This window comes from Mobula birostris, chromosome 32 (assembly GCF_030028105.1).
Source record: "Mobula birostris isolate sMobBir1 chromosome 32, sMobBir1.hap1, whole genome shotgun sequence".
In the NCBI taxonomy this organism is placed as follows: Eukaryota; Metazoa; Chordata; class Chondrichthyes; order Myliobatiformes; family Myliobatidae; genus Mobula; species Mobula birostris.
Genome location: NC_092401.1, coordinates 26,014,184 through 26,086,272, shown reverse-complemented (window position 1 = coordinate 26,086,272; position 72,089 = coordinate 26,014,184). Strand labels below are relative to the sequence as shown.

At 43.5% G+C, this 72,089-nt stretch overlaps 1 protein-coding gene across 1 annotated transcript; it reads right to left on the bottom strand.

Annotated features, from left to right (window-relative positions):
• Positions 1-27,064: 27,064 nt before the first annotated feature.
• LOC140191083 (G-protein coupled receptor 54-like) lies at positions 27,065-53,477 on the bottom strand. The gene is made up of 5 exons (XM_072248159.1): positions 53,213-53,477; positions 34,596-34,720; positions 33,426-33,561; positions 32,186-32,424; positions 27,065-27,451 (listed from the first exon to the last, which is right to left on the bottom strand). Exons 1-5 carry the CDS (start codon positions 53,475-53,477, stop codon positions 27,065-27,067), a joined length of 1,152 nt encoding a protein of 383 aa, XP_072104260.1.
• Positions 53,478-72,089: the final 18,612 nt, after the last annotated feature.

The following is a 72,089-nucleotide window of genomic DNA, read 5'->3' as shown; positions in this document are numbered from 1 at the left end:
TCTTCCCTGCCACCCTTGAGTGTCCGGTATACTGCTGATGTCTTCCTCAGTGAAGACTGATGCAGAATACTCGTTCAGTTCCTCTGCCATCTCCTTATCTCCATTACAATTTCTCCAGCATCATTTTCTATAGGTCCTATATCTACCCTCACCTGTCTTTTACTCTTTATATACTTGAAAAAGTTTTTAGTATCCTCTTTGATATTACTTGCTAGCTTCCTTTCATAGTTCATCTTTTCCCTCTTAATGACCTTCATTGTTTCCTTTTATAAGCTTTTAAAAACTACCTAATCCTCCGTCTTCCCACTAATTTTTGCTTCCTTGTATGCCCTCTCCTTTGCTTTAACTTTGGCTTTGACTTCTCTTGTCAGCCACAGTTGCATCCTTTTTCCATTCGAAAATTTCTTCTTTTTTGGAATATATCTGTCTTGCACCTTCCTCACTTCTCGCATAAGCTCCAGCCACTGCTGCTCTGCCGTCTTTCCCGCCAGTGTCCCTTTCCAGTCAACTTTGGCCAGTTCCTCTCTCATGCCACTGTAATTTCCTTTACTCCACTGAAATACCGACATATCAGATTTCGGCTTCCCTTTTTCAAATTTCACAGTGAACTCAATCATGTTATGATCACTGCCTCCTAAGGGTTCCTTCACCTCAATCTCTCTAATCACCTCCGGTTCATTTACCCCTCTTATCTATGAATGAAGAGTCTTCTCTCCATTCCGAGACATGGAACAGACCTTGTAAGGTGGCCTAAGGGAATGCTGGTGTGCATCATGGCAGACAAAAACAAACAGGGTGGAATGTAGGTCAACGGGAACCCAAGAGCGCTGCACGCCATGAGGAGATGTAGGAATAGGTGAAAAGGAATTGAATTTACTGAGGAGGGTGGAATGCTGTAGAAAGGCTGCAAAGCAGTTGTGGCATCAAGAATAAAATTACCTAGCACTCATAACGGCTGCCTGAATATCAAGTCAGCCACGGATGACTGCAGCTTCTCTTTTAGAGCTGTTCTGAGCCCCAGCAGGACCCACGGGAGATGATCATGCCAACACTGATCCATCAGGGAAACCTTCAGTGCAGCTGGCAAAGGCCCATTGGACTGTGGGCGATACACTGTGGTGTGATGTAGCCTAACTCTGAGGTTCTGGGCCATCGCAGCCCAGAGGTCTGATATGAATTGGGGACCATGATCCGAGGAATTATCAGATGAGGTACCAAACCAAGCAGCCCAGGTGCTGATGAACACCTGAGCCACATCTGCTGTCATCCATGCTAGAGGGATGACCTCTGGCCACCATGTTAAGGAGGCGTGTGAAACTGCTGAAAGAGGGAAGAAGACCAACAAAGTCCACACTTACATGGTCAAACCATCACTCAGGGACCTCAAAAGGTGCCAATGGGGCCTGAACGACGCTTAATTTTTGCCTGCTGGCACTCCACGCAGACTGCCGTCCAATCACACTAGTTCATTCTAAGATGTTACCAGACAAACCTTAGTGCCACCGTTTTCTGTGGGGCCTTCCAGCCTGGATACGAGAGGCCACGTATGGAGTCAAAAACAGTCTGCCTCCTGTTTGCACGCAGAATGTGGCAAGGGTGACCAGTTGAGACATCCCACAGGAGAGAAATCCCTGCTTCCCCAAAACTAATGTCAGCCAACCACAGGCCCATGACTGCTGGCCAGTTGTGGAAATGTGGTAGTCAACACCATGTTTTGTGACTGTAATGGAGAACGTGGGCTTGGTGAGGTTGGGGAATTCACCCAGCAGTCGAGTAAATTCACATGCATTGGTCCATGTGCTTGTCCAAGTCGTTGTGGGGAACTTACTGGGGGCGTAGGGTAACACCCAAAGTCCTCAACATCCACAAGCCAGCAGTTCTTAAAATCAATTAGTAGTCCTTGAGCTCGCAGGAAATCTGCACCAAGCAGAGGTCTATCTACTTTAGCCCTGACAAAGTCCCATGTGTAACATCACCCACTGAGGCAGAACGTCACCTGTTATGTCCTGTTAGTCTGGTTCCTGCTGTCATTGGCGGCCTCCAGCGAGGTTGTGTCACTCTCTGCCTTCTCATCAATAGACGGTTCTGGCAGAACACTCATATCACACAGGAAGCGTCGCCCTGAAAGGCTGTCTGTAATGAACAGCAGACAACCCACGGTGTTCACAGACCTCTGACGTCCTGATGCCCTGGCACTGCCAAAGCTGCAAGGTGGTTGGCACTTCTCAGCACTCGTACCAAGGTGAGCACGGTAAAATCACAGGTGTCTTTATGTTGGGGGCCTTGCTGACTAGGCTTATTGAGGTAGGGAAAGAAGGAGGAATGATGCACTGTTGCCTAGCTGAGTGTAGACTATCAGCAATTTTAACAAGCTCCCGATAGTCCATGCCAGGTGCATTAGTGAGGGCTATACAAACTTGCTGAAGAGTTTTTAAAAAATAAAACAAGAATGGTGATTTTCCAGGAGAGACAGCATCTGGTCTGTTAGCTCCAAAGGCTTAGCATCGCCGAGACCGGGTAAGGAGACAACTGTTCAGCACACTCAGACTCCAATAGACCAAAGTTCTGTAAAAGGAGAATTTTCTATGATCAAAATTTATCATGTTCAGGTGAGTGTTCTTGTGTCATAGTAGATTTAGCACTCTCCCAGCTGTGGAGTTGCCAAGTGACGTCACCACATAGTAGAATTTGATGTAATTGGCAGTGATTTCTTGCAGCATGAATTGGACCTTGTCTTGTACAAACCAAGCGATGGCATTTTGCTCCCAAAACTCCAGCAGTTTTAAAGCAACTGCATTGGTTGATGTGTTCAAAAACTTTGGAATCGCCCTAGAGCATTAGGGTCCACTGATAGAGGTTTTTGCAAATAAAACAGCGGAGGTGTTTTATGTTTAAGAAAAACTTAACAACTCATTTATTGTACTCCAAACACTGAACATAAGGTGTGGTAAAAGTACTTTATGTATTTACGTCATCACATCAGACCAGCCTCTTACAGTGAGTTCCAAGCCACTGCCGGTGGTGTGAATTATGTACATTTCTACAAATTACATTACCCTACACTGTCATCTTTTCATATAGATGTTTGTTTTACAGTTGTTTCACAGTCCCAAGGTGTTAGAACATTGAAAGCTGATATTCCAGCATGAGATCATCTCTTCAAACCTCAGAATGTCAGAGCATTTGGAGAAATTCCTTACACTTGTCAACTGCACTGGTTTATTCACACACAGCATACACCAACCAGGTGGCCACTTTGTTAGGTATCTCCTGCATCTAATAAAGTGGATACTTCCTAGCCATATGGTACATAGCATACATACTAGCCATACTGTACATGAACATCGATTTCTCAAACTTCCGGTAATGCATCCACACCCCCCACCCCCCTTCAGCATTCCCCGTTCCCATTTCCATCTCTCACCTTATCACCTCTTTCTGGTGCTCCTCCCCCTTTTCCTCCTTCCATGGCCTTCCTTCCTCTGCTATCAGATCCGCCCTTCTCCAGCTCTGTATCTCTTTCACCAATCAACTTCCCAGTTCTTTACTCTCCCCCCTCTCCCCCACTCCTGGTTTCACCTATCACCTTGTGTCTCTTCCTCCCCTCCCCCAACTTCCTTACTTTGACTCCTCATCTTCTTTTCCAGTCCTGATGAAGAGTCTTGGCCCGAAACATCAAATGTTTCCTCTTTTCCATGGACGCTGCCTGACCGCTGAGTTCCTCCAACATTTTGTGTGTGTTGCTTTGGATTTCCGGCATCTGCTGATTTTCTCCTGTTTGAGATTGGACTATACCAGTATATACTACAGTAGGCACTCCGATAATAAATTTTACTTTGAGCTTTGTATTCCAAACTTAACTTTGTGGTCGTCTGTTGCTGTAACCCATCCACTTCAAAGTTTGATATGTTGTGTGTTCAGAGAAACTCACCTGCACACCACTGTTGTAATGAGTGCTTATCTGAGTTGCTGTCACCTTCCTGTCAGCTTGAACCAGTCTGGCCATTCTCCCCTGACCTCTCTCACATTTTCAAGCACAGAACTGCGACTCACTGGATGTTTCCTTTTTGTTTATTGCGCCATTTTCGGTAAACTAGAGACTGCAGCTGGAGGTCGTGGTGAACATTGGCAGCAATGACATAGGTAGAAAGGGGTAAGAGGTCCTGCACAGTGAGCATAGGGAGTTAGGAAAAAGCCTGAAGAACAGGACCTCCGAGGTAATAATCATTAGATTATTCCCAGTGTCATGGCAAGAATAGCTATCGATGAATGAATAGCTGAGGAAGTGGTGCAGGGTGCAGGGTTTCAGATTTCTGGATCATTGGGTGTCTTCTGGGGAAGATATGACCTGTACGAAAAGGACGAGTTACACCTAAATATGAGGGGGATCAATAACCCTTCAGTCATGTTTGTTAGAGTTGTTGGGGAGGTTTTAAACTAAGTTGGCAGGGAGATGGGAACTGGAGCCATAGGGCTGAGGATGGGTAGTTAGTATATAAGTCGATGCAGTGCGCAGTGAGACTGCAAGGGACAGCTTTCTTATGATCTCATGGTCTTAAAATCCCAGGAGATCTGCAGTTTCTGAGATACTCAAACCACCCCGTCTGGCACCAACAATCATTCTATGGTCAAAGTCAGTTAGATCATATTTCTTCCCCTTTCTGATTTTTGGTCTGAGCAACAACCATGTCTTGACCATGTCTGCCTGCTTCTTGGCATTGGGTTGCTGCCATATGATTGGCTAATTAGTTATTTGTATCAATGAGCACGTGTTCAGCTGCACCTAATAAAGTGGCCACTGAATGAACACACTGAATTACTTCTCGAGGTTGGGCCTCGTGTGTGTGTAAGTCTCCCTCTTTTCAACTGCGCACATTTTCATCTCAGTAGATCCCGTTCCCTGTAAATTGCCCGGCATGTACAGTGGCTAACATGAAACAGTAAAAACTTCTAATCCTACTACTCCATTGTCGTCCTTGCTCCGCAGGTAACAGGTACAATAATAAAATAGATGGACAGGTACAGTACATGGATAGGAAAGGTTTAGGAGGTTATTGACCAAATGCTGGCAAATGGGACTGGTAGGATGGAGCCTCTTGGTTGGCATGGATCAGATGGGCTGAAGGGCCTGCTTTCATACCCTACTCCAAATGTGTTGGAGCAGACGATTATTCCAAATGCAGCCAGTAAAAACCAATGTCAACACTGTACAGTTCAACCATAATGAAGACTTACAGTTTGGATGATGTTTTCCTGAATTACGACCAACAAAATGTTGTTACTTCAGGCAAGGATATTTTCCTGTCCAAATGAATGTTCCCAATGAGAGATGATTCAATTTACTGCTGATCTTAAGAACGAGGAGTTTGATCTCAGCAGATGGGAGGGCAAGAACGGGATGAAACAAATATCAGCGTATGGTTACCTTCAGCATAACGCTGCCATTTACTTGATTTACATAAAAAAGCATGCCAGTTGTGGGTGGATGCTCTGGCAGCCACTTTAAGGGTTGTTTGGTTTTGATGGGCTTCCAGATTCCAGGTATCAACTCGGTTACGTTCTTGAAAAACTGTACGAACCAGGCAGCAAGGGACTTACTTTCCATGCCAGATTTTTCTCTGCTTCATCCAACTGGACTAGTTCCTGGCCAGGATAGAGTCTTGCGGATGTCGGTCCAACCCATGGCATCAGATCCTATAGATTATTGGAAACACACCTCATCCTTGGCAGGGCTCACAGCCGCCACAGATAATTCTGATTGGCCTTGTTGTCCCATGCCACCGGTGAATAATGATCAGTCCAGTAAGTTCAAATCTCACTCAGTCATGTTCATACAGCACATCTTTCCATGCTAACCGTGTTGCCTAGCAAGCTGATCTCATCTGCCTGTATTAGCCTCATAGCCCTCTAAACCTCTCCTACCCATGTGCTATCTGGATTGCTTTTAAACGTTGCTAATGTGTCCTCCTTAACCAAATGTAACTCATTCCAAATACACACCACCATTTGAATGAAAAGGCTGCCTCTGACATCCCTTTTAAACCTCCTGCCTTTAAAGCTACAATACACCCTTGTGCTTTCATAACCCCTCAGTGAGGGTAAAAGACTATGGTCTGTTATCCTGTCTATACCTCTCATGATTTCTATACCTGTACCGGGTCTATAAGCAGACACAGCTATTTGGTCTGGCACTTTAGGAAGGGAGATATTTTCAATTATTTTTAGTTCCCTCCTTTTTGATCAGAAACGAATTTTCCAGCTCTGTTAGTCCCGGTGTCCAGTACTGGTGAAAGACCATGAATCTATTCTGGAAGGAAGATATTCTGTATGTGATCTGCTATGTGTTTGAATCATTTTTCTTCTCCCCCTCCCCCTCACATCAAGCAGAAGATACCAAAGCCTGAAAGCGTGAGCCACCAAGTTCAAAGACAGCTTCTCCCTCGCTGTTGTAAGACTATTGGATGGACCCCTAGTACAATAAGATTGACGTTTGACCTCACAATCTAACTAGCCCAGATGAAGGGTCTCAACTCAAAATGTCAATATTTATTCCCACTATTCCACTGATGCTGCCCAACCTGCTGAGTTCCTCCAGTGTGTTGTGAGTGTTAATATTTATTCCCCTCCCGAAATCTTTTTAAAGCATCTTTTTTTATTTATTTATTTATTAGTTTTTATCTGAAACATTGAAACGCAGTGAAATGGGTTCAGCATTAAATCATATCCGTGAGGATTTTGCTGAGCGAGTTCCAGCACCAACGTGACACGCCAACAGTTCACTAACCTTAACCATACGCCATTTTTCAAATGTGAGAGGAAACCCACACAGTCACGGGGAATGCATACAAACTCCTTTCAGACAGCAGCAGGTATCGAACACTAATCGAAGCTTGCGGGCATTGTGCTAACCGCTATGTTGGCATACTGCCGCTGCTAAGCTCCCCCCTGCAGTGCATGCTGCTTTGCACCGTTTTGTGTGCCTGCACTGAACTTTCTCTGTAACTGTTGTACATTACTTCTCTCTTGTTTTACCAACGTGTGATGAGATGATCTCTATTGCTAGCATGCAAAACAAAGGTTTTCACTGTACCTTTGTATACGTGACGATAAGAAACTAATCAATTAACCATCCAACCAATTTACCATAAGATTAATTTCTGCATTAATTGGTGTTTTAATTATAACCGTAATGGTTCCCATCGGACTGATGAAAAGATAAATGACCATCAATGTACCTTATGTGTTTCTAATTGGAACACCCCCACCTGGAGGTTCCCCTCCATGTCACACACCACCCCAGGTGCTTTGCACATTAGCCATAATTACTCTGGGCATTGAGTATAGACCGTGAGACCACATTGACAACATGGACTGTGAAATCACTTTCACCACAGCGACTTTGAGCCCACCCTCACCACATACCAACACCACACAGACTATGGGACCACCCTTACCACACAGATTGTGGGACCACCCACACTACACAGACGGTGGGATTACCGTCACCACACAGACTGTGGGACCACCCACACCACAGAGACTGCGGGACACCGTCACCACACGGACTGTGGGACCACCTTCATCAGATAGACTGTGAGACCACCTTCACCAAACAGCCTGGGACCATTGTCAACACACAGACAGTGGGATCAATTAAAGTTGGAGAGGCTCCAGAGGACACTCACAAAAGTGATCCTGGAAATGTAAGGGTTAACATATTAGGAGTGTTCGACTGCTCTAGGCCTGTACTCACTTGAGTTTAGAAGGATGAGAGGGGGATCTCGTTGAAACCTACTGAATATTGAAAGGCCTAGGTAGATTGGACATTGAGAGGATGTTTTCTATAGTGGAGGAGTCTAAGAACGTTCAGCGATTAATGGGGGTGTCAAAAGTTATGGGGAGAGGGCAGACAAATGGATTGAGAGGGAAAATAAATTAGCGATAATGGAATGGCAGAACCGATCAGATGGGCCAAATGGCCTAATTCTACTCCTATATCTTATGGTCTTACGGTCTATTTTATAAACAAACTTTAAAGGTAACGTCCTCCAATTTTGATTTCTACTGCTTTTCCAATCAGGCAGATTTTTCCGTTAATCTTTTCTCCGCCAGGGAATATAATCTCGGTTTAATTTACCTTTCATTCTAAGTCGTTTTTGTCCAGTTAATTTGGAACTGGAGTTTGTCCAAGAACAATACATCTTTCCTCAGGGACTTGCCTGCCACTGAATACAACACAATTCCAAATTCAGTTGAATTAATATATTGAGCTTCTGGGTAACATATGAGAAAAATCATGTAATAGAATAATTGTCAAGTCAAGTTGAATTTATCCCCTTGAATACAATTTCAGTGAGGTACAGCTACAATGAAAAACTTGCAGCACCATCATAGATACGTAGGTACAGACAACACAGAGAATATAAATTATTTTTAATTATACACAAAACCTATAAACGGTATAATTTGGAAGGTTGAATTTGAAGGCAGAATGCAGGGTTATTGGAAGGATTCTTAGCAGGGCAGAGGAACAGAGGGATTTATTTAGCAACATAGTGTGGAACAGAACCTTCTGGCCAACAAGATACACTGCCCAGCAACTCACCTATTTAACACTAGCTTAATCACAGGACAATTTGCAATGATCAATTAGCTGTTTATAGGTTTTGTGTATAACTAAAAATAATTTATATTCTCTGTGTTGCCTACTAACTGTGTTGCCTACTACTTCTCTCACTCTCCTTTTTCTCCCTCTGTCCCTCTCACTATACTCTTTGCCCATCCTCTGGGTTCTTCCCCCCCCCCTTGTTTTTCTCCCCGGATCTCCTGTCCCATGATCCTCTCATATCCCCTTTGCCAATCACCTGTCCAGCTCTTGGCTCCATCCCTCCCCCTCCTGTCTTCTCCTATCATTTCGGATTCCCCCCCCCCCCACCACTTTCAAATCTCTTACTAACTCTTCCTTCAGTTAGTCCTGACGAAGGGTCTCGGCCTGAAACGTCGACTGTACCTCTTCCTAGAGATGCTGCCTGGCCTGCTGCGTTCACCAGCAACTTTGATGTGTGTTGCTTGAATTTCCAGCATCTGCAGAATTCCTGTTGTTTGCCTACTATCTGGGATGTCTTTGGAATGTGGGAGGACACTGGATCACCCAGAGGAAACCCACACAGTCACTGGGAGAACGTACCAACTCCTTACAGACGGTGCCTGAATTCTGATGCCCTGAGCTATAATAGCATCACGTCAACTACCAAACAACCATGATCTTAGAGAACATGTTCATAGATCCCTCAACTAGCATACAACCATGATCTTGGAGAACATGTCCATTGATTCTTCAACTACTACACAACCGTAATCTTGGAGAACATGTCCACTGACCCCTCAAATTTGCCATGATGGATAGATAATTTATTGATCTCAAAGGAAATTACAGTGTCACAGTAGCACGACAAGTGCACAGATATATAAATATTAGAAGAGAAGTAGAAAGAATAAAAAGTAAGTTACCTCAAACAGTCTAACGGGAGGGGGGTCATCATTTCCCCAACTATAGGTTGACTCATTATAGAGACTGATGGCTGAGGGTAAGAATGACCTCATATTGTGCTCTTTGGAGCAGAACAATTGCCTTAGTCTATTACTAAAAGTGCTCCTTTGTTCAGCCAAGGTGGCATGCAGAGGGTAAGAAACATCGTCCAGAATTGCCAGGATTTTCCGTCGGGTCCATTGTTCTACCACAGCCTCCAGTGTGAAGACATTTGGTGTGTTGGGCATTGTTAGTCATGGATTGAGTTCAAAAGCTACGAGATAATGTTGCATAAACACGAGGAATTCTGCAGATGCTGGAAATTCAAGCAACACACGTCAAAGTTGCTGGTGAACACAGCAGGCCAGGCAGCATCTCTAGTAAGAGGTACAGTCGACGTTTCGGGTCCTGACGAAGGGTCTCGACCTGAAACGTCGACTGTACCTCTCCTTAGAGATGCTGCCTGGCCTGCTGAGTTCACCAGCAACTTCGATGTGTGTTGCTTGAGATAATGTTGCAGTTCTATACAACTCTGGTTAGACCACACTTGGAATGTTCTGTTCATTTCTTGTGGCCTCATTAAGGAAATTATTTGGAGGATTTAGAGAGAAAGCAGAGGAGATTTACCAGCATACTGCCTGGATTAGGGAGCATGGCTTATGACAACAACTCGAGCAAGCTAGGGCTTTTCTCTCTGGAGCGAAGGAGGATGATACATGACTTAATAGAAGTGTACAAGGTGATAAAAGGCTAGCCAGTGGTGTAGTGACACCAGCATCAGACTTTAAGTAAAGTGGCCCTGGGTTCGAAGCCAGCCAGCTCATTGCACGCTTTCCATCAGTGCTGGATTGAGTGGCAAACTAGCAACTCAGCCTCATAAAAAACAGGTAAATCATTAAAGAAACGGCAAGGTTGTGCCAGATGCATCTCAAAGCACGGAGAGGAATTCCATACCGTTCCACACGATGGTAAAAAGAGTAGATCAAGTGAATTATAGATCAAGCAGACACCTTTTCCCAGAGTGGAAATGGCTAATACATGGAGTCATAATTTTGAGGTGACTGAGGAAGAGTATAGGGGGATGCCAAAGGTAAGTTTTTCACATAGAGTGGTGGTAGATGCAGATATATTAGGGGCATTTAAGAAACTCTTTGAAAGGCACATGGACAATAGAAAAATGGAGGGCCATGAAGGAGGGAAGGGTTAGATTGATCTTAGAGTAGGTTAAAGTTTGACACAACATCGTACTGTTCTGTAATATATGTAGTGTGAAAGAAAAGACAGCACAAAAGCAAGCAGTGATATTGGTATTGATTTATTATTCTCACCTGTATCGAGCTACAGTGAAAACTTGTCTTGCATACTGTTCATACAGAGCAAATGATTACAACACTGCATCGGGGTAGAACAAGGTAAAGCAATAACAATGCAGAATGAAGTTGAACAGCTGCAGGGAAAATGCAATGCAGATTAATAATAAGATGAAGATTATCACAAGGTAGATTGTGAGGTCAACAGCCTGATTTATCATACTAGGGAATAATTTAATAGTCTTATAACAGCAGGATAGAAGCTGTCCTTGAGCCTGGTGGTACGTGCTTTCAGGTTTTTGTACCTTCTGCCCGATGGGAGAGAAGAGAATGCTCAAAGGAAAAGATACATTTGAAAGCAATCCATGGTCGTGCAAGAGGTGGTCTGTAGCTGAGGTAGGGTTAGGGCTGTGCAGGGTGATGGTTGTGGGAAAGTAGCTGTTCCTGAAACGTGTGGTGTGGGACTTCAGCTTCTACATCTGTCTAGGATGTAGGGGATCCTTAATAAGAACCTTGGATGGCGTGGATTGTTTGGGATGACATTCGCTCCTGCAACTGTTCATGCACGCCCTCTGCATTTTCTGACTGTAATGACACAAAGTCATTAGTGTCTTCCTGAAAAATCCTCTCCACTTTGTACACCAGAACACAAAATGGGAGAAGGCCACTCAGCCCCTCAAATTGGCCCGGCTGCAGGTCACGTGACATCTGTGAAGAGGGGGAAAAGAGTCAACAGATCAGGTCAAGGTCCTGTCCCCCCTTGGAATTAGCTGAAAAGCCTTCCAACTTTTCAAAATCAAGGTAAACTTACTATCAAAGTAAGAATATGTCACTGTATACAGCCCCGGGATACATTTTCTTGCAGGCATTCACAGCAGAACAGAAAAAATACAATAGAATCAATGAAAAACTACACACAAAGACTGACAAACATCCAATGTGCAAAAGGACAAACCGTGCAAATAAACAAATAAATAAATGCATAGATAAATAGACAAAGAAATAAATATGTTGATTAGGAGGCAGAGAAATAGGTAAATAAATAGGTAATACTGACAACTTGAGTTGTAGAGTCTTTGAAAGTGAATCCATAGGTTGTGGAATCAGTTCAGAGTTGCAGTGAGTGAAACTCACTCACCTCAATCGTTAACCATTAACTCCAGTTTCCCTCTCCACGGAGAACGCCTGACCTGCTGAATGTTTTCAACATTCAGCTTTTCTCAACATTTATGCATCGACAAAACAGGAATGTGAGACACATCAAGCTTTCCCACTCCTTGGAACACTAATTATAGCCGGTAAGTATTGATTTGTTGTGAATAATTAGTTCTTGACAGAAGGATCGTACGAGTTTTCCGAAACAAATTAGCCAAACGCTGGTGCCCTCCGGCACACTGTCTGCTTCTGTGAATCCAGTTTGACAGCAATTCACAATTTGCGATAAAGGACAGAAAATTTTCCCTGCTTGCCTTTGTCATTTCCCTGATTGGCTGCGAACATTTCGAACATAAGGAGAGAAAATCTATGTGCAGTACAAGGCCATTCTGCCCATTCAAATGCTCTCCCTTCCAAAAAGATCATGCTGATGTGTTAATCTGTATTATTATATCCTTTAATTCCCTTAAAAACCTATTAATCTCCATTCCCCATTCTGGTTTCCCTCTTAGCCCTTTTCTTCTCCTCATCTCATCACCTCTGTCTGGTTCTCCTCTCTCTTCCCTGACTCCCATGGTCCCCCATCCACATCCATCAGCCACCTTCACCTTCAGTCCTTTACTTATCATCTCCCAGCTTCTCACTTCATCCTCTCTCCCCCATCCACCCACCAACTCCGTCACCTATCACTCCTTCCCCTTTCCCCGCATTCCTATTCTGGCCCCTTCCTCCTTCCACTCCAGCCCTGATAAAGGATCTCGGCCAAAAACACCAACTGTTTATTCCCTTCATAGATGCTGCCTGACCTTATGAGTTGCTCCAGCATCTTGTGTGTGTTGCTCTGAATGAATCAATGTGTCTTTGAGGCTAACACCTAATATTATAAAAGTAGCTTGTTTTCTTAAAGAAAGAAGCTGATGATGATTAAACTGGCTTGGCGTGAGAAATCTGGTCACACCCTACTAAAGAGATGAATGTACTTATTGTCAGGCGAGTAAAGCTACAACTGTCCTTGGCAAGAGATGAAAACACAAATTACTACAAACGCTGGGGGATCTCAGCGATTTATAACTCCTGGGTTTATCATGTGGTATGTGAAAACAGAATTCTTTACTCCATATCCTGGGCCCAGCACTAGGAACTGTGCAATGAACCAAATCAACTTCTACAATAAACCAAAAATAATTTACTGGAAACATAACATTGCATGTGAGCCCATATCCATTCACAATTGTACAGTTTCCAATGGAAGTTATGTTCACAGCACAAGATTTGATTTCAATTCCTTCACCTAAAATGGTTGCCAAGATGTGCAAAATACTCATTTTCTTGGCTCTTTGCTAAGAAAACCCGTTTATACCTTTCTGATTAATGGAACAAGAATTCGGAAATGTTCCAGTTAGTCATTGCAGGGAACGAGCTAATCTTGGCTCTCTTGACAGTGTTCTGAATCAGTAGGTTATGGGTCCACACCCAACACTTGACTTCTGAACACGTGTACTGCAGAGGGACAATGTGATTCTATGACCTACAAACTCACTTTCAACTCATGTTCTCAGCATTATTTTTATTTGCATAGTTTGTCTTTATTTTTTGTATATTGCTTGTTTGTCAGTTTTTGTTCTCATGAAACTCTGTTGTATTTTTTTCCAGTAAATTTCTGTAAGAAAATGAATCTCTGAGTCATAAAATTGGCATAGTTTGATAATACACTTTGAACTTTTGAACATGAAAACCTAAGCACACAGCTTCAATAGCAATGAGAGTACTCTTTCTGATATTTATTTTTATGCTTTATCTTTTATTTTTATTTAGAGATACAGCATGGTAAGAGGCTATTCTCACCCAATGAATCTGCACTGCTGAATTACACCCATGTGAATAATTAACTTACTAATCTGTACATCTTCGAACCATGAGAAGAAACCGGAGCACCTGGAGGAAATCCCCATGGTTACAGGGAGAACATACAAACTCCTCGCAGAGAGCAGAAGAGTTGAACCCGAGACGCTGGCATTGTAATGTGGTGGCAACCGTTAGTCTCGTGAGACCATGGATCTGGGCCTGGAAAGTCTTGCTTCAGATTGTGTCAGAGCAGCGTTTGCTGTGGCTGTAGAGTCCCACACGGGAGTGACAGTCTCGGCTGCGCGACTGCATTTGAAGGCACAGTCCTCCAGTGTTATCTTGGTGCTGTTTTTCTGATGAGTGCACTTTTCTTCAGCAGCAAGCCTCAGCTTCTCTTCTCCTCTTTTTAGACCTCTGTGTAGTTCCAGCCTCCAGTGAGAGCGCTCACTTGCGATGTCCTCCCACCTCTCGACGTTCGTTTTCAGTGACTTCATGTCTCTCTTGCAAACGTCTTTGTGTTACCCTAACTGCTACACTACCATGACACCCAGAGGGTATCCACTTAATCTGAGTTGAAGAAAGTTTAGGGGAGATGTCAGAGGTAGGTTGGTGTCTGGAATGCACTGCAAGGGGTGGTGGTAGAGTTAATACAATAGGGATATTTAAGAGACTCTTAGAAAGACACATGTGTGTAAGTAAAGTGGAGGGCTATGGGAAGGGTTAGATTGATCATGGAGCAGGCTTATATAGATTGGTACAACATTGTGAGCCAAATGGCATATATAGTGCTATACTATTCTATGTTTGACCAGCACCAGAAATTCTGTTAGAAACTTTGTGGCCATTGAATGGATCTTGCACATTGACTGCTCCATTTTCCCTCAATACAACAGCACCATGATTCAGCTGGAGCTGTAGGAGGTACCAATGTCAAGTAAAATGGAGGAATAAATCTGTTTTCCTTTAAAACGGACCTTCAGAATTAGTGAAACTGATCTAAAATGGCTGCCGGTAGTTGTCTGACCTAATCTAAAATGGCTGCCAGCTGCAGTCTAACCTGACCAATAATGTCCGCCAACCACAGCCTAACCTGAAGTAAAACAAAACAGATGCACTTACAGTATTCTGGAGCAGCTGGCATACATCAGTCCATGCAGCACAGCAGTCTGGAGACAGTAAGATCAGTCATACACTTCCTGCTGTATCTTTACTCAGATGAAATTCTAAAAGGCCTGGTGCTTCCAGTAAAATCCAGATATGCCAGCAATAGCACTGTGACACACAACAAGAAAACTCTTCTCCGTGCCAAAAGGGTATAATTATCGAAGCACTCATCAAGACGTTGGACTGCACCCTACCGACTGAGGAATTCAACCTCATGGAATTTCTGAAGCATGCCTCTTGACTCCTGTAATCTCTAAAACCCTGCTTCCGCTGACTGGGAATACAACATGTACTTGCTTTTAGATTTCAAGAAAGTATGCAGCACAACAATTAAATTATGAGTGTTGAAATATAGGCCTTGGGTTACAGCTCCAAAGCGTGAGTTACAGGGTCAGAGAGTCACACAAGAGGGAAGCAGGCCCTTCAGCCCATCTAGTCCATACTGAACTCTGAGTCTGCCTCGTCCCATCGACCAGCACCCAGACCGTAGCTCCATACCCTTCTATCCATGTAATTAACCAAACTTCTCTTAATGTTAAAATCAAACCCCTATCCTCCACTTCCGCTGGCAGGTCATTCCACGTTCACACCACACTCGGTGTGAAGAAGTTCTTCCTCATGTTTACCTTAAACAATTCACTTCTAACCCTTAACCTATGACCTTTAGTTCTAGTCTCACTCAACCTTAGTGGAAATAGCGTGCTTGCAGTTGCCCGCTCTAGACGCATCATGTGTGCACAGGTTCAATGAAAAACGTACCTGCAGCAGCATCACAGGCACTTAACATCAGGTAAGTGGTATTCACAAGAAAAGCATAAATTGATCAAATTAGTGGCACATTGTAAATACTCAGCAGTTTATGCAGTGTAAGCAAAGGGGGAGAGAGTTGGGATTTCAGTTCCATGCTCTTTCCTGAAATTCTGATGATCTGAGTCACAATCTGTTTCTCTCTCCATGGGCACATAGCACGAGAGACACAACATTCACAAAAAAAACATAAATTATACAAAGTCATACAAGAAAAATACAATTAGGATAAAAAACATATTTTATTGCTAAAAGTCAATATAATATTGCCGGAGTGAGGTAGTGATTAGGGTTGTGCCGGGTGATCAGGAACTGAGTGGTTGAATGGAAATAGCTGTTCCCGAACCTGGCGGTGAGGGACTTTAGGCTTCTGTCCTTCCTGCCTGATGGAAGCTGTGAGAAGATAGTGTGGCAGAGATTTTGGAGACTTTCGATAACAAACGTTGCCTTCATGTAGATACAACTCGGTCCCATTGAGCTGAAGTCCCCAATGATGAGATAATTGAATGGTTTTGATGGAATTGGATTAAAATCCTAGTATAAGTAATAGTGATCATAGAATCACAAGATTGATAGTTAACAGCTTGTTAGAGGTTTATTAACAATACTAAGGAAGGGAAATGGGTGTATTTAATCCACACAGTGGCCACTTTAATAGCTATACCTGTACACCTGCTCGTTAATGCAAATATCTAATTAGCCAATCATGTGGCAACACAATGCATAAAGCATGCAGACATGACCAAGAAATTCAGTTGTTGTTCAGACCAAACACCAGAATGGGGAAGAAATGCGATTGAAATGACTTAGACTGTGGAATTATTGTTGGTGCCAGACTGGGTAGTTTGACTATCTCAGAAACTGCTAATCTCCTGGGATTTTAACGCACAACAGTCACTAGAGTTCACAGAGAATGATGCAGAAAACAAAAAAAGACCATAGTGAATGGCAGTTCTGTGGGTGAAAGTGCCTTGTTAATGAGAGAGTTCAGAGGAGAATGGTCAGGCTGACAGTAAGCTGAAAATAATTCAAATAGCTGAATGTTGCAACAGCAGTGTGCAGAAGAGCATCTCTGAACACACAGTATTTTCAACCTTGGAACAGATGGGCTACAGCTGCAGAAGACCACAAACATAAACACTGTGGCTTTTTTATTAGTTACAGATCTGGAAACTTTACCTCTGCTTCTCTCCCCTCAGACGATTTACTTCAGACTACGTGACAATCTTTGCCCCGTTCCGTTGTCTTGTGCCCCGTGCTTTATTTATTGTTGAACTTATCATTACCATCAACACTGTTTAGTCAGCTACACACAAACAAGGAATTTAAAAGATAAAGATTAGCTTTATTCTCTGCACACATCAAAATGTGGAAACATAAAGTGAAATGTGTTATTTTGCATCATTGACTGACACAGTCTGAGGATGTTATCACATTCCAGCAGCAACATAGCACGCCCACCACTGACTAACCCGAACCAATAATTATTTGGAATATGGGCGGAAACTGGAGCACCCAGAGGGAATGCATATGGTGATGAGGAGAACGTACAAACTCCTATGGACAGTGGTGGGAATTGAACCCGAATCACGAGTGCTGTAAAGTCTTGAGCTAACCACCACACAATCACGCTGCCCCTGAATTTCCTGGTGCACGCGGCAATAAATTAATGTAATGTAGTTCTCCATTGATAGTTGTGAGCCCGACTGCAAAAGGAAGCGGATTTGAAGTGTTCATACCAACAGAAGCTCCAAAGGCATCATCCCTCAGAGAGGAAGAATATTCGAAGGTGGGCGACACCTGGGAACAACTTGAGAGAGTGGCCCAGGATAGAGGACTCTGGTGAGCTGCTGTTGGTAGCCTATGCCCCAGTAGGGCTGATGGGTTTCAGTAAATAATTTAGTCCAGAGCTGATGTACACTCATTGGGCTGAATGACAATTATCCACATAAGAAGAATCTTCCTTTCTGCAGACGTCCGTAGGAAGTTCAGTGGAGACCCCTGGCATCAGCTGCCAAGCCATGCAGATACCCCATGAACCCCCCCAAACCTCACCATTAGGTTCGGGGTGGGGGTTTTACCAACCCAGCCTGCCTTGATGCCACTTTACAATCTGGAGCTTCGGTGACCATGGATTGATTCACAGTGAACGTTCCAGATGAAATTTGTCTTTACCAGAACAGAAGACAAGAGAAGTGTGAAATGATCCACTTTGGGAGATGGCATTTGAAGGCAGACTACGGGGTTAATGGCAGGATTCTTAGCAGTGTGGGGGAATAGAGAGATCTTGGAGTCCACGTCCATAGGTCCCTCACAGTTGCCGGGCAAGTTGATAGGGTGGTTAAGAAGGCAAATGGTGTCTTGGCCTTCATTAGTGGGGGGGATTGAGTTCAAGAACCGTGAGGTAATGTTACTGCCAACTGTCGAGTCGGAGAATCTCGGAATAAAAAGCAACATGGCAGACTGTAATATCGCAGCAGCGACCGTCAATCTCCCTTTCACTCTGAAGACGGGTGTCTATCCTTGTTAGTGAGAGAGAGAGAGAACTGTGGCATATCAAGCTGTTGGGTACACAACAGCTTTTGTTGACCGTACTCTCTTTGGGGTTTTGCTGTTGCTTGGTGGGTGGTGGGCACTCTGCTTTTTGCTGAAACAGGCAGGGGGAGGAGGTTGATGCTCAGTACTGCTTGCGCAGGGGAGGGAGGAGAGGGGGGCTTTGGGGTTCTAACATTTTTCTGTCGTTCATCCTTTTGGGTTCTGGTTTTCGTGGATGTCTGCGAGGACAAGTATTTCAAGTTGTATACTGTATACATTCTTGCTAATAAGCGGAAACATTTGAATATTGTGTTCAGTTCTGGTACTCTCATTACAGGAAGGATTTGGAAGTTTTGGAGAGGATACAGAGGAGATTTACCAGGATGCTGCCTGGACGAGGGAGCATGTCCTATGAGGAAATTTTGAGTGAGCTAGGGCTAAGTGATTAATCTAAGTGATTACTACAGCGTTTGTAGAAGAGAGAGCTGCACAAACAGATAAATGGGGAATATAACCAGTGTGGAGGAACAGCGGGATCTTGGGATCACCGTCCATCGATCCCTCTAAATTGGCGTGCAAGTTGATCCGGTTGTTCAGAAGGTGAAGAAGCATGAGAAGTTACTCGATAGATGTGTATAAGATGATAAGAGGTATTGATAGAGTGATTAGCCAGAGGCTTTTATCCAGGGCATAAATGGCCAATACCAAGGGGCATAATTTTAAGGCAATTGGAGGAAAGTATGGGGGGGGAGGAATGTCAGAGGTAAGTTTTTTTTACACAACACAGAGTGGTAGGTGCACGGAAAACACTGCCAGTGCTGGTGGTAGACGTAGATACATACGGAACATTTAAGACATTTTGTGCATGTTCCCTTCCCTATTTCTTGTATTCTTACATTATTGCAAACATAATTTCAAACAAAACACAAGTACCTACAAGGGCCACAGGAGATTCTATAGTTGCTGAAAATCCAGAGCAACGTCCACAAAATGCTGGAAGAACTCATCAGGACTGGAAAGGAAGGAACAGAAGCTGGAATAATGAAGGGAAGGCTTGGGAGACCAGGTGAAACGGGTAGGGGAAACAAGGGGGATAAAGTGAGAAGGTGGGAGGGGGTAGCTAGAAGAGGTAGAGGGCTGAAGAAAGGGATGCTTTCCACCTTATTGAAGTTTGTGTTTCCAGAATGATGTTTCATTTGTGAGATAGCTCTCTGCAGAAAGTTGCCGACCTCTGGTGACGCTCCAGTGATGGTGATTATTGAGTCAGGTTCAAGCAGGTTTGCCTTCAGGTGGCAGACGTGGTCATGAGGTCCCATCTAATGGTGGAAGCATGCAACTGCAGACATTTCATTCTTACAGCATTATAATGACAAGCAGAAAAATACTGTACTACAAAGCAGATCGGGCCACGGAGATCAAGGTAAAAGAGATGGAGAATTCCTCGAAGAGATCGGGGAAGCATCTGTAGATGGGTAAGCACACTCGGCTTTTCAGTTGATGAAGGGGCAAAAGAGATTTCAGCTGAAGACCTTAAGTCACTACAGAGTTGAGGGCACAGCTCAGCACATCATGCAAACCAGCCTCCCGTCCATGGACTCCCTCTACATAAACATAGAAACATAGAAAATAGGTGCAGGAGTAGGCCATTCGGCCCTTCGAGCCTGCACCGCCATTCAGTATGATCATGGCTGATCATCCAACTCAGAACCCTGTACCAGCCTTCCCTCCATACCCCCTGATCCCTTTAGCCACAAGGGCCATATCTAACTCCCTCTTAAATATAGCCAATGAACTGGCCTCAACTGTTTCCTGTGGCAGAGAATTCCACAGATTCACTACTCTCTGTGTGAAGAAGTTTTTCCTCATCTCGGTCCTAAAAGGCTTCCCCTTTATCCTCAAACTGTGACCCCTCGTTCTGGACTTCCCCAACATCGGGAACAATCTTCCTGCATCTAGCCTGTCCAATCCCTTTAGAATTTTATATGTTTCAATAAGATCACTCCTCAATCTTCTAAATTCCAGCGAGTATAAGCCCAGTCGATCCAGTCTTTCATCATATGAAAGTCCTGCCATCCCAGGAATCAATCTGGTGAACCTTCTTTGTACTCCCTCTATGGCAAGAATATCTTTCCTCAGATTAGGGGACCAAAACTGCACACAATACTCCAGGTGTGGTCTCACCAAGGCCTTGTACAACTGCAGTAGTACCTCCCTGCTCCTGTACTCGAATCCTCTTGCTATGAATGCCAGCATACCATTCACCTTTTTCACCGCCTGCTGTACCTGCATGCCCACTTTCAATGACTGGTGTACAATGACACCCAGGTCTCATTGCACCTCCCCTTTTCCTAATCGGCCATCATTCAGATAATAATCTGTTTTCCCGTTCTTGCCACCAAAGTGGATAACTTCACATTTATCCACATTAAGTTGCATCTGCCATGAATTTGCCCACTCACCTAATCTATCCAAGTCACCCTGCATCCTCTTAGCATCCTCCTCACAGCTAACACTGCCACCCAGCTTCGTGTCATCTGCAAACTTGGAGATGCTGCATTTAATTCCCTCATCTAAGTTTTTAAAATATATTGTAAGCAACTGGGGTCCCAGCACTGAGCCTTGCGGTACCCCACTAGTCACTGCCTGCCATTCTGAAAAGGTCCCGTTTATTCCCACTCTTTGCCTCCTGTCTGCCAACCAATTCTCTATCCACATCAATACCATGTGCTTTAAGTTTGCACACTAATCTCCTGTGTGGGACCTTGTCAAAAGCCTTTTGAAAATCCAAATATACCACATCCACTGGTTCTCCCCTATCCACTCTACTCGTTACATCCTCAAAGAATTCTACGAGATTCGTCAGACATGATTTTCCTTTCACAAATCAATGCTGACTTTGTCCGATGATTTCACCACTTTCCAAATGTGCTGTTATCACATCTTTGAAAACTGACTCTAGCAATTTCCCCACCACTGATGTCAGGCTAACCGGTCTATAATTCCCCGGTTTCTCTCTCCCTCCTTTTTTAAAAAGCAGGGTTACATTAGCCACCCTCCAATCCTCAGCAACTAATCCAGAATCTAAAGAGTTTTGAAAAATTATCACTAATGCATCCACTATTTCTTGGGCTACTTCCTTAAGCACTCTGGGATGCAGACCATCTGGCCCTGGGGATTTATCTGCCTTTAATCCCTTCAATTTACCTAACACCACTTCCCTACTAACATGTATTTCCCTCAGTTCCTCCATCTCACTAGACCCTCGGTCCCCTACTATTTCCGGAAGATTATTTATGTCCTCCTTAGTGAAGACTCTCATTGCCTCAGTAAAACAACCAACATAATTAAAGACCCCACCCATCCTGGACATCCTTTCTTCTCCCCTCTCCCATAAGTCAGAAGATACAAAGGCCTGAAAGCACTTACCGTCAGGCTCAAGGGCTTTAAGACTATTGAATGGTCCCCTACCTAGTCCAATAAAATGGACTCTTGGCCTCACAATCTGCCTCATTATGATCTTGCACATTATTGTCTGTTTGCACCGAACTTTCTCTGTAGCTGTTAACACCATGTTCTGCATTCTGATATAGCCTTTCCCTTCTTCTACCTCAGTGTACTTATGGGGTGAAACGATCTGTATGGATTGCATGCAAAAACGGAGTTTTCCACTGTACCTCAGCACACCTCACTAAACTATCTACCACCACATATAACTTGCACACGTGCAAAATAAACAACAAAAGAAAGCCAATGACACAAGTGCAAAACCGAGAAGGAGAAAAACAAAATGGAGAAAAAATTGGAGGGACTGATGAGTTTAATCTTGGAGAAACATCTTCAATAATCAAGTACTTTATTACTGGAAAAGATAGGTCCCAACAAAATGCTGTTGCTTCCCTCCCTTGCCTTGGTGTGAAACGTGAAATCCCGTTAACTTTCTTTGAACAACAGACAGTATGTTTCATACATGAGCTGCCAGAGGAAGGTGTGGAGGTGGGTAGACGGGCGGTGTGGTTAGCCTGATGCTTTGCAGCTCCAGCAAACTGGGCTCAAATCCCACCACTGTGTGTGAGGAGCCTCTGCACTCTCCTGTGACCGCATGGGTTTCCTCCGGGTGCTTCAGGGCTTCCTCCCACAACCCAAGCACACATCGGTTTGTCATGGTCACATGCATGTGTTTACAATGTGCATACCTACTGGGCTGGAAGGGCCTGTTACTGTGCTGTATCTCTACATAAAGGATAAATTAATTACAAAGTTTGAGAGATAGCTGGATAAATACATGGATAAGAGGTCAAAGGGCCTGTTTCCATTAACAATTGGTGAAAACATTAATCTGTGCTCCCAAACAAACATGGAGAATTGCTTCAGAGGAAGGAATTACAAAGAGAGCTATCTAAATGTGACTTCAACTGTGTACATTCAACTGTCCCACAGAAATCATTTCCCCAGTTATATCCATGTGACATACAGGACGTACAGATCTTTTCTCTTGACAGAGGAAGTCTGAGCAACCAGATATTTTAAAATTATGAGTGGGCACAATGTGAATGTGGAAGGACTAACATTCCTAAGGCCGGACCTTTTCCTTTAGCTTAGGTTTTCCAATAGCAGTAACTACATCAGGCTGTTGTTTATCGACCATACCTCAGCATTCAACACCGTCACTACTGATCAACAAGCTCCAAAACCTGGGCCTCTCTACCACCCTCTGCATCTGGATCCCCAACTTCCTCATCAGGAAACCACAGCCTGTCCGGATCAGAAATAATATCTCCTCCTCACTGACAATGAACACTACCGCACACCAAGGACGTGTGCTTAGCCCAATGCTCTACTCTCTCTATACCCAATACTGTCTGACTGTAGATAGCTATCTGCTTTACAAAAATATTATACAGAAACAAAGACTAATACACAACCAATGTGCCAAAAAAGACAAACTGTGCAGATAAAAATTACACTGAGAACATGAGTTGTAAAGCGTTCTTCTAAGTGAGTCTGTAGGTTGTGGAATCAGTTCAGAGTTGAGGTGAGTGAAGTTATCCACACCAGTTCAGGAGCCTGATTGTTGAACTGTAATAACAGTTTCTGAACCTGGTGGTATGGGACCTAGGGCTCCTGAACTTCCTGCCCAATGGCTGTAGCGAGAAGAGAGCCTAGCCTGGATGTCCTCCCTATCACCACCCAGGTCTCCTCACATATGAAGCGTCAATAGCATTATACTGTTTACATTTTAACTTCTGTCATAAATGCACCTTGTGGTAAATGTCAGTCTTCTGGAATATATTTTATTATTTGTTCATTTATTTGCGGCATTATTACTTTATGTGTTGTGTGTGAGATTGAACTTGGATGTTAGGGTCTTGGATGATGGATGCAGCTTCCCTGTGACAGTGCTCCGTTGGATTTCAATGTTTCAATCTAAGGTTCTTTTAGAAGTCAGGAAAGAGGCACAAAACTTTCTGCTTCATAATCGTTTTATTAAGTGTGGATAGAACAAAGGAAAGAAGAGCAGAAGGCTGAAAGACAGGAGGCTAAGATGCTAAGTTTAAGAAGATGGCACTGCTTTGTGTTTAGTTATTTATACTACACAGATAAGGAAAAATTCCATTCAAATTTGTAGATAAGAGTTAACCAATGAGAAAGCTGTTATTTGAATATTGCAGTACCAAGTTAACCATTGAGAAAGCACTTATTCAAGTAATGCAAAACAAAGAAGCTTCCAAAACTTTCCAGAATTATACTTTGTATAACCACTGGAGGCATATTAAACTTAGTTATATGCATGTAAGAACTACTTAAATTACAAGCAGATTATTAATTGTTAAACTGCAAAGAAAATAACAGTCTAATCTAAGAATTAAACAGTTCTATGTAAACATACTCAGTGATGCAGAGGACTTTGCCTGTGATTGATCATGTTAAAGTCTCATTTGAAAACACAAGGTTGTTTGACCTGAGAAGTTAACTCTGGTTTTCTCTCTCCACAAATGCAGCCTGTGGTACTGAATATTTCTAGCATTTCTGTTTTAATTTCAGATTTCGTTTTCAGATCTACTTTTTTTTTAAACTTCTATTAATTCCAGGGTGACATCTTGAATCTTTGAAATAAGAGCAGAAGTAAGCCATTCAGCCCTTCTATCTCAGGTCTCTTGCTTTCCCTCATACTTCTTCATACCTAGAGTTTCTAACAAAGGTGACAAATTCTCACAATGGAGCAGAGTTCAAACCACCAATGCTCTTCAATACAAAGTTCCAAGGGAGAGACAAGGGCTGGCAGGTACAAGAACCTAGAGCAAAGCAAAGATAATCTGCTGGAGGAACTCGACGGGTTAGATAGCATCTGTGGAGTGACATGAACAGTGTTTCAGGTCACGTACAGAAGAAGAGTTTTGACCTGAATTGTCGACTGTTCACTTCCCTCCACAGATGCTGCCTGATACTGCTGAGTTCCTCCAGCAGCTGGTTTGGTTTTTTTTGCACAACGATCTAAATATTATCAATAAAACTGAAAATCTTGCTGGAACATCAAAAAGAGGGAGCAGGTTATTTGTTTCCCTGTTAGTTCCCAATTTCAATAATAGATTAATGTGAACTTTGACTAATACTGCAAATAAAGAAGTCTGATTTGGAATGAAGAGCTTTAAAGACATACATTACATAACGAGTTGAACATATTATATTCACGATTGACTGTAACAGTGTCTCAGATACTTCATTGTGACGACTATAATTAATACAATTCTCCACATTAACGACAGCGACTGTAATGGTAACTGTAAGAGGGACCATACTTCAATAGCAACTATAACAGTAACGATAATAGTGACTACAATAGTACTTACAATAATGGTAATGATATGTCATAGAGACCACATCACACTTCAAGGTGCTTTGCAACAGCCCAAGTTAATAAACTCAAGTTAATAGACCCAGGACTGATCTTCTGAAATAGTAACACAGACGAATTTAAAGTTACTGACCTTCCACTTCTGATACCCTGACGAGGACTGGCTCATGGACCGCTGGCTTCCTTCTCCTGTAGTCAATAATCAAATCTTTGATTTTTCTGAAATTGTTTTTCTGGCTCCATTCAGCCAGGTTTTCAATCTCCTGCCTACATGCTGATTCACCACCACCTTTGATTTGATTACAACACTCAGCAAACTTAAATATGATATTGGAGCTGTGCTTATCCTCGCAGTCATAATATTTTATTACTTCTGCATACAGTTGGTGCAATATTACTTTATGTGTTGTGTGTGAGTTATACGTACTGTGTTGTGCACCTTGGTCCAGAGGAACGTTGTTTCATTTGGCGATATACAACACAGCTGAATGACAATAAACCTGAACTTAAACTTGATTAAATCAAAATTCCCCCATTTTATTTCCAAACAAAGAAGCTATTGTTCTTGGTTGTGAGTTTGACTCCAGTTACAATAGTCTATGTTCTATTGGGGGGATGCCAGAGGTAAATTCCTTGGACAGAGTGTGGTGGGTGTGTGAACAGGCTGCCAAGAGTGGTGGTAGAGGCAGATACTTTAGGGGAATTCAAGATAGGTGTGTGGATAATAGGAAAATGGAGGGCTATGTGAGAAGGAAGGGTTAGATTGATCTTAGAGTAGGTTAAAAGGTCAGCACAACTTCCTGAGCCGAAAGGTCTGTATGCTGCTGTACCGTGGTTGCTGGAAATACGGAGCAACACATATAAAATGCCAGAGGAAATAAGCAGGTCAGGCAGCCTCTAAGGAGAGAAATAAAGAAGGGTCTTGGCCCAAAATGTCAACTCTCAATTGCTTTCCATAGATGCTACCTGGCTTTCTGAGATCCTCCAGCATTTTGTGTGTGTTGTTGTGCTGTAATGTTCTATGTTCAATGTACTCTGACTGGATGCAAAGTAACAAGTTGAACAATTGGCTCAGTGGGTCTCTCTGGCTTGGTCATGGGGCCCATCTTCAGTCCAGGGAGTTGAGCCCATCCAGACGGAGCCTTCAGTGGAATACTGAAGAGCCTAGCTAGTAGCTTGTACTCCACACTGGCAGAGAGGGTAGAGTCGCAAGATTCTGGTGCCAGTGACAAGTACTTAGATTCAGATTTATTTATCACATGTACATTAAAACATACAGTGAAATGCATTGTTTGTGCTAACAACCAGCACACCTAGGGATGTGCTGGGGTAGTCACAAGTGTCATCACACATTCCACTGCCAACATAACATACCCACAACGCTCAGAAGAACAACACAGAACACAACAAACAATGAAACAAACCCCTCTCCTCCCTCCCACCCTCATGGACAGTCCTCCAACTCCTCTTCAGGCCTCCAGTATCCAGGTTTCGGCCTGTTGGGCTTCAGCTTCAGATTAATTGAAGTCCCATTCATAACTTGTCAAAGTAGTCGGCATAAAACATTCCAGAGGCATCAGGGATGGGCAGTAATTTATAGTATATCCACAACAGCATTGCATATTCATATAGATGTGGGAACAAAGAATACGTAGTATCAATCATGATAGGATGCATGAAGTGAGACCAGAGAGCACTCCAACAGAACTGACTCAATGGATTGAATGGTGGCCTCTTCCCAAACAACATTCGTTTGGCAGATCATTAATGGGAATTTTTTTGAAAAAACTTTTTAAGAGGACTCTTAAGATTCAATTCTATGAATTCAAAGCTTCAGAGAGTTTTAAATGAAGGGTTCAATTCTTCTCAAGTCACTTGTCGTCTCTGAAAAACTTGCGATTCCCCGGTGACAAACTTCACCTCGGCATTCCTGGAGCCACTGGTAAAGGTGCCGTCTCTGACCCGTTGCTTAAACATGAATGGGAATGCTTTTCTGAAGGATCTCCTGAAATTCTCGCCCATGAATGTGTAGATGATTGGATTGATGGAAGAGTTGGCATAAGACATGCAGTTGGCCCATGTTTTGATTTTGTAGGTCTCAAGGTTGACCTGGAAGCCAGTGTAGAAGCCTTGAAAAAGGACGAAGACCTGGATGGGGCCCCAACACACAGTGAACAAGAGCACAATCACCACCACCATCTTGGTGACTTTCGCCCTCATGGCCATTGACCTCTCCGACAAATGATGTACTTTCTGGAAGAGAATATATGGGAGAGAATTACAACAGTGTTCACTCGTACTGCGTCAGGAAAGCAGCCAACATAATCAGGAGTAATGTGCACAAAATGCTGGAGGAACTCAGCAGATCAGGCAGTGTCTATGGAGAGGGATAAGTAGTCAATGTTTTAAACCGAGACCCTGCATCAGGACTGGGCCTAAAACATCAACTGTTTATTCCCCTCCACAGAAGCTGCCTAACTTGCTGTGTTCCTCCAGCATTTTTGTGCATTGCTCTGGATCTCCAGAATCTCCAGAATCCCTTCTGCTTATAGCACGATCAAGAACCCCTCCCATCCTGGTCATTCTCTCTCTTCTCCTCTCTCGGTGAGCAGAATACACTAAAATCTGAAAGTACCAACCACCAGGTTCTAGCGCAGCTTCTATCCTGCTGTCATTAGACTCTTAAAGGACTTTTCATCACCAACAATGACCCTTGATCTCTCAACTTAACTCATTGTGGCACTTGTACTTAATTTGTACTGCACTTCGTAACACTTCATTCTGCATGAACACAAGAGATTCTGCAGGTTAGACGTCCAGAGCAACTCACACAAAATGCTTTGAACTCAGCAGGCCGGGCAACATCAATGGAGGGAAATAAACAACTGACATTTCAGACCGAGACCCTTCATCACGACTGAACAAGAAAGAGGAAGAACCCGGAATAAGGAGGAGGGGAAGGAGTGCAAGCTGGCAGGTGATAGTGAGACTAGATGAGGAGGAAGGTGTGTGGATGGGGAAGGGGAGGACGAAGAGAGAAATTGGGAGAGGATAGGTGGAAGAGGTAAAGGGCTGAAGAAGGAATCTGATTGGAGAAGACAGTAGAGCAAGGGAAGAGGTGAACAGAAAAACAGGGAAGCGGGATGAGGGAGGGGTGAGAGAAATTACCAGAAGTTAGAGAAATCGATGTTCAAGCCATCAGGTCGGCAGCTGCCCAGATGGAATATGAGGTGTTGCTCCTCCAACTTGTGTTTGATCTCATCGCAGCAGTAGAAGAGGCCATGGACCAACATGTAGAATGGAATGGGAAGTCGAATTGAATTGAAATGGGTGGCTTGACCCTCTATGGTGGACAGAGCAAAGGTGGTGCATTCTGTTTTTCTTTCTACTGCCTCAACGTACTTATATATGGAATGATCTATCTGAATGGCACACAAAATAAAATCTTCTCATTCTATCTCAGTAACTCTCACAATCGTTGCTGTGTGGCTAAGCACAGCTCCAATGGCATATTGAAGTTTAATGATGAGGCCACTGTTGTTGGCCAAATCGAAGGTGGTGATGAATCAGCCTATAGGAGGGAGATTGAAAATCTGGCTGAGCGGTGCCACAACAACCTCTCACAATGTCAGCAAGACCAAGAAGCTGATTATTGACTTCAGGAGGAGGAAATTGGAGGTCCGTGAGCCAGTCCTCATCAGGAAATCAGAGGTAGCGAGGGTCAGCAACTTTAAGTTCCTTGGTGTTACCATTTCAGAGGATGTACCCTGGGTCCAGCACATAAATGCTATTATGAAGAAAGGATGGCAGTGTCTCTACTTTCTTAGAAGTTTGCAAAGAATTGGCATGACATCAAAAACATCGACAAACTTCTATAGGTGTCTGGTGGAGAGTGTGTTAATGAGTCCTGTACAATTTTACCAGGTTACAACCGGCTTTTAAAAGTAGCAAACACTGTACGTGGGGGCTCTGAACACCGCGTCCTGTAATGGACCTTTGTACACTTTCTTTTAAATATGTTTTTAAAACATTCAATGTTCAGGCTTGTCTCTGGGCATTACACAGTTTTGCTCTGAGAACGTTTCCTTACAGATGGGGAAATGAGGATCTTTATTATCTTTATTTTAAAAAGGACTTTATAAAAAAGTAAATTTATTCTCAAAATACATATATGTCACCACATACAACCCTGAGATTCATTTTCTTGCAGGCATTCAGAGTGAATACAAGAAACACAATAGAATCAATGAACGACCACACCCAACAGGACAGACAACCAACCAATGTGCAAAAAAAACCGATTATGAAAATACAAAAAGAAAGAAAAAATGATAATACTAAATAAATAAGCAATAAACGTGTTGAACATGACGAGTCCATTGGTTGTGGGAACAGTTCAATGATGGTGTGAGCGAAGTTAGCCCCTCTGGTTCTACAGCCTGACAAGTGAGGGGTAGTAACTGTTCCTGAACCTGGTGATGTGCGTCCTGAGGCTCCTGTACCTTCATCCTGATGGCAGAAGTGAAAAGAGAACATGACCTGGGTGATGGGGTCCCTAGTGATAGATGCCGCAGAAGGCAACTAAAAAGGGGGCGGGGGGAACGTGAAATATGAAGGTAAGCTAACCAATAATATCAAAAATGATATCAAAAGCTTTTTCAGATATATAAAGAGTAAAAGAGCGGGGAGAGTAAATATGAGGCTGGTGGAAAATAATGATGAGGAGATAGTAGCGGAGGACAAGAAAATGGCAGGCGAACTGAACAAGTATCTTGCATCAGTTTTCACTGTGGAAGAGACCAGTAGTATGCTGGAAGTTTGAGGGTGTGAAGGGTAGAAGTGAGTGCAGTTGCTATTACTAGGGAGATGGTGCTTGGGAGTCTGAAAGATCTCAAGTTAGATAAGTCACTTGGACCTAATGGACTGCACCCCAGCATTCCAAAAGAGGAAGCTGAAGAGATTGTGGAGGCAACAATAGATTCTGCCATAGTTGCAGAGGACTGGAAAGTTGCAAATTCTTCAAAATGGAGGGAGGTAAAAGGAAGGAAATTATAGGCCTGATGAAGGATCTCGGCCCGAAACGTCGACCGTACCTCTTCCTAGAGATGCTGCCTGGCCTGCTGTGCCCACCAGCAACTTTGATGTGTGTCGCTTGAAATTCCAGCATCTGCAGAATTCCTCGTGTTTGCGAAATTATAGGCCTGTTAGCTGACCTCATTGGTTAGGAAGACGATGGAGATGATTGTTTAGGACGTGGCTTCGGGGTACTTGGAGGCACATGATAAAGTAGGCCAAAGTCAGCATGGTTTCCTTAAGGGAACATATTGCCCGACAAATTTGTTAGAATTCTTTGGAGAAATAACAATCAGGATAGACAAAGGAGAATTGGTGGATGTTGTGTATCTGGATTTTCAGAAGGCCTTTGACAAGGTGCCGCACATGAGGCTGCTTAGCAAGATAAGAACCCATGGCATTATGGGAAAGACACCATCATCGATACAGCATTGGCTGGTTGGCAGGAGGCAAAGAGTGGGATTAAAGAGGTACTTTTCAGATGAGCTGCCGGTAGCTAGTGGTGTTCTGTTTTGGGCCTGCTTCTTTTTATGTTGTATGTCAATGATTTGGATGATGGAATTGATGGCTTTGTGGTCAAGTTTGTGGACAATACAAAGACAGACGGAGAGGCAGGTAGTGTTGAGGAAGCATAGAGGCTACAGAAGCACTTGGACAGATTAGGAGAATGGGTAAAGAAGTAGCAGATGAAAACAGCATCAGGATGTGTCTGGTCTTGCACTTTGGTAAAAGAAATAAAAGCATAGACTATTTACTAAACGGAGTGAAAATTCAAAACTCCGAGCTGCAAAAAGATTTGGAAATGCTCGTGCAGGATTCCCTAAGGGTTAATTTACAGATTGAGTCGGCGGTGAGGAAGGAAAATGTAATATTAGCAATCATTTCAAGAGGCTTAGAATATAAAAACAAGGGTGTAATGCTGAGGCTGTGTAAAGCACTGGTGAGGCCTCACTTGGAATATTGTGAGCAATTTTGGGCCCTTATTTCAGAAGTGATGTGCTGAAATTGGAGAAGGTTCAGAGGAGGTTCATGAGAATGATTCTGGGAATGAAACGGTTATCGTATCCTCAGTGATTGAGCTCTGGGCCTGTACTCATTGGAATTTAGATGAAAGAGGAGAGATTTCATTGACACCTATCGAATGTTGAAAGGCCTAGATAAAGTGGATGTGAAGAGAATGCTTCCTTTGGTGGGGACGTCTAGGACTAGAGGGCACAGCTCAAAACAGAGGGACAGAGATGAGGAGGAATTTCTTCAGCCAGAGGGTTGTGAAATTCATTGCCACCGGCGGCTGTGCAGGCCATTCCACCAGGTGCATTTAAAGCAGAGGTTAATAGGTTCTCGATTAGTCAGGGCCTGAAAGGTTATGGGAAGAAGGCAGGAGAATGGAGTTGAGAGGGAAATGGATCCACCATGATGAAACAGCTCCAATGTCTTATGGACGTATTGCATTCCAGCCTCACGAAAGTCAATTTATTATAAAAATACCCGTATTTCACTGTTATTACCAAAGTACATATATGTCACCATATAGTACCCTGAGGTTCATTTTCTTGCGGGCATTCCCAGTAAATATAAAGAAACATACAAGAATCAATGAAAAACTACAGACACAGTCAAACACTCAATGTGCAAAAGACAACAAATTGTTCCAATACAAAAAGAAAGACAAATATTATTAATAATAAATAGTATTTGCAAATATGAGTTGTAGAGTGTTTGTAAGCGAGTCCGTAGGTTGTTGAGGTGAGTAAGTTAACCACACTGGTTCTGGAGCCTGATGGTTGAGGGGTAACGACTGTGCTATAGGACCTAAGGCTCCTGTTCCAGTCAGAAAAGAGTCTGGCCTGGGTGACAGGGAGGAGCGGGGTTCACTTGAAAGCTGCCATACAAATACAAACTCTCACACGGTACCTGATAATTGCCGTCGACGGGTCTGACAACTGGGCGGCCCACCCGCTGTAGCATGACGGTGTAGCACACGCAGATGGTGCCCAGAGGCAGGAGGTAGGCAGCAAGGAAGGTGTAGACGATGAAGGCTTTCTGCTGGGACTCTGTGGGGAATGCCTCGACGCAGTATGTCTGTAGACCATACCAATAGCCCTTTGCTATCCTGTGGTACAGAGCCATGGGGACAGCCAGAACGAAGGAACCTCAAAATGATTAAAAAAGGAAGAGTACAACAGGAAAAGAAGGGTTAAGTGATGTAGTGCACCCGGTGGTAAAATTCCATCTTCCCCAGGACATACAGGTGCAATTCTACACTGCCTTCATAGAGAGCATCCTCACATCAGCCTCTAGCTGTCTGGTCTGGTGCAGCATCCTCCCACAACATACAAAAACTACAGCAAATTATCAGGTCAGCAGATACGGTCATTGGCCGTAGTCCCCCATCACTGCAGGACTTGTATGTGTCCGGGACAAAGAAACAGGCAGGAAATCATTGTGGCCACTACCCACCCTTCAAAATGTCTTTTCCAAAAGCTCTCTCCTGGAAAGTGCTACAGGGCTATTAAAACAAAAACTTCACACCATCTTAAAAGTTTCATCCAGCAATCAGTTAATCATCGACCATTCTAGTTCTGCCCCTCTATCTATTACACCCACCACTGCACTGTAAACACTTTAAAACACTTTTTACAATCACCATATGCTAACTATGTATATTTCTAGTTCCAGGAATCCAGAGATTTGAACCTAAGATCCCTCTTTACATCATAAAAATAAAGATTAGCTTTATTTGTCACGTGTACATTGAATCATGGACTGAAACATGTTGTTTGCACAATAACCAGTACTACTGAAGGGCATGCTGGAAGCAGCTCGCAAATGCTGCCTTGCTTCTGGTGCCAACATAGCAGCCCACAATTCACTAACCCTAACCCGTATAGATTTGAAATGTGGGAGGAACCTGTCAGAAATCCATGTGATCACATGGAAGACATACAAACTCCTCACAAAAACAGTGGGAGCTGAACCCCTATCACTGGAGGTGTAAACCATTGCTCTAACTTCCATGCTTTCCCCCTGCAAGCGACCTCCATCTCTCCTGGCTCTGGCAAGAGCTCCCAGCCCAGAATGGGATCTCACCTGCAGACTCACGGCTCACGGCCCACGGCCCTCCCCACACCGCACACCTGTCCGTCCAACTCACCGATCCAGATCACCACGCTTACCACCATCGCCAGCCGGGGGGTGCGGTGGCGCAGTGACTGAAGTGGGTAGGCCGTGGCGTAGCAGCGATCCAAGCTCATGGCCATTAGTGTTATACAGGTGGCCTGGACAGTGACCTGGAGTGAAGAGGGGAAGGAGAAGGAGAGAGGGAGTGGGAGGGACAGAGATAGAGAGGGAGAGAGGGAGAGAGCGGTGGAGGTGGAAGACCAGAGCAGTTAGTGCAATCACTTTACAGTGCCATTGATCACCGGTTGGGGTTCAATTCCCACTACTGTCTGTAGGTAATTTGTCTGTTCTTCCCATGACCGCATGGGTTTCCTCCGGGTTCTCCAGCTCCCCCGGCACAGCCTCGCTGATTTGATTTGTCACAAACAACACATTTCACTGAATGTTGTGGTGTACGTGGAAAATAAAGCTAATCTTTTATGTTTTTTTTCAATTGACCACTGTCAATTGCCCTTATGTATAGATAGATGGTAGAATCCAGAGGGGCATAGAGGGGTCTTGATGAAGGATTTTGGTCTGAAACATCACCTCTGTAGGTGCTGCCTGACCTGCCGAGTTCCTCCAGCATATTGTGTGTGGAACTGACAAGACTGAAATGCTTCCTTTTGCATCACAATGATTGTGTGAGTCTCAGGGGTCGGCAACCTTTTTGCCTCTGTGGGCCAGATCGCATATTAATGAGCGGACGGTGGGCCAGATAAATGCCACAAAAAACTTGAAATATGGGAATTATCCATTTAAATACATCTAGTTATGTTTTGCCTCAAATTAATGAATAACGCATGCTAGAAAATCATTTGTGCTTAAGGTTACCGACCCCTGCTCTAAACCTTACAACAATTCAAGAACATGGACAGAATATATAGGAGAATCCTATGATGCTTGTATTTTCTTCTTTGTAACATCCTGCAAATTCTTACAGGCCCTGCATGGCTGGGAGATAAAGGCAGGGCTGGAGGTTTGCCCCTAATCCAATGTAGTCCCCAGTCCTGATCTATCACTCCCCTCTGGCATCTGAACCATCTTTGGCTACCTACACTCCCCCAGTCTGCCCTACTCCACCCCAGCTCCAGTTCAAACAGCATCCCCGGGGCCCAATCCATCCCACAAGCCAACATTAATCGGAGATCAATGCCCTCGTTACCTGCTGTAGGTAGTTGACGAATTTGCACATAAAGTCTCCGAAGATCCAACTGGGAAGCGGGTACAGAGTGGCTGTAAACGGCACACAGCAAACCAGGAAAATGATGTCCGTAATGGCCAGATTAACTGAAAATACACAGACAGCGAACAGTTTAATTGAGATTCAGATCAAGTTTAGAAGAATGAGGGGAGACCTCATAGAATCATTTCGAATGTTGAAAGGCATGGACAGAGTGGATGTGGCAAAGTTGTTTCCCATGATGGGGGAGTCTAGTACGAGAGGGCATGACTTAAGGATTGAAGGGCGCCCATTCAGAACAGAAATGCGAAGAAATTTTTTTAGTCAGAGGGTGGTGAATCTATGGAATTTGTTGCCACAGGCAGCAGTGGAGGCCGAATCATTGGGTGTATTTAAGGCAGAGATTGATAAGTATCTGAGTAGCCAGGGCATCAGAGGTTATGGTGAGAAGGCAGAGGAGTGGGACTAAATGGGAGAATGGATCAGCTCATGATAAAATGGCAGAGCAGACTCGATGGGCCGAATGGCCGACTTCTGCTCCTTTGTCTTATGGTCTTATGGTCAGATTATTCAAGATGATTAATTTATGTTATTTCTTGCAAATGCTGCTTATATGATGGTCCGTGTCTGTGATGTTGCTCCAGGTGTCCCATTGCACTGGCGCACACTGGTGCCATGATAGTGTTAGCAGTTAGCGTGAAGCATCTAAGTTCAGGGTTCAGTTCTGGTGCCATCTGTGAGCTGCAAAGAGTTTGTATGTTCTCCCGGTAACTGTATGGGTTTCCTTGAGGTGCTCTGGTCTCCTGCCACATCCAAAAACGTACCACTTCATAGGTTAATTGGTCATGGTAAATTGACTTGTGATAAATAAAGGCATCCGTTAGTCTTGTGAGGCCATGGATCTATGCCTGGAAAGCCTTCACTCTCCAGGGCGCAGTCCTGGGCAAGGTTGTATGGAAGACCAGCAGTTGCCCATGCTACAAGTCTCCCCTCTCCACGCCACCGATGTTGTCCAAGGGAAGGGCATTAGGACCCATACAGCTTGGCACCAGTGTCGTCGCAGAGCGATGTGTGGTTAAGTGCCTTGCTCAAGGACACAGCATTCCTTTGGCTGGGGCTCGAACTCACAACCTTCAGATTGTTAGTCGAATACCTTAACCATTTGGCCACGTGCCTACTTGTGATAAGGATAGAGTTAAATTGGTGGATTGCTGAGTGGCACTGCTCAGTGCTAGAAGGGCCTGATCCACATTCTATCTCTAAATAAATTGACATGACAATAAACTCCACTTTGACTTGACTTGTCATCTCTTCCATCCATCCCCCAATCTCTTTGACCCCATTCCTTCGGGAAGGAGGTGCCGTAACAGTAGGACAGGGTTTGTAAAATGGGACAGAGCTTCTGTCTCCAGGCTATGAGACTACTGAACCCTCCTGTCACCAGCCAGGCTTCATCTCGTGTGAAGCGCCAGTAGCATTGTACCGTTTAGTTTTTGGTCTGTGTCAGAAATGCATCTCATGCTAAATGTCAGTCGTCTGGAATATATTTTATAAGTTGTTAATTTATTTGTGGTAATATTCCTTTATGTGTTGTGTGTCAGTTATATGTACTGTGTTGTGCACCTTGGTCTGGAGGAACGTTGTTTTGTTAGGGGTAAACTATACATGGATACGGGTGACTAACAATAAACTTGAAATTGAAATGGATTGAGAAGCCTTCACAGTGAAGCAGAGAAGGTAATTCAAATATTCTGATCTTCGCCCACAACCCTATCTCCCTAGTTGTCTCTGCATCAAACATTCACCAGTGTTTTTCCTTGAAAGATCTACAAACTATTTCCGATGCCAAAACTTCCCTCTGTGTAAACAGATTTTTCCCTGTGGAAGTTGCAGCAAGGTCAAGGTTAACATAATGTCCAGGCAGGAAACTGCTTTGTAGTGTACTCGTTCGCATCAATCAGCGTCACTAGAAACAGGTTGCCTGGCCTGGTTGTTATTTGTGGAATCTTGCTGTGGAAGTTGTGACAAGGCAAAGGTTAACATAATCAGAATCAGGTTTAATCTCACCAGCATGTGTTGTGAAATTTGTTAACATAGCGGTAGCAGTACAATGCAATACATATACAGTAAATATATATATGTTAAAATAATTAAATTAAAAATAGTGCAAAAATATAATTAATAAAAAGATTATTCATGGATTCAATGTCCATCTAGAAATCTGATGGCAGAGGGGAAGAAGCTGTTCCTGAATCACTGAGCGTGAGCCTTCAGGCTTTTGTACCTCCTACCTGATGGCAACAGTGAGAAGAGGATATGTTCTGGGTGATGGTGGTCCTTAAATAATGGATACCACCTTTCTGACGCACCTCTCCTTGAAGGCTAGTACCCATGATGGAGCTGACTAATTTTACAACTTTCTGTAACAAGTACGGGCAAGAATGGATTGCAGGTAAAGTGCTGGTAGCCCAAGCAAGAAGAGCAGAGCAGAGCTTCCCTTCGCACAGCAGGTTACCGGAGCCATTTCACTTACAGAGAAGAGATAAAATGTGAAACACACACTCCAACTTAGGGACAATTACTCTACTAACTTCCAAGTATCATCAGTTGTCAGCTTGGAGTTTCTATTGACTTTTAACACCTGTACAGGTTTCCCCCACCATCTGAAGGTAGAGCGTTCCTATGAAACGGTTCGTAAGCCGGAATGTCGTAAAGTGAAGAAGCAATTACCATTTATTTACATGGGAAAATTTTGTGAGCGTTCACAGACCCAAAAATAACCTACCAAATCATGCCAAATAACACATAAAACCTAAAATAACAGTAACATATAGTAAAAGCAGGAATGATATGATAAATACACAGCCTATATAAAGTAGAAATACTTTTCTACAATCATTGCCGCACTGTTCTCCGTAGCGAAAATCTCACACAAGCACTCTCGGCAGAAACACAGCACAAGTGCTCTCGGCAGAAACACTCTCTCCAGTAACCTTTAAGCTATGAAGGTGCCAAATCATACCAAATAACACATAAAAATACACAGCCTATATAAAGTAGAAATAATGTATGTACAGTGTAGTATCACGGGGATCGGGAATACAGCGCAGAGCACACTGATGATGGTGTGTTAGACTGAGTCGTCGGAGATTGGGGTGGTGCAGTGGTCCCCAACCTCCAGGCCGCGGACCGAAACCGATCCGCGGAGAATGCAGCAGTAGCCGGGACACACCCAGCACATCTTTAAGAAAAAAGCCGAAATGAACAAGCTAATTAATTAGGTGCCGCCCGGCATGTAAATGTCGGCCCAGATCAGAGGCTACGCAATCGGCAATCGCCTCTGATCTGGGCCGACATTTACGTGCTGGGCGGCACCTAATTAATTAGGTTGTTTATTTTGGCTTTTTTCTTAAAGATGTGCTGGGTGTGTCCTGGCTACCACTGCATTCTCCGCGGCCTGGGGGTTGGGGTGGTGGGACACTGGGGTGTCATCTCATCTCGTCTGTTTCCATCAGGGCAGGCAAGTCATCTTCTTCTATGTCTGCCTGCCTCGATGTCAAAGGTCGAGGTTCGTCGTCTGCTGTGGCTGACGTGGAAGGCTTGAAAAACGACAGTATGCTTGACTGCTGAGCCTCACGCATTTTTCTATCATACAGTTCTTTGTAAGCACTCAAACTATCCTGAAAATATGCCCTAAACCTACGTACCCTTTCAAAATTAAAGTTGTACTTTCCTGCAATTATTGCAGCGAAAATCTCACGCAGTTGCTTCACGTTCAGTTCCTGGACGACTTCACTTTCGGTCCATTCGCTACGGTATTCAATTTCAATTGTTATGCTTTCGTCTTCCGACTGCATCAGCTCTTCATCTATCAGTTCTTGGTCATGGGATGCCAAAACCTCTTCAACATCATCTTCATCAGCTTCCACAAGCCAAACTCACTTTGTCCTTACTTCGTCCACCATGATCGAAACACTTGAAATTATGTCTAGTTTTACACTAAGTGTAACACCCTTACGAGCTCTTTAAGGCTTTTCTGATACCTTAGAACTCATCTTGCTAATGGATGCACACAGGCACGTGTTTAAGCAATGCCAGCTAGAATACAGTTCCGTGGGAGGAGCTTGGCTGCTCGGGGCTTTTATCACGCGCTGCCTTTTTTCGTAACAATGAAAACACCTTCTGTTAGCGAAAACAGGTAACAAATAATGTGTCTTTCGTAACAGCGAGGTTTCGTAAAGCGATCGTTCGAAAAGCAGGGGGACACCTGTATTGTGTGTGGTGATTGATCTTGCAAGTAAGGAATTCAAACATCCACAGCCCAGGCAAGAAAGGTCAATATGGTCAATAGCCACAATTGCTCGACAATTCTATCTAAAAATACCACCAGCGCCTTTACTTCCTGAGGAGGCTAAGGAAATTTGACCTGTCCCCTAAAACCCTCACTAATTTTTATAGATGCACGGTAGAGAACATTCTTCTAGGATGCATCACAACCTGGTATGGAAGTTGTCCTGTCCAAGACCGAAAGAAGCTGCAGAAGATCGTGAACACGGCGCAGCACATCACATAAACCAATCTTCGGTCCGTGGACTCACTTTACACCGCACGCTGTCGGAGCAGTGCTGCCGGGATAATCAAGGACACGACCCACCCAGCCAACACACTTTTTGTCCCTCTTCCCTCCGGGAGAAGGTTCAGGAGCTTGAAGACTCGTACGGCCAGATTTGGAAACAGCTTCTTTCCAACTGTGATAAGACTGCTGAACAGATCCTGACCCGGATCTGGGCCGTACCCTCCAAATATCAGGACCTGCCTCTCGGTTTTTTTTTGCACTACCTTACTTCCCATTTTTCTATTTTCTATTTATGATTTATAATTTAAATTTTTAATATTTACTAATTTTAACTATTTTTAATATTTTTAATATTTAATATTTGTAGTCCAGGGAGTGTGAAGCGCAGAACCAAATATCACTGTGATGATTGTACGTTCTAGTACCAATTGTTTGGCGACAATAAAGTATAAAGTATTTCTCTGTTCAGACAGGAGAACAGTGTTGTGACTCAGGGGTCACTCTATTCTCCTTGTGCACAAGTACACTAAAGTATGATTGAGGAATGAGTGTGGGCTCTTAGAGTCCAGTTAATTGGCAACAGCATGCCAGTGTCACTCTGCATATAAATACATTCCCAGATGAACTATTTTATTCACTATGATCCTATTTAAAATTGAACAGGATAAAACAGGTGCTTAAAGAACAAAATAACACACATGCAAGAACACTTAACTTTTGTGAAACTCCCTCATGTTTTAAACTCCAACGTGGTTCCCTGGTTTGCCCCAGCCTGAGACAGGATGAGGCACATGAGACTAATGGTTTTCTGAAGGTTGTCAGTTTGTCTTGGTGGAGAGGCCCATGAGTTCTGAAAAGCGATGTCGTCTGGAGTTTAGCCCTGGCGGTAAGGTCAAGGGAGAGGTTCCAGACAAAGGGCAATCCAAGCAAGACCTCAACGATGGAGCTGGCGGAAGATGTGGGTGAAGGAAGCGAAGGGTCCACAGTCATTCCACGCCACTGGATCCTTACCCCGATCTGTCAAGGACTGAGTGGAGGCTGCCCATGCAGCTGCCTCCCCACATTAAACAAAGTTATGCACAGGCGTCTGCCATTAAGGGAATCCACTGCAACATCCCGGATTAAGTCCCATGGCCATCAGCAAGTGGCAAAGGGGGCAGGATTGTGAGCTCTGGAAACCCATCAGTATACATGGATCCTGGATACAGCCACCTGAAGACGCACCAATAGGCTACTGTTAGGAAAATACCGTGCTTAATTTGAGTTATCATACTACTACTGCTCGTTGCTTTGCACTCACAGCTTGCTTGACTTCAGCAGCTCTTGAACCACACAGGAGACTCCTGACACATACATGCCTTTAGCAACACAAACTCGTATGACAGATGCCATGGAGGGTCATGAAGATAGAAACAGTGTGATCATGACCACAGGTATACTGCTCCTACCACTGAGCAACTGGGTGCTGGACCTCCTAACCAACAGGCCTCAGATGGTCAGGATGCACAGCCGCTCCTCCCTCCCTGTCTTACTCGATATGGGTGCCCCCCAGGGCTGTGTGCTGAGCCCTCTGCTCAGACATGACTACATGATCACATTGTCAAGTTCACCGATGACATGACAGTGTGGGGCTCACCAACAACGGCGATGAGACGGCCTACGGAGAGGAGGTGGAAGGGCTCAAGGCCTGGTGCCAGGCAAATAACCTCTTCCTCAAAGTCAAGAGGGCAACAGGGATGGTTATTGACTTCAGGAGAACTCGGACCACTCACATTGGCAGCACAGCAATGGAAACTGCGAGCAGTTTTAAACTCCTGAAGTGCCCATCTTGCACGACTTCTCACGGTCCCAGAACACATCCTGCATAGTGAAGAAAGCTCACCAACACCTGTATTTTCTAAGGAGGCTGAAGAGAGCTGTGCACATCCATCCTCACAATCTTCTACAGGTGCATCCTAACGTGCTGCATCACCGCCTGGTGTGGAAACTGCATTACAAGTGTTACGTACCCCGTAACTGGGTTGCCAAACCAGCAGAAATGGATCACTCAGTTGGAGTCTGGATTACTAGAGCTAAGAAAGTTTTATTAAAGAAACAAGCAACACAGTAATCGAAAGGATAATGAATGCAACAGTTCGGCAATGATAAACATACATGTGCACAGAATTAAGATAACAGCATCAATCAAGCTCTATTGTTGTCTAGGAGTAAATGACCAATTTCAAAGTGACACAAAGTTCAGTTCAATTTAGTAGTTCAGTTCACAGTAATCGTTGCCATGGCGATGGACAATGTGGGGGGAGAGAGAGAGAGAATGGGAACGACTGATCATTCAGAAACGGCTTCCACTCACAGACCGGCGATAATTGCTCACAAGCAGCTTTTGGGCAGGTCTTTGGTGATGTCACCTGAGGTCACCGACTGTGACCCCTCCTCCAGATGCGGTCGATCCTCTGCAGTGAACTCGGCACCCAAGCAAGGGCGGACACACACCAGGTTCCCGCTGATCGTACCTTTCCACCCTGTGCGTTGTCCGGTACTTCCCACCGACTTGTGAAAGGCGCACCGCTTCCAGGGTCTCGTTACCTCGGGTGTCGTGTGTCCTGCCTTAGCGAACCTGTCCCTTTTTATCCCCCTGCTGGGGTATCGCCTGTCCATCACTTCAAACAGTTCAGGGTTCAAAGGGGGAGCCGCTCCAGACAGCTCTCTCTCTCTCCCGTCCCTTCATTACACATCTCCAGATTGCCTGTCCATCACTTCAAACAGTTCAGGGTTCAAAGGGGGAGCTGCTCCAGACAGCTCTCTCTCTCCCCCGTCCCTTCATTACACATCTCCAGACACTGCTCCATTGTTCCTTATCTCTCCTTCCCCTGAGGACAGGTGGCAGACCAACTGCTGATCTCACAGGACAGCTAACATCTATGTGTATTCTCGTCACACAAGACAGCTCTATAATGGACAGTCAAAACTGCCTAGTACATCGCCAGCACCAGCCTACCTCCCAAGAAGGGCATTTATACAGAAAAGTAACAGATTCTCCCACAATATCACAAAGGATCCCACCAACCCTGCTCATGGTCTGTTTTTCCCATTTTCATCAGGGAGGAGGCAGCATAGCATCCGCACCAGGATCACCAAGAACAGTACTTTCCCCAAGAAGTAAGGCACCACCACTACCTAATCATTTCCTATCAAAGTCTGACACTCCTCTACCTAGTGTCACTTTATCAAAGATTCATGTATTATCAAAGTATACGACTCTGAAATTCTTCTTCTCCAGATAGCCACAAAACCAAAAAAGAAAGGAATGACAGCATGATCATCAATCCCCAAACCCCCCCTCCCCGCAAGAAAAAAGAAAAATGGAACAAGCACATCAACCCCCAAATAACACAGCATATAAAAAACTACAAGACTGGAAAGATTGATAGAAGTCTATAGTCCAAGTCCATATCCAAAACGCAGAAAACCTGGGTAACATTCTCCAGGCACAACAGCAGGCCTTTCCCTCTCTGTCAGTAGAGCAATCCCACCAGCGATCAAAAGGCAGTCTCCCCTCTCCAGCAGCAGAGCAATCTCCCTACAATAAGGTGTCAGGCAGCCAGCGCTCACCTTCCGCATTTGTCTCGATGTTTCAATTTCCCTTGTCGCTTTAGTCAGCAAACAATGGAAGCTTTCATTGCCGAAATGGAGTCGAACATGGACTCGCGCCCCCTGCAGCCGTCTCACCACAAAATTCGCGTACATGGCCTCTGCCTCTCTGAGACTGCAGAGTGCGGAAACACCCAAAAGATCTCCAAACTGCAAACCACAAGCTCCAGCAGATCCAGAATTATGTTCAAAACAAAAAAAAACGTAAAAGACATAAAAGAATTGAAGTATATGGTTTCATGATCTATCCAGAAGATGCCAACCGAAGGAGCATTGTACGCAGGTGCTATTTTGACCAGAAGTCATCAGAAGTTATGTACATACAATCAATCTGTGTATATGCATAAGCTAATCTTAGGTATTTATATTTATTTTGTTTTTTTATTAATGTATTCTTTATCTTGTGTTTTTTTTGCACTGCATCAAACTGAGAGTAACAATTATTTAATTCTCCTGTACTCTTGTGTACTGGAAATTATGTTAAATAATCTTGAATTTAAGGCTACCACCTGCCTTCCGACAAGAGAACACTTTTAAAGAGTAGTCTATATTTTAATAAAGTGCATAGAAATGTGTGCACCTTTAACTATTTAGCCATTATAAGTTTTGAACATCTGGCCAAGGGAATGAAGTGAATACAAATCATAGATCCATAAGAATTTTTATCAATAAGGTGACCATTCATACCATAACCTTTCTCCCAGTAGAAGATGTGCTACCCTGTTTAATCTGATCTCCCAGTACACACTGTCCCTGGGTACCAAACAGGTTCCATTTTTACAGACAATCATAAGTTTTGGTTAACTTGTTACAGGAGAGACGTCATGAAACTGCAAAGGAAGCTTACAAGAATGTTGCCAGGACTCAAAGCAGGAGACAGAAAGATACAAGACAAGACTCGAGGGCCTGAGTTATAAACAGAAATTCGACTTTATTCCTTAGAAAATAAGAGATTGGGGGATGACCTTATAGAGATGTATGAAGGACATGAATGACATTGATGGGGTAAATGCACAAAGTCCTTTTCCAAGGAAAGGGGATCAAAGACTAAAGGGCATAGGTTTAATGATTTAAAAGGGACACGAGGGGCAACATCTTCACCAAGAGGGTGGTGCGTATATGGAACAAGCTGCCAGAGAAACCGTTTAAAGGTGGCATTAATCATTAATCAGAATCAGATTTATTACCACCAGCATGTGCCATGAAATTTGTTAACTTAGCAGCAGCAGTTCAATGCAATAAATAATATAGAAGAAAAAAACACAAAATAATAATAATAATAAATAAATAAGTAAATCAATTACAGTATACGTATATTGAATAGATTAAAAATCGTGCAAAAACCAGAAATAATATATATTTAAAAGGTGAGGTAGTGTTCATGGGTTCGATGTCCATTTAGGAATCGGATGGCAGAGGGGAAGAAGCCGTTCCTGAATCACTGAGTGTGTGCTTTCAGGCTTCTGTATCTCCTACCTAATGGTAACAGTGAGAAAAGAACATGCCCCGGGTGCTGGAGGTCCTTAATAATGGACACTGCCTTTCTGAGACACCGCTCCTTGACGATGTCCTGGGTACTTTGTAGGCTAGTACCCAAGATGGAGCTGACTAGATTTACAACCTTCTACAGCTTCTTTTGATCCTGTGCAGTAGCACCCCACCCCACCCCATACCAGACAGTGATACAGTCTGTCAGAATGCTCTCCACAGTACATCTATAGAAGTTTTTGAGTGTATTTATTGACATGCCAAGTCTCTTCAAACTCCTAATGAAGTATAGCCACCGTCTTGCCTTTTTTGTAATTGTATCGATATGTTGGGACCAGGTTAGATCCTCAGCGATCTTGACCTCCAGGAACTTGAAACTGCTCACTTTCTCCACTGCTGATCCCTCCATGAGGATTGGGATGTGTTCCTTCGCCTTATCCTTCCTCAAGTCCACAATCAGCTCTTTCATCTTACTGACGTTGAGTGCCAGGTTGTTGCTGCGGCACCACTCCACTAGTTGGCATATCTCGCTCCTGTACGCCCCCTCGTCACCACCTGAGATTCTACCAACAATAGTTGTATCATCATCAAATTTATAGATGGTATTTGAGCTTTGCCTAGCCACACAGTCATGTGTATATAGAGAGTAGAGCAGTGGGCTAAGCACACACCCCTAAGGGGCACCAGTGTGGATCATCAGTGAGGAGGATATGTTATCACCAATCCACACAGATTGTGGTCTTCCGGTTAGGAAGATGAGGATCCAATTGCAGAGGGAGGTACAGAGGCTCAGGTTCTGCAACTTCTCAATCAGGAGTGTGGGAATGATGGTGTTAAGTGCTGAGCTGTAGTCAATGAATAGCATCCTGACGTAGGTGTTTGTGTTGTCCAGGTGGTCTGAAGCCGTGTGAAGGGCCATTGAGATTGCATCTGCTGTTGACCTATTGTGGCGGTAGGCAAATTGCAAGAACTCTCAGCATCCAAGACATGCCATCAGTGCTATCATCTGGGAAGAAAGTAGAGGAGCCTGAAGATACACTCAAAGTTCAAAGTAAACTTATATGTCACCCTATACAACCCTGAGATTCATTTTCTTGCGGTCATCACGAACAGCTTCTCTGAGGTGCTTAGAAGGGAGTAAGCTGTCAAACCTATGTCTCTTCTCTGCCATCAGATTTCCGAATGGTCCATGGAATCAGGAATACTACCTTGCTTTTTAGTCTTTTTGCACTAAGTATTGATTTTTTAAATGTACATTTTTTCATTATAACTTGCTAGAGTGATTTTTTGGGTTTAGGTCATTTACATTTAACAAATGGCTTTGGCTACCAGTCTTCTGTTCCTTGACAATATATTGTGGATTTAACTTGGAACAATGCATTTCCTAAAAGCTCTGAGCCCCAGTCCACAGACGATGGTATCATCTGTGGGATGGATGTGAACTAGAAGGTGTGAAGTTTGCATGTAGTTTCGAAGGAAGCATTACCTATACTTTGTAAATATGGAATTGGCCTTTATGTTTAGCATGTAACATACCAAATAAATGTATTGTGGATTCAGTTTGGAACAATGGATTCCTAAAAGCCCAGTCCAGACACTGCTGGCACCTGTGGGATGGATGCGAATCAGAAGGTGTGAAGTTTGTAAGTAGCTTCAAAAGAAAGCATTGTCTATACTTTGTAAATATGGAATCGTCCTTTGTGTTTAGCAAATAAATATCGAGCCCCACATTGGGCCAGCAGACCTTTACATTGAAAGCGTGTTGGTATGATGCCCGCTGTACCTTGTTTTGCTGAATAAAGGAGCTGCTTTGTATCTGCCAGTAACTCTCTCTCTGGTGATTTCATTCACGCAACAACATAACTCATAGTAACTTTTTCTGTATTGCTGAAAAATGACAAGTTTCATGACATGTCAGCGATAACAAACCTGATTTTAATTCTGATTCACTGTACTGCAAAGTTCAAAGTTTATTTATTATTAATGTACATATATGTCATCATATACAGCCCTGAGATTCATTTTCTTGCGGGCATTCACAATAAATGCAAGGCACACAACAGAATCAATGAAAGACTGCGCCCAACAGGATGGACAACAGCAATGTGCAAATACAGAAAGAAGGAGAAAAAAGAAAAATAAATAAGTAAACAAACAAACAAACAAACAAGCAAGCAAGCAAGCAATAAACATATAGAACATATAGAATAGTACAGCACAGTACCAGCCCTTCGGCCCACAATGTTGTGCCGACCCTCAAACCCTGCCTCCCATTTAATCCCCCCCCCACCATAAGTTCCTCCATATACCTGCATAAGTTCCTCTATGTACCCTATAGGCAATGATTATATTCAATTTGGCAAATTGATGAGCAATTAATCATAGACTGAGTCTATACAAATAGAACTCAAAAACAAGAAAGGTGCAAACACTCTGATACTACACAGTCTCTCCAACAGCAACTGGAACATTGAGAACAAATATGCAGGAAGATTAGGGAAAGGTGTAAAACAAAAACATTGTTGTAGAAGCATCTTCAGCTTCCAGAACACAGACTGGGACCTTTTTAGTAGAAACGGGCAAAAAGTCAGTTCAGTGCATTCAGGAATGTTTCTTAAATGACTCTTTAATGTCAGCCAAGAGGAGGGACCATACAGGACCTGGTATTGAGTGATGGGCATGGCCAGGTGACTGACCTTTCAGTGGGGCAACAGTGATCACAACGCCTTTAAGTTTCAAGGCACCAACAGATAAGGACAAGAATGCACCTTGTATATGTGTATTAAATTGAAGCCCAGAACATTACAAGGTCATTAGGCAAGAACAAAGAAGAGTTAATTGGGAACAACTGTTTTTAGACAAGTCCACATCTGACATGTGCAGAGTATTTAAAGACAAATTGTACAGAGTATAGGACAGGTATGTTCCAGTATGAAGGAAGACAAGGATGGCAAGGTAGGGGAACCTTGGATGATAAGAAAGGTGGTGAATTTAGTCAAAAATTAAAAATATGAACAGTATATAAAGTTTAGATGCTAAAATCAAAGAGGGCCATTGATGATTACAAGGACTGAAAAGAACTCAAGGGAATTAGAAAAGCTAGGAGGAACCAGAAGAAATCCTTGGCAAGTAGGATTATAGAGAATCCCAATACATTCTACACATACATCAAGAGCAAGCGGGTAACAAGGGAGGGGTTAGAACCAGGTGAGAACGTGAGTTAAAGAGTCCATCGGTTGTAGGAACAGTTCAGTGATGGGCGAGTAAAGTTTATGCTGTCATAAACAACATACAACAGTGATAATAAACCTGATTCTGAACCAATGTGTGAACATACAGTATGTCAGACTTTTGAATTTAATATTATGCGTGCACATTCATATGTAGGGTGTCTGTAAGTCAAACGTTCGTAACCCGGGGTGGAGGTTTCCATAGGCCAGTGGGACATAGTGCCTTCAGTACCCAGTGAAGCAAGGTTTAAATAAAGGGAGGGTTTCTGCCTCCATTAGTCTTTGTGACAGGGAGTTTCTCAACCCTATTACTCTCTGGCTGGAAAAGTATAGCTGGCTCTGCACCCCCCTGCCCAAGAACCTTCTGCTTTTGACCCTTCTGTCAAGGGACATAGGTTTGACAGTTTACTCCCTTCTAAACGCTTCATAATTTAGCATGGGAATGGCCATTGTATTCACCCTCCACAGGAGATTCAATAGTTCCAGAATCAGGTCAAAAGGTTCGACATTCTGAGCACTGAGCATCTGAAGAGACCATCCTAAAGTAAACAGCAGAAAGCATGCTTTTCCAGGGTTGAAATCCCCAAGGCTACAGGACACGGAGATGTGGGAGGTAACATCTTTCTGTATCGAGAGGGGCAGGTGCTTGGAACGTGCTGCCAGGGATGCTGATTGAGGCAGAAATGTTTGAGAGGCTCTTAGGCACATAAATGTACAAGATTGGAGGGACATGGACCAGGTACAGATTCATTTTTAAGAACTCTACAACTCACGTTCTTGATATTAGTTATATATTTTTTTACTTGCACAACTTGACTTCTTTTGCACATTGATAGTTAGTCAGCTTTATTTATGTATATTTATTCATAAATTCTAATGTTTTTTTATTTTCCTGGAAGCGCCTGTAAGAAAAGGAATCGCAAGGTAGTATATGATGACATACATGTCCTTTGATAAAAAGTTAATTGTGACTTCGATATGCAACAGAAGGGAATAGTCTAGCTGGGCATCATTAGTTTAAACACTGGGCATAACATCGTGTCCAAAGGGCCTGTTCCTGTGCTGTACTCTTCAGTGTTCCAGAGCCATAAAGTAATTTTACTGACATACTAGTGTCAACTGACAGTCACTAGAAGATAATCCACCACCATCTGATCACTGACTGCCCGACATAAACACAACAGATTCTGCAAATGTTGGAGATCTTGAGCAACATGCACAAAATGCTGGTGGTATTCAGCTATCACCCCACGGATCTCTCTCTCCTGGTGCTTATCCCTGAAAGTGTGACAAGTGCTACACCTGCTCCCTCACCACCATTCAGGGCCCCAAACAGCCTTTGTGTCATGGTCCGGTCCGTGAAGTCTGCGTTCCGGTTCACGGTCCGGTCCGTGGACTCTGGACTCCAGGTCTTCCGGCTGTCCCTTGTTTCAGTTGGGCTTAATCATAGGCACCTGATGCTCGTCTTGGGGCTGGGAATATAAGTGGCCCTGGGTTCAAGTGCGGGGGCTGGAGTTGAGATGCTGAGCTATTGAAAAAGCTAAAGGTGGGAAGATGGTGATGAGACAGGACCAGTGGAGTGAGCTTGAGATGGAGGATGGTGGGAAAGAGGAATGGAGTGGAAAAAGTAAGAAAACAAAACAGAGGTATGAGATATTGAACTCTGAGGAGTCAGGGGATGATCAAAATAGGATGGCAAAACAATGGAAAGAAGATGAGATAAAGCAATTATAAAACTGAGTGAAGATGGGGTGTCTTTTGGTGACTGGAACCTAATTCATTTGATGAAGACAATCAACAAACTTATAGGTGAGGTCAAAAGAGCAAAGATTTTATGAAATGGATCACTATTAGTGATTTGCTGGGATAGTGCTCAGCAAGGCAAAGTGATAAAATTAGATAAAATAGACAGCAAGAAAGTACAATGCTCCATACCCAACAACAGAAAGTAGAGCAGAGGACTTATTTTGGGAATACCAACAAAAGTTACTATGGACAAGATTAAACAGAACATAGAAGGAGCAAAAACTATTGAGGCCAAATGTTTGAAATCTACAAGAAATGGAAAAAAAAAGTGACAGTTTATTGGTTATGATTAACTTTGATAAAGAGAGATTGCTGACTAAGGTTTATTTAGGATATATGTGTTATGAGGTTAAAATATACATACCACTACCTTTAAGATGTTTTAAATGCCAGAAATTTGGGCATATTGCAGTAGTCTGCAGAGGGGAACAAAGATGTGGGAGATGTGCTGGAGAATGTGAATATGGGAAATGTGAAGCAGGAGCCAGGCTGAAATTGTGGCGAGGAACACAGTGCAGCTTACCAAGGGTACATTAATAGTAAGAAAGAAGCTGAGATACAATATGTGAAAGTAACTCAAGGAATCAGTTACACGGAGGCGATGAAAGTATTTGCTGGAAAGGAGAAGGCTATCAAGCAAACAAATACAGGGAATAATAAACTGGTGAACTGTGAGGGCTGTAATATGATAAATAAGGATCTGCTAATAATGAGTAGAAAGGATTTCATACTGTTTATGGTAGATGCAACTAACTGTTCAGCAAAAACAGACAAAAGAACTGAAAAAATTAAAATTAGTCAAGTCTGCAGAAAAATATCTTGGTATTATAGGGCTTAGGTGGGAAGCAGTCAAAGAAACACAATAGAGGATCAAACAGTTCACAGGCAGACAGGTGTGATATTAATGGCTGTGTGTGTATATGCATATATCAAGGGATGCAAGGAGTTTTATTGCAAATGGTCAAAAATTTACAAAATATGTATCAGAACTTGAGGACAAACTTCAGATTTTATGTATACAAGAAACATGGTTGAAACCCAGGGTAAACAACAACAAATAGAAGTACTCAAAAAGAACAACTGAGAGTTGGAAAAGAGATTGGATGAAACAGTACTGCATTTAAAGGAGACTGTTTCTGGAAAAGATGCTAGTTGTCAAAAATTCAGTGGCTTGGAAAACAGATTTTAAAAATGCAGGAAATTATTCCAAAGTTACAAAAGGAAAAAGGAATTGTTGCAAAGTGAATTACTTACACTCGGATTATTAAACGAAAACATGGAAACAAATTTAAAAGTTAAGCATGTGATAATTACTATTCTTAAATAAGAAGATTTTAGTCTTACAAATGATGCAGATGAAATCAATGTAATTGAGCTGATGCAATTACTTGAAAACCATGTGATTAAAAATTAGGGAGAACAGCAGTTTGCGGCACTGCTATCTAATGAGCGCATACAGTATTTGCAAGAGGAATTGCAATTGGAGTGAAACAAATAGAGATATGCAGGTTGAACTAGGTTGTCTAAAGTAGTTTGGAAAGAGATTGAAAATGGAGGAACTTTTTACGAAAGGAAAAGGTGTTGTGGTAAAGTGAATTATCTACATTCAGGTTACAAAATGAAAACATGGAAGCAAATGAAGAAGAACTTCAAGATCTCAGTAAACAATGAGAGACTGATTCAAGAAAAGGAAAACTTGGAAATAGCAGAGACTTTAAAAACAGCAATTTTAAATGGTGTGCTGGAGAACATGAATATGGGAAACGTGAAACAGGAGCTAGGCTGAAATGCTGAAATTGTGGTGAGGAACACAATGCAACTTACCGAGGGTGCATTAATAGTAAGAAAGAAGCTGAGATACTATATGTGAAAGTAACTCAAGGAATCAGTTACACGGAGGCAGTGAAAGCAATTGCTGGAAAGGAGAAGGCTATCAAGCAAGCAAATACAGGGAATAATAAAGTGAAAATTAATATTCTTAAACAAGATGCTTTTAGTTTTAGAAATAATGCAGATTAGTTTTACAAATAATGCAGATGAAATCAATAAAGCAATTACTTGAAAACCATGTGACAAAAATTAGGGAAGAAAAGTAGTCTGTGGCACTGCTATCTAATGAGCGTACAGAGCACCCGCAAAAGGAATTGCAATTACAGAGTGATGTAAATCGAGATCTGCAGGCTGAACTAGATTGTTTAAAGCAGAGTACCCCAGGATGTATTTGGCTGAAAATGGAAGCCTAGCAGGTGGCAGTAATGCACCTTAAAGCTGGTTTGCCAACTGCCATGAAACAAGTGTGGTTGCTGGTTTGTCTTGTCAGTATCCTGTCCTTGCCTCTTGGGTAAGCCAGGCCGTCTTTGCCGTTACCCTGAGGCTGGACTGTTCCCTTCCCTTCCCCTTCCTTCTGGAGCCTTGCCTGCAACCTTATCAAGTTCCACCACCGGAGTGAGACCAGAGCCTTGCTGTGTCAAGATGAGGAACTGTCTATCGTTGAGTTGGTACTGTCTCTGTGTCCACGCCTTCGCTAGGTAGGTCTGGCCGTTTGCTGCTACCTAGGTGTTGGGAACTGTCTCTGTGTCCAAGCCTTCGTTGGGTAAGTCTGGCTGTTTGCTGCTACCTAGGTGTTGGGAACCATCTTGTCATGTTCAGCATTCTGTGTAGAGCCCCGGTCCCAAGGAGGGGTCCTGGCTCTGTGTTTCATGTCCCTGTGTTCCTGTCTCTCAAGTCCAAGGCTCTGTGTTCCTGTCCTGTCTCCCAAGACCACGTCATGTCTTCGCCTAGTTCCGGAGTCTGAGCCCGAGTCAAGACCCAGGTTTTGGCCAGTCTCTGACTCAGAGTCCGAACCCAAGCCTCGTCATGTCCTTGCCTCGAAGACCCCAAGCAATGTCCAGTCCTGTAGCCTCGTCATGTCCTCTCCTAGTTCCGGGGTCTGAGCCTGAGTCAAGACCCAGGTTCTGGGTCGTTGTCCAATCTCTGGCTCGGAGTCCAAGCCCAAGCTCCCAGTTCCTTGTCCTGGTCCCGCTTGCCCAGCCAATGTCCTAGCCCAAATCTGTGTTCTTGTCCCAGCTCCTAGTCTGCATCCAGTCACGTCCCTATCCCAGCTCTCTAGTCAAGTCCTGTTCCTGGTACTTCAGTGTCTGTCTTGCATCTGGATTGGTAATCCAGCACCCTCCCATGTGACACTTTGCAGGTGAGGGAAAGACTGTTGGGACCATCTATTATATCTGGTAAACCCGGTGCAGCCTCTATAAGGGTGAAACACAATGCTCCTCTATATCATGGTTCTACCCATTTCTATCTGACTTTCCATTCCCATTCTGACAAGTCAGTCCATTGCCTCCTCTACCATCACATTGGATCCACCCTCGGGCTGGAGGAGCAACACCACATATTCTGTCTGGATAGCCTCCAATCTGATGATAAGAACATTGATTTCTCAAACACAACAATTTCTCCCCCTTCCTCCTCCTTTTCCATTCTGGCTCCCCTCTTACCCCTTCATCTCATCTGTCCATCACCTCCCTTCGGTGCCCCTCCTTCCTTTTCGTCCATGGTCCTCTCCTATCAGATTCCTTCTTCTTTTGCCCTTTGCCTCTTCCACCCATCACTTCCCAGTTTCTCACTTTATTCCTCCCCTCCCCCATCCCCCACCTTCTTATTCTGGCTTCTGCCCCCTTCCTTTCCGTTACTAATGGAAGTGTCTTTGCCCTGTCCGTTCTCCTCCAGAGATGATGCCTGACTTGCTGAGTTCCTCCAGCATTTTGTGTGTATCACTGAATGCCCGCATTGCCACCCCCCCCCCCCGGGTGTTCCCGGGACACGGGGTCAGCCCCAGCCCGCTCTCTCACCGATGTAGCAGTTAGTCGCTGTCCAGAGCTTCCTTCGGGTTCTCACCACAAACACCACCAGCGAGTTCCCCACCAGCCCCACCAGCATCAGCAGGGCGAAGAAGAGGGGCACGAGCCAAGCGTCGGTCAGGAACGGGGGGCCCTCCTCGCCGGTCAGATTGAAGGGGAGCACGCCGCTGCCGATGCCCGCCCGTACATGAGCCGAGACGTCCGCCTTGAACCAGCCGGCACTGCCATTCTGCGTCCTGTTAGCGCTCGACTCCATGTCCCGGACCGCAGCCGAGAGGGATGGGGACCACCGGCTCCTGGAGCGGGCTGCTTCTATACGGGGGTGTTCTGCGATACCAGCGGCCCTGGGCACATGGAAGGAAGAGGCGACATTCTGCCGATCTCGAGAGCTCAGCCCCCGGTCAGCTAGGGGTTAACACCACCAAGTCCATCGTACTGAAGGTCGGGGACCACCGCGTGTCCAGCAAGGGACGAAAGAGCAGGGGTGGATTGTTGTTGGGACTGGAGCATAGGGTGAGCGTGGGCAGGAGTTGATTCCAGGCTGGGACAAGGCTAAGTTTCTGGCGGTGGGAGAGGGACGCGGGTTAGAGTCGGGAACCTCGAATGCCAGCCGCGGCCGGAGAAGCTTTGAGCTGGAGACGCGGGGGACCGGAGAGACTGGAATCCGGAGCGATGCTGGGTGAACTGCGTGATGGGCAGCATGCGGGGAGGCCGCTCATTTCGGATCGGGACCCTGCGTCAGCACTGACAGCGGGTGGGGAGAAGAGAGCCGGTATACAGTACTGGAAATGAGAGGGAGGAGTGAGCCGGGGGTGCGGGTGGGTGATAGGTGGACCCAAGTGAACTGGCGGCGGGTCGGTTAGCAACACGGGTGGGAGGGGAGGAGGGGGCGTGTAGGCAGTGCGGTGCACGGCGTGGTGAAGGAGGGGTCGTTACCGGACCGCCAGCCAATACCCCCGCTTCTCGACTTCATACTCGAGTTGAAATCCCACCCAGCCTTCCAGAGCAGTGTCAGAATCACAATCAAGTTTGTTGTCGCTGACATCAGTCCCGTCGTGAAATGTGTTTCGTGACAGCAGTACAGTGCAAGCATAACAAATTACTCAAACACGAGGAATTCTGCAGATGCTGGAAGTTCAAGCAACACACATCAAAGTTGCTGGTGAACGCAGCAGGCCAGGCAGCATCTCTACAGTCGACGTTTCGGGCCGAGACCCTTCGTCAGAACTCCAAATTACTATAAATTACAAACAAATTACTATATAAATAACAAATTACTGTAAGTTACAATATAAATAAATAGTGCAAAAGAGCAATGTTCATGGACCATTCGGAAATATGATGATGGAAGGGAAGAACCTGTTCCTAAAACGTTGAGTGTGGGTCTTCAGGCTCCTGTACCTCCTCTTTGATGGTAGTAATAGGAAGAAGGTATGTCTGGGACCCTGAGGATCCTTAATGATGGATGCTGCCTTCTGGAACCATCACCTTTTGAAGATGTCCAGAAGAGTGTGGAGAAAATTTACAAGGCACTTGAAGACCTGAAGTATGGGGATAGATTAGGACTTCATTTCCTGGAGTGTAGGAGATTGAGGTGAGATTTGATAGAGGTATACAGAATTGAGGGGTGTAGGTAGGGTAAGTGCAGCCAGGCTTTTTTCCCCCTCAGGTTGGGAGAGACCAGAACTAGAGGTCATAGATTTCAGGTGAAACATAGAAACATAGAAAAATAGGTGCAGGAGTAGGCCATTCGGCCCGTTGAGCCTGCACCGCTATTTATTATGATCATGGCTGATCATCCAACTCAGAAGCCTGCACCAGCCTTCCCTTCATACCCCCTGACCCCCGTAGCCACAAGGGCCATATCTAACTCCCTCTTAAATACAGCCAATGAACTGGCCTCAACTGTTTCCTGTGGCAGAGAATTCCACAGATTCACCACTCTCTGTGTGAAGGAGTTTTTCCTAATCTCAGTCCTAAAAGGCTTCCCCCTTATCCTCAAACTGTGACCCCTTGTTCTGGACTTCCTCCTCACAGCTAACACTGCCGCCCAGCTTCGTGTCATCCGCAAACTTGGAGATGCTGCATTTAATTCCCTCATCCAAGTCATTAATATATATTGTAAACAACTGGGGTCCCAGCACTGAGCCTTGCAGTACCCCACTAGTCACTGCCTGCCATTCTGAAAAGGTCCCGTTTATTCCCACTCTTTGCTTCCTGTCTGCTAACCAATTCTCTATCCACATCAATACCTTACCCCCAATACCGTGTGCTTTAAGTTTGCACACTAATCTCCTGTGTGGGACCTTGTCAAAAGCCTTTTGAAAATCCAAATATACCACATCCACTGGTTCTCCCCTATCCACTCTACTAGTTACATCCTCAAAAAATTCTGAGATTCGTCAGACATGATTTTCCTTTCTCAAATCCATGCTGACTTTGTCCGATGATTTCACCGCTTTCCAAATGTGCTGTTATCACATCTTTGATAACTGACTCCAGCAGTTTCCCCACAACCGATGTTAGGCTAACTGGTCTATAATTCCCTGCTTTCTCTCTCCCTCTTTTTTTTTTTAAAGAAATGGGGTTACATTAGCCACTGTCCAATCCTCAGGAACTAGTCCAGAATCTAACGAGTTTTGAAAAATTATCACTAATGCATCCACTATTTCTTGGGCTACTTCCTTAAGCACTCTGGGATGCAGACCATCTGGCCCTGGGGATTTATCTGCCTGTAATTCCTTCAATTTACCTAACACCACTTCCCTACAAACATGTATTTCGCTCAGTTCCTCCATCTCACTGGACCCTCTGTCCCCTACTATTTCTGGAAGATTATTTATGTCCTCCTTAGTGAAGACAGAACCAAAGTAATTATTCAATTGGTCTGCCATGTCCTTGCTCCCCATAATCAATTCACCTGTTTCTGTCTGTAGGGGACCTACATTTGTCTTTACCAGTCTTTTCCTTTTTACATATCTATAAAAGCTTTTAGTCAGTTTTTATGTTCCCTGCCAGTTTTCTCTCATAATCTTTTTTCCCCTTCCTAATTAAGCCCTTTGTCCTCCTCTGCTGAACTCTGAATTTCTCCCAGTCCTCAGGTGAGCCACTTTTTATGGCTAATTTGTATGCTTCTTCTTTGGAAATTTTTGGCAGCACAGTAGCGTAGTGGTTAGCACAACACTTTAGTGTTCAACCACCTCTGCTGTCTGTAGGGAGTTTGTACAGTCTTGACCATGTGAGGTTCCTCCCAGTGTTCCGGTTTCCTCCCACAGTCCAAATACATACCAGCTGGTCGTTGTCCCATGATTAGGCTTGGCTTAAATCAGGAGTTGCTGGGCAGTGTGCCTCAAAGGGCCGGAATAAAAATAAGGGAAATCATCTTCACTTGGAGGGCGGAGTGGGTGGGGATTCAATTGCAACAATTAACAGAAGTTTGGATAAGTACATGGATTATAAGTCTATTGATGGCCATGGTCCAGGTGCATTAAAACAATGCATTTGAGGTAGTACAAAGCAAAACAATGTCAAGAGTGCAGAATAGTGTTACGGTTACAAAGAGTGCAATGCAGGCAGACGATAAGGTGCAAGGCTATGATGAGGTGGGCTGTGAGGTCAAGTGCCTATCTTAACATTCTGGGGAATATTATAAGTGGTTTCTAGATGGTCAAAATGTAGTTTGATATTATGGTCTTGAAAGGGCAAGCTCAAAAAATACCAGGGGACCATTCAATAGTCTTGTCCCAGTGGGATAGAAGCTCTGCTTATGCCTGGAGGTGCATGTTTCCAGGTTTTTGCATCCCCTAACTATGGGAGGGGGGACAAGAGAGAATGTCTGGGGTGGTTGGGGGTTTTTGATTATGTTGGCTGCTTTACTGAGGCAGGAAGAAGTGTAGGCAGAGTCTGTAGAGAGGAGGCTGGTTTCTGTGATCTGCTGAGCTGTGTCCACAACTCTCTGCCGTTCCCTGTGATCACGTACAGAGCAGTTGCTATGCCAAGCTCTTACACATCCAGACAAAATGTTTTCCATGGTGCATCATTACAGGAAAACTAGCTTTCAATCTCAATCATGATACAGGAAAGCAGTAAGATTGCACCAGATTGTAGGGTGAAATGGGATGTGTTGTTTTACTGCAGTGGTTTCACACACACAAAGGACCTCGTGGGTGATGTGGAAGCACAGTGGGTAGCTATGCTGTTTCACAGATTCAGGGAGCCAGAACCTATCCTGAGCTCATGCATTGCCTGTGTGGTGCTGCTCATTATCTGTAAGACATCACAAGTTTCCATCACCTCCCCAAAATGTGCAAGGGTTAATTGGCCAGCACAAGTTATCTGTCTGTCAGATAAATGGTAAAAAATAACAGTAAAGCGAAATAGACTCATAAGGTTGTACAGCCCAGACCCAGTCCTACAGCCTAAAGTGTCCACACTGATATTACCTACCCGTACCAGTCCCATTTACCTGTGTTTGCCTCATTTGAAAAGTTGTGCCTACTAGCAAACTGACTCAGTGAGCCTTAACCCACAGGTGTTCCCACTATTGTTCCGCTTTGAAAATTTGTAGGTACTGGCATTGGTTTATTAATGTCACATGTAAAGATTAAAGATTAGCTTTATTTGTCATATGTACATTAAAACATACAGTGAAATGTGTCACATCAAATCAGCAAGGATTGTGCTGGGACCTGCTTGCAAGTTTTGCTAAGTTTCTGGCACCTATGTAGTAAGTTCACAGCTAAGTAACTCTAACCATACGTCTTTAGAATGTAGGAAGAGAACCCACAGGCTTAAAGGGCTGAATGTACAAACTCCTTACAGACAGTAAGCTAGTTCCTGTGCTGAGCTCTGTCCACAACTTCATGCAGTTTTCTGCCGTTATGTGCAGAGCAGCTGCCATACCAAGCAATGATGTATCCAAACAAAATGCTTTCTATGATGCATCAAGAAATATTAGTACGGGAACATGCTGAGTTTCTTTAGCCTCCTGAGGAAGTAGACCTGTAGATGAGCTTTCTTGGTTGTGATATCAATGTGGTTGGACGAGGGCAGGCTATTAGTGATGTTAAAGCTGTCAAGCCTCCCAACCTCAGTTCCTGAAGTCAATGACCAGCTCTTTGTTGACATTTGGAGGAAAGTTGTCATGACACCACATCACTGGGTTTTCTATCATTTTCCTGTACTCCATCTTGGTGTCAGGGCGCTGGAGCACAGATTCAATCGCAGACCCAGTACTGTGCCCACAGTGATATTAATTAAGTAACAAATCCCAAGGTGTAAACAAAGTTGGTGTCAAAGTTCAGACAGAGATCAAAACAGCCAGAGAAATCCAAAAACCAGAATCAGGAAACAGGCAGAGTTGATATTTAGACGGACAGAGTTCAGATACAGATACTGGGAAAATTCACTGGCACAATCTGGCAACAAACAGGTGAAAACACAGGACTGAAATACACTGATAATAAACAGAGGCAGATAATAGGTGGAGCACAATGAGACACAATACAGGCAGCAATACAGGTAATAATGAGAAACAGATGAGAGACAGAGTACTCAGTAATACAGGGGCCGGAGTAGAGCAGGAGTGGGTCAGGAGCACATGGCAATACAAAACCACAGACTGACAGCTAGGGGGAAACACACAGAAAGACAAAGTTCAACTGGAGGTACTGACACTGGGCACTATTTGCGATGCGGCCCTCTACAGTGGTTATCATCTGCAAACCACTAGACAGAGTTGGAACAGAATCTGTCCATGCAAGTGGGGAGTTAGGATTAACTCTCTTGTTACAGGTGCCCATTTTTCTTGCACAACACAACATTAGCTTTATTTGTCACGTACATCAAAACATACAATGAAATGCATGAAATCAGATCAGCAAGGATTGTACTGGGCAGCACACAAGTATTGCCATAGTTCTGGTGCCAACATAGCATGCCCATAACTCACTATCTCTAAATATATGTCTCTGGAATGTGGATTTGAAATGGGAGGAACTGAAGAAAACCCACACAGTCACGGGAAGAATGCACAAACTGCTTTCAGACAGCGGTGGCAATTGAAACCCTATCATAACTGGTACTGTCATAGAATTACACACACTGCTTCACCAAAATGCCATCCACGTCTAGATAGTGAGTATTGTTGGGGCTACCTGGCAATGGGATGTACCTCTACTGATCCAAAGTTAGCCTTGTGTTGTGCCATCCCCATGAAGTTTCTGTCAAGTGCCAGGTCTTTCGACAGGCATATGAAGGAGAGTAAACATCTGGCAGGGCATAGATCAAGTGGATGCATTGAGTCTTTTTCCCAAAAGGAAGAGATTTAAGAGGAATTTTAGGGGCAACTTTTTTACACAAAGGCTGGCACCTGCATAGAATCAGCTCCCAGAAGAAGTGGTTGGAGCAGGTACAATAACAACATTTAAGGGATAGTTCGAGAGGTACAGGGAGAGGAAAGATATGGAAGGTGATGAGCTGAATGCTGGAAAATGGCACTAGCGTGGATGGGCCAGCTTGGTCAGCGCGGACCAGTCGGGCTGATTGGCCTGTCTGTGTTGTATTACTCTGACTCTAATGAATGACGGAGCCACAGGGAAGTAAGGAGGGGAATGGGATTGTTCTGCTGGGACCCACAGGGAGCCATTGGGCTGAAAAGCTTTCTTCAGTGTTGTGATAAGTAAGAACCCTGAATAATCTGAAGTCACTTCAAACCTAATTAAATGCTTGGGTTGTGTTGACTCTACATTAATGAAGTGAAAGGAACAAGTAATTGTATATGCAACAATCTGTCACAAACATCGAGATAATTTACCAGAGAGGCTGGTTGGGAGAGAAATGTTGACTAGGTTTTTTCTTAGAATCATAGAGGCATAGCATGGTAACAGGCTGTCTAGCCCAACTCACTCATGCTGACCATAGTGCCTCTAAGCTAGTTCCACTGGCCCGCATTTGGCCAATATCCCACTAAACCCCTCCTATCCAAATGTCTTTTCAATGTTGTTTTGTACCTGCCTTAACCGCTTCCCGTGGAGGCTCATTCCATATACTCTTCACCCTCCGCATGAAGAAGTTACCCCTCACCTTTTATAAATCTCTCCCCTCGCACCTTAAACCTCGGCTCTAGTTTTTGGTTTCTCTTCCCTGAGAAAAATACTATGTTCCTTTACCCTGTCTATGCCTCTCATGATTCTATACATTTGTAGAAGATTCAGATTTATTTGTCACATGTACATTGAAATGTACAGTGGAATGCATCATTAGTGTTAACAACCAACACACACAAGGGCGTGCTGGAGGCTGCCCGCAAATGTCACAACACATTCTGACACCAACATAGCATGCCTACAATGTTCAGCAGAGCAACAACAGCAGCTGAACAAAACAAGACGACAGTGACAAAACAAGACCCTTTCCCACCCCTCTCACATAGATGAAGGCTTCCAAACCTAGGATGGGCTGTCACTGGACCTCCTGTTCTTAGCCCCGGACTCTCAGACACTGGGTCTCCAACCTCATTCTCCTAAGGGGTGACCCCTCATTCTTCCACTTCCTAGCCTATCCAACCTCTCCATAAAACTCACTCCCTCAAGTTCTGGCTGCATCCTCATAAATCTTATGTGCACTCTTCCCACTTTAGAATCATAGACTCATTGAGCACAATACCAGACTCTTCAGCCCAACTTGTCTGTACAGACCAAGATCACCTCTAAAGTAGGCACATCTGCCTGCATTTAAGCCATATTACCCCCAAACCTTTCCTATCCATGTTCCTGCCCAAGTGCCTGTTAGCTTCAGGCACTTGCCTCTGAAAGCTCGTTCCATCTACTGACCACCCTCTAGGTGAAAAAGGTGCCCCCTTAGTTAACCTGTCCCTCCTTACCCTAAACGTATGCCCTCATGTTCTTGATTCCCCAACCCAGGGAAGAAGTTTAATTATCTTTCCGATACCAGGGTGGCAAGGTACTCCGAATGTGGTTTCTTCTTTCATAATAATGGCACAGGCAGACCAGACCTTGAATGACACTAAATGGCGGAGGTGTTTAGTTCAGTCATTTTAGTGTTTTTAACTAGTACCCAGAGCACAAAACCAGGTTTCAGCTCTGACATTAATAAAAAAAATAAAATCAATATATTTGGATGTTATTAATCATTGTAATATCATAGGTACTGGTTTATTATTGGTATTGGTTTATTTTAAAATAGAGATTAGTTTTATTTGTCACATGTACATTGAAACATACAGTAAAATACATTGTGTCAATGACTAACTGAGCTGAAGATACAGTATACTGGGGGCAGCCTGCAAATGCCACCATGCTTCCGGTGCCAACATAGTATGCCCAAAACCTTTACGTCTTTGGAACATGGGAGGAAAACGGAGCACCCAGAGGAAACCCACAAGGTCACGGGGAGAATGTACAAACTCCTTACAGAACTGAACCCCAATTGGTGATCACTGGCACTGTTAAACATTGTGCTAACTGCTATGCTACTGTGCCATCCATTGTTGTCACATGTACCAAGATACAATAAAAAGCTTGTCTGACATACTCTTCATACAGATCAAATCATTACACAGTGCGTTGAGGTAGAACAAGGTAAAACAGTAACAATGCAGAATAAAGTGTTAAAAGCTACAGCGAAATTGCAGTGCAGGAAAATGATGAAGAGCAAATCATAACGAGGTAGATTGTGGCCAGAGTCCATATTATTGTACAGGAGATCCATGATGCGTCTGGATAGAATCTAACCATTATATATATCCCTCATTTAAGAAGAGTGTACAATGCACCAGTGATTGCCAAAAGTAATAATTTATCAGCTGGAACACAGTACTTTGCTGTTTTGACAAATTAGGATGGTTGCTCATTCATACCAGTCCCTACTTATTCAATAATCCCTCAGATTCAATGTCAGTGACAGGATAAGTGGTGTTGTATTTCCTGCAGTTTGTACGCTTCCTTAACAACCCGTAAAAAATCAGGATAATCCTGACAGTTCGCAGTTCTTTTCAGGGAATGTAACGATCATTGTCTGAATTTGTTCAAAGTAAGTTTATTATCAAAGTTTATACACAATATGTCACCATATACGAGGTATACTACCTTGAGATTCATTTTCTTGCAGGCATTTACAGCAGAACGGAGAAATACAATCGAACCATTGAAAACTATGCACAAAGACTGACAAACAAACAAAGTGCAAAAGAAGGCAGACAAAAAAAAGATAAGTAAATAAATATTACTGAGAACATGAGTGGCAAAGTCCTTGAAAGTGAGTCCATAGTTCTGGAATCAGTTCAGAGCTGAGGTGAGCGAAGCTATCAACTTTCATAAAAAAGCAGAAAATGTTGGAAACACTCAGAAAGTCAGGCAGCATCTGGAAGAAAAGAATCAATCAAAAGTTAATGTTTCAGTTCAAACACCTTTCAGAGGAACTGGAAAAATTGGTAAATTATTCGGTAAATTGGTTTATTATTGTCACAAGTAATGAGATACAGTGAAAAATTGCCTTGTACGTACAGATCAATTCATTACCACAGTGCATCAAGGTACTTCAACAATAACAAAATGCAGAATAAGCTACTGTATAACAATTACAGAGAAAGTGTAGCACAGGCAGACAATAAGGTGTAAGGCCATACTAGGTAGATTGTGACTCCATCTTATTGTACAAGGGGATAGTGTTATAATGGCAGAGTAGAAGCTGGCAGGACATGCTTTCAGGTTTTTGTATTTTCTGGCCAATGTCCAGGGTTGGTGGAATATTTGATTTTATTGATTGCCTTACCAAGAAAGTAAGAAGTGTAGGCAGGGTCAGTGAAGAGGAGGCTGGTTTCCGTGAGGTGCTGAGCTGTGTCCACAACTCTCTGTAGTTTCTTGTGGTTTCAGGGCAGAGTAGTTGTCATGTCAAACCAGTGAAAATACAATTCTGTTTTAAGCTGTATGGAGGGTGGAGGTGGGATGAAACAGGAGGGTCAAAGGAAATATGTTCAGGGTGATAGGATGAGACAAGGATGCCCAGGTGATCCTAATTAATTTTGGAGCTTCCTGCTGTCAGATTAATGAGGAAGTTTAGTGAGAATGGAAGTGAACAAGGCGCATGATAATGCCGTGAAATACGATCAGATTTGTTGCCTAAACCTGAAATTACAAGGGCATTTACTTGCTGGAGTTCAGAAGAATGAGAAGAGATCTAATTGAAGCCTACTGAGTGTTGAAAGGCCTAGGCAGAGTGGATGTTGAGAGGATGTTTCCTATAGTGGGGCAGTCTAGGACCAGAGGGAATAACCTCAGAACAGAGAAGGAATTTCTTTAGCCAGAGGGTGATGAATCTGTGGAATTCATCGCCACAGAAGGCTGTAGAGGCCAGGTTATTGGGTATATTTAAAGTGGTTCCAGATTAGTAAGGACAACAAAGGTGACAGGAAAAGGAAGGAGAATGTGGTTGAGAGGGGTATTAAATTAGCCATGATGGAATGGCAGAGTAGACTCAATGGGCCAAATGGCCTAAATCTGCTCCTATGTCTTAAGGCCTAATGAGAATATGTCTGTGTCACAGATTGGAGTGGCAACTGTTGTGCCCATAAACGCAAGAACGAGCAGAGAGTTGTGGACGTAGCTCAGCAAACCATGGAAAACATGTGTTTATTATTTCAGTAATATTTGAGTAGAATCGTAAATATATTGTTTGATTTTGCATTCTTTGTTGTTTACAGAATTCATTACAGGTTTTATGTACAAAGTACAGTATGTGAATGGCATACTTCATTATGCAACCGCGTCATACGTGCGCACCTCGCTAAAAGTAAAGCTAAGAGTAGGCTCATTTCCCGCTCCGTGCTTTTATTTTGATTAGTTTTAGAGTTACAAAACATAACAGTGGTAATGAGGAAGTTTTAAAACAAACCGAAAATGAATACCTAATAATTAAAAGCACAGCGAGATGTGCGAGTTTAAACAAAAAGTGCAGCACTCTTTCTTTGCAAAAGCAAATGGAATTCCTGATGGGAAACAAGTACCAGTTTTGCTGACTTAATAGGTGGAAGAGCGTACAGTTTTCATATTGTCCATACAATCATTTCATTACAACAGTACATTGAGGTCGTACAAAGGAAAACAATATCAGATTGCAGAATAAACTGTGACGGTTACAGAGGGAGCGCAGTGCAGGCAGAAGGTGCAAAGGCTATGACAAGGTAGATTGTGAGAGCAAGAGCCCATCTTAACATTCTGGCCTCTGTTCAATAGCCTTGTAACAGTGGTTTCAGAAGTCGATTGAAATGTGGCTTGAAATTACATTCTCGAAAGGGTAGATTTTGAAGTCATGAAACCATCTTACCATACTAGGGAACTGTTCAATAGTCTTACAACAGTGGGCTAGAAACTGTCCTTTGAGCCGCTGTTACAGTACATGCTTTCAAGTTTTCGTATCTCCTGTCCGATGGGAGGAAGGAGAAGAGAGAATTTCCGGAGTGGGTGTGGTCTTTGATTGTGCTGGTTGCTTTACCGAGGCAGCTAGAAGTGTAGACAGAGCTCATGGAGAGTTTGCAGTATTACTGGGATTGCAGTAAATGGTCGTGACAGCTTTGGACACCTTTCTTCTGGACATATTGGCAATCCAAATATGGCAAGCAGCTCAATCTGCAGCTGTTGAACCTTAAAGTAGATGGGATACAGCAGCAGAAGACCACGAACATACACTCAGGGGTCTCATTATTAGGTACAGGAGGTACTTAATAAAGTGACCATTGTGTTTACATAAAATTACCTTACATACAGTACACAGACTGATTCTATGTACGTACCAGGTGTGGGAGTATCTGAACGAAGGTGACTCTGACGGAAAATGATAAAGTGACAAACTAACTCTTAGCAAAGTGATGCATTGCCAAACAATTCATGTTGGTCAATTATTACTTTAAATTTGATATGTAGGAGCAGTAATGTTTTCCCTCACTGTATCATCCTTGTACTGAACAGGAATAGATTCTGAGTCAATGAAGCATCCAATACCAGGAAAGATAAAGGCTTCCATTTAAAAAAAAGGTTTAAAACTGACTTCAGAATACAACTTGATTGACATCAGTGTGTTCACCAACAACCTCTGACTCAACACGGTTACAACAAGCAATATGAATAATAGTGATAGGTCACCAAGTCCAAAATGTGCCTTCAACAAAACAATAGCACTACAACGTATTTAACCAAGTAGCTGACAACCTTTCACCTTCATCTTCCATCTCCTACTGTCAAACTAAATGTTGATCCAATTCGTCAACCAGCCTTACATCACATGGGCTCCAACCTTTTCAGAGCACTGCCACAAACAGGTAGCATCCACCATCAAGTACCTCGACCAACCAGGCCATGTTCTCTTCTTGCTGCTGCCACTGGGCAGGAGGTACAGGAGCTTCAGATCCCACATCACCAGGTTCAGGACCAGTTATCAGCCTTCAACCATCAGGCTCCTAAATCAGCGTACATAACTTCACTCATCCCAACACTGAACTGATGCCTCAACTTTCAAGGACCCTACACCTCATGACCTGAGTATTATTTATTAACCTTTTTTTTTTGGAGATGCAAATTGTGCAAAGGAATAAATACCGAGAACATGAATTATAGATAACTGTAAAGTGTAAACGGTCTGCACTTCGTGGTTGCACTGCGAGACTCATGATATTTCTCAATTGGAGTTCCCTGACAATAAAATAAATTCGAAAACATGGATATTTTGATTGTTTCTTAATCACTGGCCCAACCACTAACCACAGCCACCACTTACTCTTGCCCAACTGCACCAGAATATGTGGATCCTGGATTAGTCTCTACAGCCACCTGAGGACCCACCAATAGAGAAACCCTTAAGGGAACATCATACTCGGCTCAAGTGATCACACCACTAATCATTGGTATTCAAACCCATTTCTCTGTGCTGAGGGACCGCTCCACAGTCCTGAAGGCTTAAATCTCCTCTGCATCTATTGAGACATCTGAAATAGCTAAAAGAGATTTTAATGAATTCTCAATGAAGGCTGGAAAGCAATATAATAATAATATAGTTACTTCCATTTATTGAATACCAAGAATATTTGCTTAAACGTAATGGGTTCCAAAACTTTCCCTTGTGTGAACTATTAACATTTTCAGTAATTCACATTGTGATGTTATTAAAAGTGACATTTAGCACAATCAAACATTCAGTCTCTAATAAAAGAACAGTTTTCATATTTAAACATTGATAAGAAATTAATTGAATCCGATTGAATTCAGTTAGCACAATGCTTTACAGTACCGGCGACCCGGGTTCAATTCTCACTGCTGCCTGTAAGGGGTTTGCAAGTTCTTCTTGTGACTGCATGGGTTTCCCCTGGGTGCTCCAGTTTCCTCCCACAGTCCAAAGGGTTAGCTGTTGGTACGCTAACTGGTTGGTGTAAATTTTCCCATGATTAAATCAAGGGATTGCTGCTTGGCACCGCTCAAGGGGCTAGAAGGGGCTGTACCATGCTGTATCTCAATAAATAAAAATAAAAATAAATTAAGGTAGTGATCATAAAGGTATTTAAGCAGCTAGTTTCCACATAATAATGCAATAAGTACATTTGCAAAATATAAGTAAGTTTTTAATTGGCTTAGGCAAAGTTTATTTCTCTTTTGTCAATTTGATTGAATGTTGCTGCCTTTAGAACATCTTTCAACAGGGACAAGGATATATTAATTGTCATGAAACTACTCACATCTCAGTGCAATATCTCAATGGCACTCTCCAGTAATAATCTTGCTGGATACCCTGAGGATGATGGAATAAAAGAAAATTGTTCTCAGCATTAGATTGCTTGTATACTTAATCTAATCTAAAATGGACATGTTCTCACTATGTATTTATTTATTTGTTTGTTTATTTATTATTTGGGTTTTTTTCTTTTTTTGTATTTGTAGAATTTGTTGTCTTTTGCACATTGGTGGTTCGTCCATCCTTATTGTGAGCCGATTTTCATTAACTCTATGGTGCGTCTATGTATTTACTGTAAATGAATCTCAAGGTATTATATGGCAACATATACAGTATGTACTTTGAGAAGAAAGAAATTATTTGGAAAATTGGGTTATTGTTGTTTGTACTACAAAGCACAACATTTCATCACATCAATACATTGAGTTAGTACAAAAGAAAATCATTAAGAGAATGCAGTTTGAATTACAGGTGAAGTGCAGCGCAGGCAGACGATGAGGTGCAAGGCCATAATGAGGTAGATTGTAAGGTCAGGAGCCATCTTATCCTACTGGGAGACCTTATAACAGCAGGATAGAAGCTGTCCTTGAGCTTGGTGGTATGTGCCTTCAGGCGTTTGTGTCTACTCCCTGATGGTAGGGGAAAGAAGAGAGAATGTCTGGGGTGGGTGAGATCTTTGAGTATGTTAGCTGATTTATTGAGGCAGTGAGAAGCGTAGACAAAGACTATGCTGGGAAGCCTGACTTTTGTGCCGTGCTGAGCTGTGGCCACAACTCTCTGTACTGGCTTGCAGCCTTGGGCAGAGCAGTTGCCATATCAAGCTGTGATGCATCTGGAGAGGATGTTTTCTATGGTACATCGATAAAAATTGGCGAGGGTCGAAGACGACATGCCAAATTTCTTTAACCTTCTGAGGAAGCAGAGGCACTGGTGAGCTTCTTTGGCCATAGCGTATCCATGGTTGGGATGGACAGGCTGTTGGTGAAGAACACTCCGAGAAACTTGAAACTTTCAACCTTCTCGACCTCAGTACCATTGATGTAAACAGGAGCTTGTGCATCCTGAAGTCAGTGGCTATTGAAAAACAATGAATTGTACAAAACGTGCAGAGAGAGGTTAAACAAAAGAAATTGGAAGGGCAAAGAGTAGATACAAAATATAACTGACTGAAATCCCAGAAGGTTTTACAGGTAAATTAAGAGCATTAGGGTGGAAGGAAAAGATAAGGCTAATTAGGGACCAAATTTGAAATCTATGCATGGGGCCAGAAGATAGAGATAAGGCCTTAAATAAATAAATAACTCTCACCTACTTTCACTAAGGAGAAAGACAAGAAGAATTCAGGGGAGGGGGTGGTAGAATTCTAGAGCACGTTATCAGTGAAAAGCATGTAGTAGATATCTTAGTGGACTTGAAGGTGGATAAATCACCAGATCAGGTGAAATGCATCTTGGGCTTCTTTAGGAGACAAGGGAGGAGACAGTGGCAGCTCTGACAGAGATCTTTAAGTCTTCACTGGCTATAGGTGAGATGGCAGGTGAGCAAGTGACAGTATATGTAGTACCTTTATTTAAGAACATCAGCCTGGATTAGGGCAGCATGGTTTCAATGTACATGAGACAAGTAAAGTTAATCTTTTCTTTAATCCCTCCTCTGGATAAACCAAATGATTACAGACCTGTAAATCCAATGTTCATGGTTGGGAAGTTATTGCAAATAGTTTTAAGGGGCAGCATTAATCTACATTTGTAAAGGCAGAGGCTAATTAAAGATGATCAATAAGGCTTTACAAGATGAGATCGTGTCTGATCAATTTAGTTGGATTTTCACGTTCGGATTTATTTATTGCATGTACATCAAAAGATCGGGTAGCGGGGTGGAGATACGTCCCTACTAACAAGGTGTATGGCACTCCTTCCCTCCGTAAGCTTGCAGGTCACCCTTGGGTGAAGTGTAGCAACTGCATGGCCCCTGGTCAGGGTCACGTGAAGCCATGAGAGCAGGTGGTGGATGGTCATATGAGCAGCCGGTGCATATCACAAGTCCTAGTTATGTGACCACTGAAGACAGGCAGACAATCTTTGAAGAGGATTGATAATGGCTGGGATCACCCATCTTTTAAAGACACTGCCCAGAAGAAGGCAATGGCAAGCCATTTGTGTAGAAAATTTTGCCAAGAAAAGTCATGGTCACCAACTCGGCATATAATGATGATGATGACATCAAAACATAGTGAAATGCATCAATTTTGTTAGCAACAAGCAAAACCAAAGGATGTGCTGACTGCAGCCCACAAGTGTCACCACATGCTCTGCCAAAAACATAGCTTGCCTACAATGTTTAACAAAGCAACAACAACAGCAGAGCAAACCTCTTTCCCACAGACAGGCCCGCAACCCCAAGACAGGCCAATTCTTACCCTCTGACAACTGGTCTTCGGCCCCAGACTCTCACAGTCAGAGGCATCAGGCCTGCCACCTCTAGTTCCTAGCCCGGACTTGAAGATTTGCAGACATCTGACCTTCAGGTGCCAGAAGTTCTCAGGAGTCAATAGAAATGTTTCATTTCCTCAATAGCATATCCTTTTCTCTGTCCACCTGGCGATCTCCCTGCAATATGGTGCTTGGAGAAGGGTGTCTATTTCAGGAGTTGGTGTCAGGAATGCGAGAGATGAATGATGCAAACTGAACTGAAACTACCTAATGATGCAAAATGTATGTTACTAAGGTCTCAATGCTGGGGCTGTGGGTCTGGGGGAGATCACTGACGATGGTTTGCTTCTCTTCCCAATAAATTTAGAAGATCTTATTGAGTCATCGCTGATGATTTCATCCTAGTGAAGTAAAGCCCAGCACAAACCATGTGAGAAACCACTACATTCAATAAAAGTGGTGATGTTGTTCCAATGTGTTTATAATCAAATAGGTTGGAGACCACAAAATAATTTTATTTCAACATTTAGGTTGTTATATATAGGCATCCATTAGTCTCATGAGACCATGGATTTGCACCTTGGAAGGCTTCCAGGGTGCAGGCCTGGGCAAGGTTGTATGGAAGACCAGCAGTTGGAGAGGGTCTCCCCTATCCACGCCACCGATGTTGTCTAAGGGAAGGGCATTAGGACCCATACAGCTTGGCACCAGTGTTGTCACAGAGCAATGTGTGGTTAAGTGCCTCGCTCAAGGACACACACGCTGTCTCAGCCAAGGCTCGAACTAGCGACCTTTAGATCACTAGACGAATGCCTTAACCACTTGGCCACACGCCAACACTTAAGTAGTTAACACTTTTTGAAAGATATCAAGGTTTGCTGGTGACAGGAACAGTTTCACTGTGTTGAGCCTAACTTTTAGCACTCCAGCCCATACAATGGAAATCTTAAACTTTTATCTCTTTTTTGGTTTAATTGTGTTCTTTCTGGTAAAAATTGGGTATAATTTATGCTTCACTTATGTTTCTCCTTCTTGTGAATGCCACTTATCTGATGCTAAGTGCCTGTGATGCTTTTGCAAATAAGGTTTTCATTGTATCTCTGCATATGTGTACTTGCATATATGACAATAAATTGGACTTTGAATATTGCTCTCCTGTTGTAAGATATTAATGACAGCATTAACAAATTTATGCAAACAGCTTGTGCATAACAGGTCCTATTTATAATTTTGATATACTGTATATTAAAAGCCTTGTAAATATCTTTGACTGAATCTTATTTCCTGTGAAGGGCATTTGGAGAGATCAGATTCAGATTCATATATTTATAGTTTTGGGGGCAGCATTAATAGAGGGGGAGAGGTTAATTAAAGATGCTCAATAAGGCTTTGCAAGATGAAGTCCTGTCTGACCAATTTAATAGAATTTTCAAGTTCAGATTTGTTTTTTTTTATCACCAGTACATCGAAACATACAGTGAAATGCGTTTTTCAAAATGCTATTTCACGAGCAATTTCAAACTCCAGGATTATACATCTTGCACAATCTCTCATGGTCCCAGAACACAAACTCCTCAGTCAAGAAAGCTCACAAACACCTGTATTTTCTGAGGAGGCTGAAGAGAGCTGGATTGTGCAGATCAACACTGCAACCATCTACAGATGCACAGTAGAGAACATCCTAACAGGCTGCATCACTGTGTGGTACAAAATCTGCACTGTGGTGGACAGGAAGGCTCTACAATAGGTAGTTAGAACTAGCACCACCAGCACCAGCTACGTGCTATCAAGGACATACAGTACCTATAAAAAATATTCACCCTCCTTGGAAGTTTTACAACTTTGAATCACAGTGGATTTAATTTGGCTGCTTTTGACACTGATCAACAGAAAAAGACTCTTTTGTGTCAAAGTGAAAACAGATCTCTACAAAAAACTCAAATGAAATCTCGGCAAGAGTTTGCCAGAAGGGATATGGGAGACTCTGAAGTCAGCAGGAAGAAGGTTCTATGATCATATAAAACCAAAATTGAGCTTTTTGTCATCAGACTGAACACTATTTTTGGCATAAGCCAAAACCAACACATCAGCAAAAACACACCATCCCTACCATGAAGCAAGGTGGTGGCTACATCACGCTGAGGGGGTGCTTCACTGCAGCAGGCCCTGGAAGACTTGTGGAGGTAGAGGGTAAAATGAATGCAGGAAAATATAGGGACTAACCCACCCTCCCCACCCTGAACCACCACTAACCTAGCCACTAGCCCACCCTACCACACCCGAACCACCACTACTTTACCATTTCCTGTCAGGGTCGCCTTATGTACAGACACTCCTACACCTCGTATCACTTTATGTACATACAATCTATCTATGTGTATACAGTAATCTTATGCATTTATATTTATTGTGCTGTGTTGTTTCAGTGTCATGTGATTGCAAATCTACTTAGCTTGAAGTGAGATGAATTCAAGATTCAAGATTGATTTATTTATTCAGTGATACAGCACGGAATAGGTCTTTCTGGCCCTTCGAGCCACGCTGCCCCAGTAACCTCACAACTGCGATTAACTCTAACCTAATCACAGGACAATTCACAATGACCAACTAACCTTCACAGTACGCCTTTAGACAGAGGGAAGAAACCAGAGCTCCGGGTTTCCAAACACCCATGGGTTCCACAGGGGAGGATGTACAAA

Excerpts from the sequence above, each read along its gene's own strand:
- LOC140191083 (XM_072248159.1), bottom strand. The coding sequence starts at position 53,477 with ATGGAGTCGAGCGCTAACAGGACGCAGAATGGCAGTGCCGGCTGGTTC. Across the intron at positions 34,721-53,212 it reads AGCGACTAACTGCTACATCG|TTAATCTGGCCATTACGGAC; the intron begins GTGAGAGAGCGG and ends GTGTATTTTCAG. Across the intron at positions 27,452-32,185 it reads CCGTCGACGGCAATTATCAG|AAAGTACATCATTTGTCGGA; the intron begins GTACCGTGTGAG and ends ATTCTCTTCCAG.